Genomic DNA, 71927 nt, shown 5'->3' with positions numbered 1-71927 from the left:
GATTTCTAGCTTTTAGCACAGTTGCCCTACGACAAAAAAAATTTCCTCCATGCGTTGCTTATGTCGCTATAAATAAATCCGTCAGACGACGCAAGAGATCTGTTAAAAGTCCACGCACAGTTAATTCAATTCAGTTTAGTGTGTTTTTATTTTTGACCGTCACAACGAAAAACGATATGGTTGGTTGGTTTTGAACCTTTATCCTTGGACTGACAAAGCCTTGATAGGTCAAAATTAGAGGCCTAGAAAAAGTAGAAGCGACAAAACGCGAACATTACAGTCTGCTTGAAACCAAAACAGGATATTCAGTTAAAAATGTGGCACGGTCGCAATTATCACAACGTGATATAAAACGTAGAGATACCATTTTTTTTTCAAAGCAACCCTGTTAATTCTCTCTACAGATGAAGAATCATATTTGACCATAGTTTTTATAAACCAGCTGATTTAATTGTGTGAGCTGCGTTGGCTGAAAGGTTAAGTTGAAGATCAGGTGTGTCACTCATCGTCGGCGTATGAGCAGATATTTTCCAGGCTAGATTGGAGAGCAAGAAATCATCAGCCACTCAGCAATCTCGTCGTCCAGGGCCCTCAGACCATACGCACCGTGTGGAGGCCAGTGGGTTAGGCAGTGGTGGATGACATGGTCTGCGGTCTGTTCGGTGGCACCACACTCGCATTCTGATGAAGGAGCCAGGCCCCACTTGTGCATGTCCGAATGAAAGCGGACGACGCCAGTTTGCAGGCGGTTAAGTCTGTTCCACGCAAGCCTTGCGAGGGTCATCCCCGGTGGACGGGGATCGGCGTCGGGTATGAAGTCACGGAGCGTGGAAGTGTGGTTTTGCCACTCCGTGTTCCACATGTGGTTCGTCCAGAGTTCCGCACTTAAACCAAGTTCTTTTGAGTTCTTAAGTAGTTGTTGTGCGGCAGGCACAAAAGGGGGTTTTGATTTCAGCCGCTGCTTTATAGGTGGTGCTCGCTTGAATGTTGCATATGTATAGAATAACAACTAAAACTCCCAAAACATTGTGTTGCCTAGTAGGTTACCACAGCAATATCAGGATGATAGCAACGACTATGAGTGGTCATCCAGTTATCCACCACCAGTGGCGTAGTGTGACCATTTTTTGAGTGTTTATTACCCCGGTTGACTTAATAGGGAGAATTTTTTTCTGTTGATTTTCTTATGAATCATTGTTAAAGCATACGTTGTACCATGGCCACCTAAAGATACGGCCTGATTTGTCACATTTTGCAGAAATTTCCAGGTTTTTCTAACTTTGGGCGAACGTTTAAATAAAATTTTCTAAAAATTAGATTTTTACGCTTTCTTTATTCTTTTCCCCAGATGACACAATAGGTTTTAACATCCTCACATGTTGAAAAACAAAGAAAATTTGATTTCGAAGATTTTTAGTCAGACTGTTAATTTTCAATAACAGTCTGATTTTGCGATTTTCAACTTACTTTTCCTCATTTGCTACTGCTTCCCCAAGGCAACAAAAAAGTTTTATGTCATTAGGAAACCGCAAAAAGTAAAAACATCTCAAAAAATGTCAGTCAAGCACTAGCAGTAGCTGTAATCAAAATCTGCAAAATGTGACAAATCAGGCCGCATCTCCAGGTGGCCATGGTTGCACTAAAGAAGCAATAAAAAAAATTTGCAGAACAAGGTTGACGAGTGTATGCGCCTGTTTGGTGGAAATTGATGCTGGTTCAAATATTTTATATTCATCTGCTCATTGGCTTATCGGCTAGTTTTTTACCTTTAATCGTGGTAGACTTTAATTCAATTCCAGTAGACTTTAATCCAATAATTTTTTGTTATTATTATGGTTGAAATTATCCATCGATCAGACTCCATTATTTTCTTTCATACAACTTCAAATACATTTAATAACACCATTTGTTGGAGCTGACTCAGCTGAAACCAACGCTGAACTAAATGACGTCAGTTGAAACAATCTGAAACCTTGAATGGCTGTTTTATAGTTTTTAGTCTTCATTAAGTTATAATTTCAATCAATTACAGTGTACGCTTACAAACATACAAATATCCAATTGACACTGCATACAGGGTTTTAAACCAGATTTCAAGTTTACTTTGCATGCTTAGCAATTTTTATTTAAGCAAAATTTATTTTTTAAATATTCACAATTGATGAAAATGGTTGTTTAATGTCTATTTTCTAGCATATCGTATATGTCGTAGTATCATTGTTCATATCTGTTTAGCTTTTTCTTTCTTTTTAATTGATTTTCAAATTTTCTGCCCCCCACCAGAAAAAACTCCTAGATCCGCGCCTGTCTTGCGTGATAGGCTATAGTGATGAAGATATTTGTATTATAATGTGGTAAAGTCGTAAATGTACTTAAAAATAGTTAAAAATTGAAAAATAATAGTCAGTAAACATTGGTGATGCGAAAGACATCATCATTCCTCATTTCTGTGTCAGATTGCCTTTTGTTGACGTCACGCTAGCGTCTTTTCGTCACTATCTTCGAGGAAGTTTGTGTCTTCAGTTCAAAAACGTGTCGGACATTTTGATATTTTTGTTTTCATGCACTGAGTGCAAACTATGAACTGTATTAGATTGGTTTCAAGAAGTATAGTGTAGAAAGATTTCTGGAACGGCATGAAAATAGTTTCAACCCGGAAATGAGGAAACGTGTTATTGGCTGGCCACTCGATGCGTATGAGTGGGTTAGCTTTTTATCGTCTGCTTATGCGATTTTTAAAATGTCAGCAAGTTATTTGTAGGAAGTTTTTCATTTTTATAGAAACACTTAACAACGTTTTGTTTTATTTTTACTAACAAACTTTTTGAAAAAACTTTTATTGGATGGCTAATTATCAATTTTCAAAATGAATTCAACAGAGCACCGATAAACCCAAAAATGTGTGTTGCAAAGTAGGGCTACACTTTGTAATTGAAGTACCGTACCACAAACAATTGGTTAAGTCGGTTTTGTTTGATTTTTTATTGAATTAGAAACAAAGTGAACTGCTATATGTATCGCCTTGGGCTGGATTTTGTGATTGTAAATTGTAGTTATTTCTCGTTGTGTGCTTGCAATGCATGATCTTAAGAGGCATTCTGAAAGGGCGAAGGAGGAGGACCTTGCGCATAAGCTGTACGAAAATCATCATCAAACTATCAACATATACACGTCGGCTTCTATACCATCGACTCGAGACAGACGTGGATGAGCATCAACAATTTTTCCGCGGTGTTGGTATTTTTTGCTCCTACCAGTATCGTTAACAAGGGGTCCAAGGGGTACTTTTGGATTCGGGCCCGGGGTAATTTTAGGGGCCCAAATCCTTTTTAAAGGGCCTGGAAACATGAAAAAACCAGCTCGTATTTTTTGAATACAGTACGTTTTTCTTTTAAATGTCTTGATTTAAGGCCCAAGGGCTTCATTGGTACCGGGCACAAATATCCTCTCAAAAATCTTGCCCTGCGCTAATGAAAAATAGAATATTTTTTCCACAAGCAATGATGTAGATAGGGGGGTAGGCTACTTTTAGACTCGGGCGTGGAATAATCTCAGGCGCCCTGAACTTTTCCAGATGGCTCAGAAACTTATGGAAAATAAATCCATTTTTCATCGTATATTCATATCAAGTCTATTTTATTTTGGAGATAACTCTTGCGTTTTAGAGTAAATAACCCCTTAACTTGACGATTTTATTAGTATTTCTCTTCTTAATTTCTTTAAAAAGCGTTTGTGGCGGTGTTTGGTTTGAGGGGCCTGAAAATGTTATTACTTTTGGGTTCAAATTAGCTTCTCACTGGCTCTCCTGATAAATCTTGAGCTTAAAAATAAGGCGCAAACTATGTAGGTATCATCAACGATTATACCATTTTCCGTCCATCATATGGAGAAGCGGCAGAAACACTCAGTGTCCCTCTTGAATGATGAGACCAGATACTGGCTTTTCTCCAGTAATTTCTCGATATAGCTCAAGAAATCGTAGGGCAATTAATGGATAAGCTATCAGGCCTTAACCCTGACCAACGATTTATGTTCTGATACAAAGCCGATTAAAGAAACGCCACAAAAGCAATATTTCCGATGATCGTCTGACCAACGTTGTATATTTCATGCCTCTGTTCCAATTTATAGACCAAACATATAATAAAACTGCACCCCACAAACTTCCACGACAGGCACGTGTCGTTTTATCGCTGAGGCCGCCGAGAAGCAATCTAAATCTGATGCAATCTGTCAAGTTAATGATGAATGACGATTGCTGCATCACGTATTGCAATAAAATGCTACGACGGGGTCGATAATTGCTCAATTGATAAGCGACCTTTTGCTTAAAAGCTATTTATTGCAATTTTAAGAATAATAATTTAACATTTTAAATACAAATAATAAAACGTAAACGCAGTAATGTTAAATTCATTTTAGTGCGCATGGCATCATGCACGTAATTTGAAAATAAAAAATACATTTCTGATAAAATTCCTAAAACCACTTCAATATTCATTTTGTAATAATGTAAGAAATTATAAATTTACTCTCAACGTTAACAATCTAGTTTGTAAAACTGTACCCTTGTGTTTAAATAGCGTTGGAAAGAGGGTCCAGGAATACTTTTGAATCGGAGTGGGGATAATTTGGGGGGCTGCAACCTTTTTAAAGGCTCTGGAAATTTAAAAAACCACCTCGTATTGTTTGGGTATATTGCTTGTTTTTTTTTTAAGCGTCTTGATTTGAAACCCGAAGATCTCATTAGAAGAGCATTGGTATACGCTCAACGTACAAATTAAATTTCTGCTCAGAATTTAAAAAAACATTTGGCAACTATTTTACATGTAGTTCAATAGTTTATTCTTTTGGTTAGAACAGCAACAAGTTAAAGAAAATATAATTAATAATCTTGTTTTGTGAGTTTGGAAAGCACAACACTAAACTTATGTGATGTGGAAACCGTGTAGTAGACTGTTATGTACAAAGCGTTGTACGCCACCGCTTTTTGTTATCTTTCACATAAACTTATCTTTTATGAAAAAATAAATTCTAAATTAAGTTTATAATTTACAGCTAAATAGGATACTTTGTTGAAATGTAAAAATGTGTTTAGAATATTATTAGGCTCCTTTCCATTTTTAAGAAATTTTTTCGTGCAAATAATTTTCGCAAATCAAGATCTGCCAAAATTTATATAAGTCGTACAGAATTGTAGATATTTAAAGTATCTTTTTTAATTTCTTATTTAGCCTACTTTTTGGCAATTTTTGTTTTTATATTCATTGCAATGTTAGTTTCAAAATGACATCATTTTTTGGTTTGTGGAGTTGAAAAATAAGCTAGATGTGTCATATTTTTAACTTCGAAGAAACGTGAATTGGCATTTTATTAAGTTGCCCAACAATTTAATACCGTATTCTTAGTTTTGATACACCGAGTGCAAACAATTTGCTTCATCAAAATAGTTTCTGAGCATATGAATAACTGTTTCAGGGTTAAAATAAACCATGCCGGTATTGCGAAAGTAGGCTATATAATGCAAAGGACTGAGCTCTCAGATCATACTTATGCAACTGGTCATTGAAGAAGCAAACACTTTTCAATTGAGCCACATTTGTTGTATTGGAATTTGCTTGAAAAATCTTATTCAGTAACAAAAGAAATGACGAATGTCATTTCATGGGCAGCCACATGCTGTTTGCTTCTAGCTTTGATGGAAACAACATCAGGAAAGTCACTTTCGATCCGTCTTGCAGGTTAGTTAGCTTACATATTTGTTATAAGATGCAGTGGCGGCTCGTGGTCTCAAAACATGGGGGGGGGGGCTGCATCAACCATAGTACATAGTAGTAGGCTAACCTAATGTAATTATAAACCTGTAAACCTATAACTAATAAACCTATAAACCTACCTATAAACCTACATATTTGTTATAAAATGAACCTTTAAAGTTAGGCTGCTAGTAAGTTTATTTGCAATAAGGATGATCTTTGTATTTCTAATTGCAACAAATCAAATTTCTTTCTTTTATTTCCTTTTTTAAGTAAACTGTTTTGTAACAAAAACTTTAAATGCATTTAATTTTTCTACAGCTCGCCAGAAAAGGTCTCTGCCACCTCCCAATCATACCCTTGGCGGTGATGTCCATTTGATTGATGCCGATGGACATTCTGTCAACGATCCTGACCATCTCAACCCAGAGGTAAGTTTCAAAACTGATTTGGTTTGTTTGTTGTTCATTAAGCTTGTGAGCATTCAAATTCTTGTTCCAATAGTGAAGTCACATTGTAAATTAACACAGCATTAATTAATTGTTGAAAATAACTTCCGGCTTAAAACAAAGTTAGCCCAGCATACACTTAGAAGTGACAAAACAACTGTATTTTTTTGGCAAAATACTAAATTTGAAAATACCTTGAAACAGCAAGTGATTAACCCTATTCGAACGGATGGGTGGACAGGTTTCGTCCATACCTAAAATTTTCATTGATTACATAAAAGCTACTGGCTCAAATTAACTGAAGTTTTATAACTTTTCCTAAAAATTATTCATTTTTGGTTTAATAATAATATGACATTTTGTGTGGTATAGTTTTTTAGTTAACAGAAGTTTTTGACAATCAAACCCAAAATTATCTGCAAAACTAGACAAAAATTAATCAGAGTGAAATTGAAGAAGGATTAAGAGGGATTAACTCCACCGCTGGATTTTGCATCAGCAGTGTTGTCAAAAAGTAGGTCATGTCAAGAAAGTATGACTGGAACGTATGTGCCACGAAGATTTTAGCGATTTCAAGGAGATCATGGCTGAGACATCAGACAAATTAAAAAAAAAATTGACTTAGCAAAAAGCAATAGGAAAAAACTGGTAGAGTAGGCTATGTGTGACTACTTAAAATTTTAACCAGTTTATTAATAATTTTGCTCTAACTTTGCGAAAAAAGCAACCTCGTAACGTTTTTATATCAAAAGTTATTAGAACATGAAAGTGTGGATAGAATAAGTCCACACGTCAGGCCATTAGCTGCCAAAAATAGCTTGGTCCGAATAAGGTTAAAACTCTTCTTCTTTTCAGAACGCCGCATTGCATACCATCAATGAGTTTGTTACCGAATTGAAACCAGAAACAGAAGAAGAAAATAAATCCGAAAAGTCTTGGTGGGAGTTAATAGGCGAATACATTTGGGAATATCCAAAGACAGTCCCTGAAGAACCCGATATTTTTGATGTTGAAGAAGAATTTTCGGGAGAACAAGGAAGTACACATGAAAATAAAGCTAATTGACTTAAAGACAAACATGAACATCAATACATCATCATCATCATCACTAATAAAAGCCTTCACTTTGCTTGTCAAAACGATTGTGTAATTTCTTCAGAAAATTACACCAAAATCGGATTTTCCTTCTTATTTACTTTCAACTACAGATTATTGACATTTTGTTTGCAACATTATTCTGACTTAAAAGAAGTAGCCTACTGTAACTAGGTATGATTTTGTGTGTTTGCTCGGCAAATATCGTGTAGCATTTTCTTCTTGCTTTGTGCAATAATAATGTAGATTATGTGTGTTGTTGCGTTATGTTATGTCATTACGTATTTGTTTCTGGGTTTCGCAGTTGGAAAAATCAGTTTTTTTCTACGTTCAATGTTATGTAAAACAAATCTTGAATGAACGGATGCAAATTTTTGAAGCTATATGCAGTAAGTGTAAAAATTGTTTACTTTTAAGAAAACGCAAAAAGAAAAAGGAATCGGCCTACACTTTTTGCTTAAACATTCAATTTTGGATTGATGAGGTACGTTTTCCATAGAAAATTATCACTCTATTCTATACGCTGCTTGAGTGCTTGTGCTAGGCAGAAAACATTTAAAAAAACGGCATGCACAAATTGCAAATCCATAATATTTTTAAGCCGTAATCGATGTGTTTGAATTGTAGGACAATAAGTTTTTTGTAATCTAAGCTAGTTAACCTATTGTTATAACGAACTATCTATATTAGATGTTACTAGGCTATGATAAGTCCCAACACATAAAGAAGATAAACATTTTTTTTACTGAACGAATCAATCAAATATAAAACAAACATATTTGCTTCTTGTAAGTTAACTTTTTCTTGGGAGAAACTACTTTTCGTGATGCCAAGCATAAGAAAGGTTAACTTTATTGTGTAAAATTACAAGCTTTTATTCAAAATTTGGGCAGTTAAAATTTTTCAAACTCAAGAATTTCGCTAGAAATATCGTATAAAAGCTTGCATTAAAGAATTCTTTAGACGTAATAGACTATTGCATTGCAGAGCCGTGTGCTTATTTGTTGGTCTTGGCAGATAGTAACCTTGATTTTTTTTATGGGGGCAGTTGACTAAGTGCTTCCTAAATTTGCAAATTTGCTACTGTACTTGGCCAAATTCAAAAAAATTTAATATTTATGGCCAATTCATTATTGGCAGATGGCTCAATATCTTAACGAACCAGTCAGCCTTGGTACGGATCAACAAAGTACCACAAACTTCAAATGGATGAGTGAGGGGTATTGAACCATGATTGTATAGCTTTTAATATGTTTTTGTGAGAATTGTTTTTTTAAACTGCTGCAAAAAAACCAACCCGATAGTTTGTTGAAACTTTGTCGTTTAAGGAAACTTTTGGAGACGAGAGGTCCATGGCCCAATGGCCCTCTCCAAACATCATTGGTTATTTTATTACTGTAATGTGAGCTAATTAATAGTGTCAACGTTCACTAACGTTTAAAATACATTGTTGCTTAGGCTATGGATGCAGCATAACAATGTGAAGGGACCCAGAAAACACAAAATAGTTCAAGGTACCACCAATTAATGTGCATGACTTGCTGAAAAGCAAAACTCAAGAAATTAAATCAATTAGCGTTTGCTGCGTGGCCGTTTCTTAAAAGTTTAGATTGTGGGTTCGACTCCCACCACAACCGCGCGATTTGTTTTGGGAAAAATACTTGATGACGCAATCATTAAAGACAAACACAAACGTCACATTTCTTAGTTATTTTATGCCATAAAGGACTAAGATCTTTGCAAAAAATATCAGATTCCCATTTTTTGTACAAAAAAACACCTATCTTTTTTATTTTTCTATTTTATTTTATTGATTCTATTTAAATAAGCTTAACTGAAGATGATCTAGCTACTAGCCGATCGAAATCGATTTTTAGCTGTTTATGATTGAACTGACTCGTGTGAAAATAAATTCGTTTTTACTATCTTTGTTAATTTCCTCTTTATTCATTAGTAAGCTACTAGCTTTTGCAGAATAGTGATATCTTTCCTATCACGAAGCGACCTCGCGAAAGCCATAATGAGATCATTAATAACAAAATGTTCACGTCACTACATTTAAGAATAGGCTTCACATGTGCTCCATTCATTACGCACGTCAGCCAATCATGCGGTAATTTATCCTAATATACATCTGAGCATATTTTTGGGACAATTAAAGGCGCTTACAAAATTAAGACTATCAATACATGTAACATAAGCTACAATTCTTCATTCCTTGTTAGGGCTACATTTTGAAAGCGTTTTCGATACTTTAAGAGCCTTATAACCTATATTCCTTTTTAATTCTCATATGTTTTAAAAGCTTCTTCTGATATTTATAAAATACTTTTTTGCATTTAATCACCCATGCTTTAATTTGGAGAAATCATTTTACGCTTTTGGCTTTGCTGATCACTCTCATAATATTCTGATGCATGGTGTTATGCCTCAGCCTTCGACAAAATGTGGCATGTTGTTGGTTATTCTATTCACTGAGTGTCGCTGTATGAAAACCTGATCTTGAAGAAGGTTACGCTTGAAAATTTTATAAGCAGATACTTGAACCGGCAAGTTCTTGATGGTCTAACTAATGCAACTCTCGCCTGGACTAGGGCGAGGGTGCATAATATATATGCCTACCACGCTACTAGCCCAGCCAGCAATGACAATTTGGGCCCTTCTAGGTACTAAAGAGGCAATATATTGGGCCTCAATTATATTTGTCCGCGGGCTCAAGTTCTTATCCATTCGGGCAGCCCAGTTTGAAAATGCTTGCAAAAAACGCTTCCCAGCGGTGTCGATGTGATGTCTTTGGTATCTGGATGCCAAACGGATACGATGCGCCACTGAACCTCACGCCAAAAACCTCGAGTTCAGAGGTAACAAAAGCAGCTTTTCTTCGTAGTTGAAGAGATGGTGAAAGAAGAAAATGTTTAAAAATATCTATGTTTTCATTATAATTTAAATTACTAATATTCTGAACTAATGCAGGAAATTCAACTCAGACTAAATTTTGTAAAATGTTGTTATGCATTTGGGCTGCCCAGACCGAACCCACATATGATCCCACATTAACCTTTGCAATAATTATTGAAAGTATAAAAACAACACTGACAAAGTTGTTTTTATACAGCCAATAAAAATATTTTTGTTTTGGATAAACATTTTTTTATTATTGGGCAACCCACTTACCACCCATGTTTGGTCAGGACTGGATTTAGCTGATGGGGGGCCCGGGGCACTTTTAGATCGGGGGGCTCTTGTGCAAAACAAAATTTCGCTCCTATACGGCGTGAAAAACTACCTCTACGTCTACAATAGCATTAATCCAGCACTGCACAGCATTTTGCAGAAACTTCAAAGGCTAAAACAAAAAAACACAAAATCACATTTTTTCCACGTAGGGGGCCCTTTAAAAATTGGGGGACCTTGGACACCTACACCCTTTGCCCTCCCCTAAATCCGGGCCTGTGTTTGGATGATTTTACAACTGGGCTACCCAAATTGTGACCCATAAATAACCCACATAGTTATATTATTTATAACCCACTGACCCACAATCCTAAGCTCTGAAGAAGCAGTCACACAGCAGACACAAATTTCTTTTCCAAAAAATACTATGCATTAATTGGTGATACCTTAATAGCCTACCTTAGCTCTTTTAAATTTAAAAATTGGTATGCTCAATATAAGACGGGTAGGTTATGGGAATCCTGTGTTGACTAATGTTAAACAATTTAAAAAAATTTGAAACGCCTCTCCTCCTCTAAAAAATTCTGCGTAGCCGACGCCAATGAATAGACTACAGCCTCTTTGCATTTATTCTAAAAAACAGTTTTTGTTTATAAACTATAGATTGCTTCATTAATATGAAGTAATTTTGATTTTTAGGTCATACCCAGACAGACACTTTATCTGGTCCAGATCTGGTCAGATCCCTACAAGTTGTGGTCTGGACCAAATAAAATTGTTGTCCGGGTAGCTTGATAACTGGGGTTGTCGGTTTAAGACATTTAACGTTTTAAAATGTAGTTAAACTCTTATAATTGTATTACGTTACATCCAATTTTGTTTCTGGTCCATCACTTCGGTTATTGCAGAATGCACTAGACCTGTGGTCTACAATAAGTTCGTGCTGCACATGGAGTGTTTTGTATAAAGAAATAATTTTTTCTTCTTTATGTGGTAGGGCTTTACCTGGCGACATAATATAGTTAATTCATTATGACAAGAACGCGCACTTATAGGTTTACAAAACACGTCGGCTATTGCCCTACTACTCTAAAACATCTATTACGACGTAAAAGTATTGTGGGTTTGAAAATGTGTCTGCCGCTTTTGAAAATGTTTTCCTGAACAGGGGTGTGCAACCTTTATTGCAAGAGGGCCAGATATAAATAACTGGGCGACACCGCGGGCCGCACGTTTATTTAACATATGATTTCTAGTAGGCTAGTTGCGTGCACAAAAATGTAGATTTTTGTTAACGCATTTCAGGACTATACTCTCCATTCAACGGCACATAGTGAATGGAATAATTCCCCAGCATCAACACTTCCAACAATCGGAAACTTCAATCTGCCAATTTCGGTAACCGGCCCTGTGTCAGGAGCCTCTACAAGTATGCGAAACTATCAGGAATAACCTATCAAGGCTTTGTCAGTCCGAGGATAAAGATTCAAAACCAACCAAACCAACCAAGTTAGGACGCATAAATTTCTGAAGAAAACTGCTAGCCTATTCAAATTTATTGTCTTTGAACGAGTTCAGTGAGAAGTTTGCAGCTGGCTTCTTTTCCCAAGTGCTCGCAATTCGAAGTCCATTTTTCAAGTATTCGTCTGTCAGAAACGATCGATAGGGAGATGCCATGCCGCCCGAATTGTTCGCACAAATACTTTGAGCCAAAAAGAGCCATTTTTGAAGCCATGGATTTTTTCAAATGTGGAAAGTCATCTTAGTTGAGATGTTTTCGGTAAAAATCGCCAAGATTCATTTTTAAATACTTCGCTTTCAAATCCGTTTTTCTCTTGAAGGTCAATAAGCTCAAGTCATATCTGCTGGTGCTTTGTCAATCTCTATTGAATGGCGAAGAGAACGTACCAAACAAATGTTCATAAGGTTTGAAGTCCTTGAAACGAGCCAAAAATTCATACAACAAATTTTCAAGTTGGTCTGCAAATTCAGTTTTCTTCTCAGGATGCATTCCATAGTCTCTCAAAGTTGGAAAGTGAAAAAGATTTCTTGTCTGTACGTGAGCTTTCCAAAGTCGTAAATTGTTCATAATGCCTTTTATGTGACCATACATTTTAACGTTCCAAATAATTAAATACAATGGATTAGCGGTGGACGGTAGGAGATTTCCAAAATGGTTAACAAAAGATGCGAAATCTACAATAATCCGCTCCACAATGAATTGTTCACACGTACCAGACTAAACTAAATTATAAACACGTTTCGCGGCCGGACACAATTCAAAGTTGGCACATCTGCGCGGGCCGCACAGTTTTTCTTCGCGGGCCGCACGTTGCACACCCCTGGCCTAGAATATAATTTTCGATGAAAAAAACATTTTAATCAATCCGAATTTGACTTGTTTTTCACAATTTTTCCTTAAACTGTTTTCACAAAATGAATAGTGCTTAAGCTAACTGCAAGAAACTAGCTTGAAAAATTTATTTTTATTCATTCAACATTTGTTTTACGTTACACTGAATGCAAAAAGAACTGATTTTGTTAACTGAGAAACTTGAAACTTTTCTTGTTCTCAGATTATGTCTTAAGTTGATTTGACTGATAAAAATTGACAAACGTGTTTTCACTTCAAAGCACCTTGTTTAATATCACTGTGTGCAAGTAAAGACATAATATAACGCAAAAATAGCGCAACAGTACACACACACCACTAATAGCACAAAGTAGAGAACAAATGCTTTACAATATTTGCAAAACAAAAACAATCTGAAACCCATTTCATATTTTTGGGTAGATTTTGCAAACAAACTTTTGGTGGAAATAAATAAAACGGAAAATTTGAGTGAGTGTAGTTTCCTGAAGAAATCACCCAATGGTTTGCAGAACAAAGTAAAAGCTTTCATCACTGGTGATCTTCTTCCATTGAATAAACCAACTTTGCCTCAAACTCACTCAGTTCTTTTTCTGCTTCCGGACTTAAATATTCGTCTTTCGGCCATTTAACTTCATTTTTAGATATGCTTTCTTGTTCTTCTCCAGAAAATTCTTCTTCAATTTGAAAAAAATCAGGCTCTTCAGGGATTATCTTTGGATATTCCCAAATGTATTCCCCCATTAACTCCCACCAAGACTCTTCGGATTCCTTTTCTTCTTCTGTTTCTGGTTTCAGTTCGGTAACAAACTCATTGATGGTATGCATTGCGGCGTTCTGGAAAGAAGAAGAGCTTTAATCACTTGCTGTTGCTTTCAAGGTATTTTCACATTTAGCATTTCGATAAAAAATACCGTTTTTTCGACACTTCCAAGTGTAGCCTATGCTGGGCTAACTTTTTTTAAGCTGGAAATTATTTTCGAGAATTAATGCTGCGTTGATGTATTACTTCACGTTTGTTTGAACAACAATTTGAATGCTCACAAGCTTAATGAACAACAAACAAACCAAATCAGTTTTGAAACTTACCTCTGGGTTGAGATGGTCAGGATCGTTGACAGAATGTCCATCGGCATCAATCAAATGAACATCACCGCCAAGGGTATGATTGGGAGGTGGCAGATTCCTTTTCTGGCGAGCTGTAGAAAAATCAAATGAATTTAAAGTTTTTGTTACAAAACAGTTTACTCAAAAAAGGAAACAAAAGAAAGAAATTTGATTTTCTGCAATTAGAAAGAGGCTACAAAGATCAACTTTATTCCAAGTAGGCCTAATGGCAACGCAACTTTAAAGGTTCATCTTATAACAAATATGTGGATTAACCAACCTGCAAGACGGATCGAAAGTGGCTTTCCTGAAGTTGTTTCCATCAAAGCTAGAAGCAAACAGAATGTGGCTGCCCATGAAATAAAATTCGTCATTTCTTTTGTTACTGAATAACTTTTCTTAATAGGTTTCAATGAAACGAATGTTGCTCAACTGAAAGCTTTGTGCTTCTTCGATGACCAATTGTATGAATATGATCTGAGAGCGCAGTCCTTTGCATTATATACTTTCGCATTTCCGGCGTGGTTTATTTTAACTCGATAATAGTTATTTATGCTCTGAGAAACTATTTTGATCAAGCTAACTGTTTGCACCCGGTGTATTGAAGGCAAGAATATTAAATCGTGAAGCACGTTTATAAAATGTCAATTCAGTTTAAGTTTCTTCGAAGTTAAAAGAATGACATCATGCAGGAGGCTAACTTAATCTTCAATCATGCAAACCAAAAATGATGTCATTTTGAAACTAACGTTGCAATGAATATAATACCGATCGGCGATAGTTTACGTGAAATGCCAAAAAGTAGCCTAGGCTAAATGAGGCATCTACCAACGGTTTCGTCTGCAAAATTTCAGATAGCCTACAATTCTGTAGCCTAATACCTTAGTTAGCCTACATCTTAGCAAAACTTGGTTTGCAAAAGTTTCATTATATTGTAGGCTACGAAAAAAATGTCTTCAACGTGGAAACGTAGTCTCCTCTAAACACCTAGATCGGCAAGTCTAAACAAGTTTTCATATTTTTATAAAAGCTTCATGCATACTGTGATTTTGCCTATGGTGAAAAGTAACAAAGGAGACATTACTAGCACTGCCAACTATAGACCGATTGCAATTGCTACAATCATATCAAAGATTTTTGAGTATTTTATTCTTCATTGTATCGAGCCACTGTTGAGTAGTTCTGACAACCAATTTGGTTTTAAGGCTAAGCATAGCACAGATATGTGTATTTACCTGCTAAAGCAGACCATTTCTCGGTATGTTAAGCATGGAACCCCTGTGTATTCTGTATTTTTAGACTCGTCCAAAGCGTTTGACAGAGTGAATCACTCTTTGCTGTTCTCAAAGCTGATTAAACGGTCTGTTCCCATATTGTTTGTACGTCTATTGTTATTCTGGTACGCCAATCAATGTATGACAGTAAAGTGGAGAGGTCAGTTCTCCCAGCCATTCCATGTGTCTAATGGGGTGAGACAAGGTGGTGTATTAAGTCCATATTTTTTTGCTTTGTACATGAATGATTTGTCGTGTGAGCTGAATAACTTTGCCGTAGGATGCTATGTTAGGAATTCTTGCCTTAATCACATTATTTATGCAGATGATGTATGTTGTTTTGCACCCAGTATTAAGGGCCTGCAAAGAATTGCTGATGTGTGCCAGCAGTATGCTATGTTGCATGACATTATATTTAATTGTAATAAAACTGTTGGAGTTATGTTCAAAACCAAGTTCTTAAAACTTGATTTCCAACCGTTTGTTTTATCTGGGTGATGAATGTATTCGTTTTGAAACGACAGTAAAGTACTTGGGCATTGTGATCAACAACATGCTGTCTGATGATGAAGACATGAAAAGACAGCTCCGGTCACTTTACTGCTCTGGCAATATGCTGAGAGCAAGATTCTTCAGGTGTTCTACCACTGTCAAAAACGTACTATTTCGATCCTACTGTATGCCGATGTATGGTTCTCAGCTGTGGTGTAAATATTTCTCTTACAGTATCAATCGTCTACGTGTAGCGTATAATAACAGCTATAGAATTATATTTCACCTTCCGAGACGTATAAGTATAAGCTCTGTTATGGTAACTACCAAATTACGACGTTTCATGCTCTCCTTCGTAAAAGTATATATCAATTTACTGATCGCTGCTTTAACACATCGAATACGTGGATTCAGCATTTGATGAATTCCGAGTGTTATTATCAATCTGCTTTCTTCCAGCATCGTGATCGTGCTCTCCAGCCTGAAACTTGTGGTTAATATTTGTGTAGTACCGATAGCTGCTACTCGTTCTCTGTGTGGTGTTGTATTTCGTTTTCTTTGTGTGTTTGTATCCTATGGAACAATTCTACTTGTGTCTGAAACAAAAACCAAATAAATAAATTAATTAATGCAAAGAAATTTATTCTCACACGAGTCAATTCAATCATATATTGCTAAAAATCGATTTCTAAAAACCTACCACATTGACTCAGATACTTACAAATTTTAAAAGCCTTTCATTGAACACAAGCTCTAAGATTGGATCATCTCAACCCTGCGAAAAATGCTCCCTTTGCGGCAATCGTGGCAAATACGGCAGTATGGTCACTGCTACAAATCATCTCATCACAAAATTAGGAAAAACTGTGCCACTGAAACAAAATTTAAACTGCGAAAACTTTGGCATATATGTTGCCACATGCAAACTGTGTAAAGAGCAATATGTTGGCCAAACAATTAATTAATTTTCAAAAAGAGGGACAGGTCACCGAACAATGTGGAAAAACTACTCTAAAAACTTGAATAACACAAAGGCATCCCTACTACAACCAGGGGCGGATCTACCGGGTGGGCCTGAATGGTACAGGCCCACCCAAATTGACAGTGGGCCCACCCAAAATCAGATTCATAAAAAAAAATATTAATGCTTAACACCAGAACAACCAAGTGGTGTTGAATTGTCTGTAGCATCACTATTTCACACTGAAAGCTACATATGCAACTTTCCGTGAAAATTCGAAAGGTGACTTGCTCAAACTGTCAGAAGAACTGATGGTAAAACATGAGATAACTAACTGGGACGTGGTTGCTTCTCGTGAACGCAAGCTGCCTTCGAAGTTTCACAAGTCTGTTGTCACCACAACACTGGGAAAAACGTCGGCTGTCAAGAGCAAGGAGGATTTAAGTGCGCTGTGGAACTGTAGGCCTATTCTTGACAGGCAGACAACGCAGTTAAACTGCCGCTTTATGGACGACACTTTGGTGATGGATTAATGAGAGCAGCGGCCTCTTTCGCACCTGGATCTACCACTTTTGGCGAAAAAAAGCATTCTAAATAGTGTGTATGCACTGTATGGCATTGAGATCGCAGATGCTGCACATGCTGTATTCATTCAACACATCAGACGGAAAATGGATCAGGAAAACTCTCCTACATTATAGAAGTACTGGACAGCTGTCCTGCTGACATTTTCCCTCACATGAACAGTGTTTTAAGGACCGTCATAACACTACATTCCACGTCCTGCAGCGTTGAGAGACTTTTCTCCGCAACAAACAGGATCCAAACGCGCTTATCATCCATGCTGATTGGACGCCTTAACAACTTGACACTTTTGTCTTTTGAAAGACAACTCTTTGACAGTTTGGATTATAATGACATATCAACTTTTTTAACTCGAAACCTAGGAAACTCCGCCTTGCGTAGAAGCTCCGGTAACACTAAGTTTTTGTATGCTGGCCCGCCGTGACATTATTGGTGAAGGCCCACCAAGATATTTCCTAGGTCCACCCATAAATTACGTTCTGGATCCGCCACTGACTACAACACTACTCCAAATTCCACAACGACATTTTACAAACCAGACCCAAGCTAGAACATTGCTTCGACGTCACCTTCACAGAACAACCATCCACTGATTTACTCGACCTACATGAAAACAAATGGCAAACAATTACCAAAGCAAAAATTAATATTCAAAAAATGATCACACCTTTTGTTAAATAAACTCTGTCACCCCTGCCGTTTTTCAACTTTTTGGAGATTGCTTAGTTGTAGTCTATTCATTTACTTATGACGTAACAATTAGTTTTTACAGTTCTGCATTTTGAATTTATCTTAGTTTAAACATGAGTTAATTTGGTCAGTAATTTTAGTCAGTAAGTAATTTAGTCAATTTTTTCAATAATCTATATTTAGTCAATTTTAGTCAATCAGTAAATTTAGTCAGTAAAAAAATCTTTGTGCAGGGAGCTGTCAGGTTACCACTTCGATATCGCTTGATGTAGTTAATTCTGTAGATACAGTTCTAGGTAATTTGATGTACGGTAGTTAAATTTTTTTCGTCATTATCGGTTTAAGCCCAGTCTTTATACAATTTGTCATTTTAATCAATATTTTTCGTATTGTTTAACAATGTATTTCTGGTTAGGCTTATGATGGTAGGCCTTACAATTATATACCATACTCTTTCGTGCCATTTTCCTTTTATTTCGTCTTCGATTGTTAGTTTTTCGATTAATTCTTTAATGTAGCTAGAGTAAAACGTTTTTTCATTTCTTTGCACTTTCATCATTTGAATTTTGTGCTGTTTTCTTCCAGCTTAGCTTAACTGAAGATGATCTAGCTTCTAGCTCATCGAAATCGATTTTTAGCAATATATGATTGAACTGACTCGTGTGAGAATAAATTTCTTTGCATTACAAGACATGTAACCGAGTCGTTCATATCAAGCATTGTTGTGGGTTTGACACTTCTCAGAAGATAGGCTACTTCATTTTCTTGATAAATAAATTAATTCGTAAAAATTGGCTGAGATTAAAATTTTCTGAAAAAAAAATCATCATTGATGTGAAAAATCGAAGAACGAGCGGTGGATTATATTTGTGCCTACCCCACTGCGCCACACAATTTTACCGTTTTGTTTTTGAAAACCACAAGATGAGACTTTTTATTAGTATAGTAGAGTATCTTGAATGCGTGTGAAGATTATGCGCTTTCTAACGATGTCATTTTTAACTGCAAAAAGTCATTTGCTATGTACTTCTAAACCAATCACTTAATGTTAAATTTGAATCCATTTGTACGGCTCAATGGAAGTGAGATCAAATTCGTAGACAGTGTCAAATATCTGGGTGTTTTTCTTGACACGACAATGTGTGACAACAAGGATATAAATCGACAAGTGCGATCAATCTACTGTTCTGCCAACAAATTAAAATCAAAATTTCACAAGTGCTCCAGTGATATTACAAATGTTCTATTCCGTTCATATTGTAGGCTACTCCAATGTATGCATGTCATCTGTGGGAAAATTATCATCAACGTGACATTAATCGCCTGCGTGTTGCCTTCAATAATGCATTTAGAATTATAGGCTACGCAATTTGCCTAAACACTATAGCGTAGGCTACGTGAACATCAAGTCTTGTACAACATCATAACATTTGATGCATTACTTCGGAAATATGTTTTTTCTTTTGTTGGAAGATGCGAAGTACCGTCTAACTCTATTGTTGCCTCCCTGATGAGGTCCGATTGCCATCGTATATCAAATTACCGTCTTCATTATAATAATTCTATGTATGCTGATAGTGATATCTAGTTTTGATGGCTGCCATGTCATCTGATTGTTTTTATCGTTCTGAATACTTTCAGTTCTTCTAACTTGCAACACTACCGTACCATTGTCTGTAAACTTGTAACAGTAGATAGCCTATTTAGTGAGATTTTGTGCATTTGCAGTTTGCGTATTATTTCGTTGTTGTTGTTCGTTATTTGTGCATTTGCAGTTTATGTATTATTTCGTTGTTATGTTTTGGATATGGACAGCTTTGTCTGATGCAAATAAATATTATTATTAAATTAAAAACAATGAAAACTATTAATAGGTAGGATGCTATGTTAGGAATTCCTGCCTTAATCACATTATTTATGCAGATGATGTATGTTGTTTTGCACCCAGTATTAAGGGCCTGCAAAGAATTATTGATGTGTGCCAGCAGTATGCTATGTTGCATGACATTATATTTAATTGTAATAAAACTGTTGGAGTTATGTTCAAAACTAAGTTCTTAAAACTTGATTTCCAACCGTTTGTTTATCTGGGTGATGAATGTATTCGTTTTGAAACGACAGTAAAGTACTTGGGCATTGTGATTAACAACATGCTGTCTGATGATGAAGACATGAAAAGACAGCTCCGGTCACTTTACTGCTCTGGCAATATGCTGAGAGCAAGATTCTCCAGGTGTTCTACCACTGTCAAAAACGTATTATTTCGATTCTACTGTATGCCAATGTATGGATCTCAGCTGTGGTGTAAATATTTTTCGTACAGTATCAATCGTCTACGTGTAGCGTATAATAACAGCTATAGAATTACATTTCATCTTCCGAGACGTATAAGTATAAGCTCTGTGATGGTAACTAACAAAATTACGACGTTTCATGCTCTCCTTCGTAAAAGTATATATAAATTTACTGATCGCTGCTTTAACACATCGAATACGTGGATTCAGCATTTGATGAATTCCGAGTGTTATCATCAATCTGCTTTCTTCCAGCATCGTGATCGTGCTCTCCAGCCTGAAACTTGTGCTTAATATTTGTGTAGTACCGATAGCTGCTAGGCCTACTCGATTTCTGTGTGGTGTTGTATTTCGTTTTCTTTGTATCCTATGGACCAATTCTACTTGTGTCTGAAACAAAATCCAAATAAATAAATAAATAAAATACTACAAAAAGTGCTCAATGCTAAGCAAAAAGGCAAAGCAGAGCGAATTAAATCAAATATAGTTATAACTATCTGAAGCCTTTACAAATTGTTTCACCTAACGGATCATCAGAAGGTCTTATTTAAATAGAATCTATTTGAAGATTCTATTTGAATAAGACCTTCTGATGATCCGTTAGGTGAAACAATTTGTAAAGGCTTCAGATAGTAATAACTATATTTGATTTATTATTAAATTAAATTTTTAATTAAGAACAGGGAAGCAGCTGAATCGATGACTGATATAGTCTTTCGCTGCTTCCTATCTGTTGTGGTATCTAGATTGCTATTTTATTTATATTGTGTATAATTGATTAGTTGCACCGTGCTATTCTCGCAACAGACGAATTAAAAGTTTTCTTTCTCTCCAAATTCTAATAAACTTTTAATACTGTGTATGTAGCACTACTAGCGGATTTATGCGTTGCTATCGTAAAATGCGCTCAACAAGGAGAAATAGACCTTTTGTGTAGTATAATAATACCTAATGAGATGAGATAGTCTAAGCTTGGAATGCATGGCACTGTCAAATGTGACTGGTGGTTATTTCATTAGGTTACTTATAAAATTATGCTGTTTTTCTATACTTTTAAAGAATCTGTTTCAGTGGCGTACGGTGACCATTTTTTTGGGTGTTCACATTTTTTTAAAAAAGTTTTAATCACATAGTTGATTTGCACATTGACTCTATATCTTATCAGTTCGTTTTGATATGAAACAACAGCCATTGAGCAATATAGAAACCTAGCATGCGTTTAAAGCTTGCTGAATAAAGTAAATACCCATAAAAATGGTTGTCATATGCCACTGATAACTTCTAGCGCTTGTCAAGCAGTTGAGGGTCAGAAACTTTACCTACAAACTGATTTGTCCTATAGTTTTGTGTTATTGAATCTTACAGTTCAATAACATGATATGTTCTTCTGGTGCAAACTAAGTTAAACTATCATAAGATTTATAAGGGCATAATCTGCGTTTATTCCAATGTTTTGTCAGTCAAACATGACTGACTTCATCACAGGGCTACACCTTTAAAAAGATGGAAATGTTATAAGTAGAACTGGGAGCATGCAAGAGCTTTACGCACATGTTAAGAAAACAAGGTCGATTTTCAAGGCTAAGAATACAAAACCAAAAAGAGAAAATTGAGATGATCTGCACCACAAACAAGTAATTTTAAATCGGTGGAAAAAGAATAGCCTATGTTGAAAAATTATATTATCATGCCTAACTGTAACCACAGACAAAAGACTGTAAAAGTGAACAACCTGATTTTGAATGTTAGTCTATATATTGGAAAAAGTTGTCTGGACAAGGAATCAACTATCTAAACAAAAAGTACCAAAAGTTGATAGTGTACCAGCCAAACTGAACAAGACAATTGCTAATTTGGGTAGGCTACCGTACTAGTGTATATAGGTATATGCCAAATGCATTTGGAAATTTTTTAGAATGGCCAAAGTATTGGAAAAGATCAATATTTATCCCAATTTCAAATAACGGAGACATATGGGTTTGTTCAAACCAAGGTAGGCCTTAATAGGTAGTACTACGGTACGGTACTTATTATTACTATTGTAGTAGTACCCGGTATATATATTAAAGTAAGCAACATTCTTTTGAAAATCATTCAAAAATGACTAAACATATTTATTGAAAAAAAGCTAGATGAGCAGGTTGGATTCAGAAAGCACAAAGATGCTTGTGACTATATTGCAGATTTGAGATTGATTATGAAAACAAGCACAGAGTAGGTATGGCAAAGACCTTTGCGTGTTTCATCAAATTTTCAAAAGCTTTTATGTCATCCAACGTAACACTCTTTGGAAATGTCTGGAGTACATGGGAACACCAATGCACCTTCTGGGACACCAATTCATTGTATCATGATCAAGATGATACAGTTCGAACAGCATACAGAGATACAGCTTGGTTTGAAATTGAAAAAGAAACATGCCAGGAATATATTCTATCTTCTTTTCTGTTTAATAAGGAGACAAAAATAATCATTCAAAAAGCAGGGATAAATAACTCCAATATTGGAGTGAAAATAGGTGGTTGAATGATATATATATAAATAAAGATATGTAGACAATAGGCTACTACCCTTTTGGCCGAGAATGCACAAGATCTAAAAGACTTAATTATCAAGTGAAAAAATAAAGCAAAAAGACTAAATTAAGCTCAACATCAAAAATTATCATAACTGAAAAAGCGGATAATATAAATGTTATTATTATTGTTATTATTTATTTGCATCAGACAAAGCTGTCCATATCCAAAACAAAATAACGAAATAATACACAAGCTGCAAATGCACAAAGGTCACAGAGAGCCACTTTGGATGTCATCAGTTTAAGAGCTCACTATATATCTACTGCTACAAATTAACATACAATGGGCATTGGAAGAGTTGAAACTGAAAGTATTCAGAATGATAAAAACAATCAGATGACATCAGTTCTGATATAAAACGATTTGAGGAGTGTATGCAACGCTTGATAAATGAAAACATGTTTTTCCTCGATAAAGCATCAAACGTTGTTATATTATTCATTACTTGATATTCACGGCACTGACATAAGGAGGCAAACTTGTGCAATATTCTGAAAGAATCATTGTAAGCAACACATAATCATTTTATACTGGAAGATCTAAACCTGTTCCACAACTGGGATGCATAAAATGTCATACAATAAGAGCGAAATACAACGTTTTTTACAGTGGGTGAGCAATATGCATTTAGCAAAATAAGATTTGCATTGTATGCAGCACAGTACTGGGAGCGCACCTGTCTTGAAATATCATTTTCATCTGAGAGAAAACTCTCAATAAATACACCCAGGTATTTTACAGAGTCTGTAAACACAATTTCAGATGTACCTAGATATAGCAGAGGAGCACGTGAAAGATAAAAGTTTTTGGGGGAGAATAACATACCAAATGGCTTTTTAGAGTTAAAAGTAATTTCATGTTAACAGCATACTTGTGGCAATTGGCAATTTATTAAGATTGACAAGAAAGAAATTAAAACAGTAAAGGAATTCATGTTTCTAGGCACATAAATAAACAACTCACCAAAGATGAAGAGAGGCATAACACTGGGAAGAAATGCATTGGCTGAAACAAATAGCATTTGGAAGAGCAAAGCTGTCAACTTGGAAACAAAACAGGATCTGACCAAAAGTATTATAACCTATTCCAATTACACCTTGCAAATGACCAGCATGGATGAACAACCGAGAAAAAAAGATTGATGCTTTTGAATTCTGGCGTTGGAGAAGGATGCTGCTTGTCCCCTGGACAGCAAAAGTAACAAATAAAATGATTTTGGACTGACCATTTTAAACCAGACATATCCCAAGAACCGTCAAGCAGATACTTTTATATTTTGGCCACATAATAAGAAGCAAATCACTGGAAAAGATTTCTTGCTTGGTTTGGTGAAAGGAAGGGGATGTCCCAAAACGAGATGCCTCAATGCTGTGATGACAGCAGCATAGTCCACAGTGATACATGCAGCTCGATACAGTGATGAGTGACTCGGCATAGAAAAGCTGAGAGGTTGCAAGGGATTGAGAGCTGCAGAGGTGATTTGCAGAGTAATCGACTGTAAACAAACCAGTTCAAAAGATTTTTCAGAAAAATGCAAAGGAATAAATCCTCAATTTGTGGAGATTAAAAGTGAGAAAAACTAACTGGTAAAGGTGATCAGGTACTATGACACTTCCTCAAATGGGCGATCAACCTAACACAGAAAGCAATCATCAAGAAAATAAATCAATAGTTTTTTTTCAAGTCTAAACCTTAAACCATTTGACCAAGTAAACACTCACAATAGTATTTCAAATTTTTTTTAATATAATTTATGTTGTGGAACCGGTTTTCTTCCTATAGGATTCATCAGCACAACTGGATCGAAACGAAAAAATTACAGAAGATTACTATCCAGTTCAAATCCATTTAAATTCGATCCAGTTGTGCTGATGAATCCTATAGGAAGAAAACCGGTTCCACAACATAAATTATATTAAAAAAAATTTGAAATACTATTGTGAGTGTTTACTTGGTCAAATGGTTTAAGGTTTAGACTTGAAAAAAAACTATTGATTTATTTTTGTGGAGATTACATGGAATATAAAAACCGTCCTGACGTTTTTGCGTTGAATTTTTGCCCATGTTTTACCCAACACCATTACTTTAAGTTAGCTTTAATATTGAAAAAGCTTTTAAGCAATATCATTTAAAAATGATTTGCTCAGTGTTTCTTTGGTTTTTGTGAAATGAATCTTGCAATTGTAACAGGTAGTTTGCTTTGCCAAAGACGCTGAGCATCCCGTTATGGTTAGAATATCTTGATTAAATTTTGTATATTATTTTAGATGCTTGTGGTATCTTAAGACTGGGTAGGACTAAGTGATTGTGAGATCATAATTTACTCCAATCACAACATGGCACAGAAGCTTAAACGACCGGAGAAGTTCCCCCCTGAAGGAATGGAGGGCTACGATCTTGGAGCACTTTCAAAAGACCAGCAAATCGCACTCACTAAATTTAAGGTACGGTAGGCCTAATTAAGCCATGCAAAAATCCACATGCTCCTAATTCTTTTTTATCAAAGGTTCTTCTTTTCCTGATCGTAACGTTTTGCAATGGCTGGACAAAAATGTAAACTACATTTTAGTTTAAATTGAATATTTTTCCTTTGATGGACCTGCGCCTATTGCAAATGAAAAGAAGAGAACAATCACTTATTGTCATGCCTACCGTACGTTGAGGTTGATCAGACATTCTTGTAGCCTGCTGATGTCTTCTCTCATCATCTCTTCTCTTTTTAACAACTCCATGACTTTTTCAAATTAAGTTATGCGTAAATTGTAACCTGCATACATTTTGACTTCACATGTTCAGTTTATTTCTGACCATCACAACAACGAAAAACAATATGTGCCAAAGAGGTAAAAGCGACAAAACGCGGACGCTTGATACCAAAACAAGACAATCAGTTCAAAATAGGGCACAGTCGCAACACCTACACAAGTATAACATGCTATTTGAAACTGTGCCGTTAAAACTTGGGCTGAACAACGAAAAACTAGATGCAGTAAACTCAGCCAGGGATATCTAAAGGGGATACAAAGGCTTTGGTCATGTCTGACAATAGAAGGGTTTGTGTTTATCGTAAAATGACAATTGGCACCGATAGTAGTTTAATAAATCTTGTTATGATAACCTGCGTTGAGCTATTAACATCAAGCCAGGATATCCACTGCATGCTCATGGTTACTTGTTAATTAAACTACCCGTATACTTGCTTTACATCTAGCTTACTGCAAAGGCTTTATTTAAAAAAAGCAGCTTACTGGTAACTTTTCAACCGTCTTTCCAAACAAGTATTCTTTAAGTATGCTCTACGTAACATTTGCTAACTGTCTTCTGTAGCTGATTGTACCAGCAGCACGACAAAACTTTCTGCAATTTAAAAAAGAACCGCATGTTTAACCCGCTACAAACTACCGCCCTGGTAGTATCGTGAGAATAAGGTCATCACTGCCAGTCTTCGTAGCCCCTTCTTTTGATATCCTTGTGGTAACTAGCCCAAGTTCACGTTTAAATAGAAAATTGTTGTAAAAAATAAACATTGTGCTGCATCCAGCTCAGTTTATTTTTATTTCTGACCATCACAACGTAAAAACAATAACTTATATGACAAACATAGCAGAGGTCTAGAAAAATGTAGAAGCGACAAAACGATTACAGTTGTGAGTACTGTGAATACAAGAACACCAACAAGTAACATGTCTACTCTTAACACGAATGGTTCCCACAAAAAATCCGTCATTTTTACATTTACATTGAATCAAGGCAAAAATAATGGCTTTTGGGTTCTTGCAATAACAATTGTGTCCTGTGTATTCTTCACAGATCAAAACACGAATGGCAAATGAAGATTACTTGAGAAAACATCCGGAAGTACAAGTGCTGATTTCTGGATTCTTAAGGTAGAAAAACACATTTCAGTCTGGTCCACTTCATTAGTAATGAAGCTGGCTGGTAAAGCTTAACGAAGGCCACGGTAATCTATTTTCAGATTGCCGTACAATGAGTTTTGAACTGATATTTGCTGTAACATGGTTGCATATGAGTCGGTGCATATTTGATCAGGTAATGCTGACATTATGTTTCAGGGAGTTGCTGTTACGAAGACCAAAGAACGTTCGAGAATTCGCAGCTTCCTATTTCACTCATTCGGACTTGAGTGCAGCTGTCCAACAGAGAGTAGAAGACAACAAAAAGAAATTAGAACAATGACGCAACAAACATTTACGGCCATGTTCTTTTTACCAACATTTCACTTGCTGTTCGCCCGTTTTTATCTTTAATACGAACATTAGCACCATGCTGTAGTAACATCTCAATTGATGGTGTGTTTCCTTCCTTATAGGCAAAGTGCAGTGGGGTTTGCCCTTTGTGCATGCTGTCTGTTTCCACGACGCTGTCCACGTCAGCTGCTTCGAAGCTGAGAAGAAACGCCAACACAAGAGGCTGATCAGCCTCCGCGGCTATATGGAGGCAGTTTAGTCCCATGGCGTTTCGTGCTTCCGTGACGCTGTTGTCACGTGCCAACAGAAGCTTTACGGTAGGGAGATGCCCGCTTCGGATAGCGTCCATGAAGGGAATGCTCCCACAAGCATCGCAGACGTTTGTGCTGAAACAAAATAAAAGGTTAAAATCTTCAACGTTAAAGTCCTGTGAAGATTTCACTAATTTTTTAACTAAAAATGCGCTGTGCTGCTCCGGTACGAATATTCCAAATAAGCAAAACAAAACGCCTACAGTATCAGTGCCCTACTCGTAATGGACCAGCAGCAATCAATCACGAACATATTTCATGGGAGCAAACAAACGCGTACGCACATCTATGAACAAAGCTATGGAGCATCAAAATTGCTCGAAGCATATTCAGTAGACATCATCGGACGAAGTGTGCTCAAGCTGAGGAAGTAATACAAACGCATTCACTGCATAACAATGGGACACTATTTCGTTAGAGCGCGGCATTAACGAGTTAGCAAGAGTGGTTGCCGTATTATTGTAAATCGATATGACTTTACCTCGCATGGCAAGAATCGATGAGAAAACTGACAACCTCCTCCCGACCGTGCAGCGCGGCAGTGTGTATGGGGGTTCGACCGTTTGTGCTTGTGTTGTCGCACAATGAGGCCGACCTGCCATGTAAGTATGTGACCATGTCCAGAGAAGCGTTTCTGCACGCAATGTGGAAGCAGTTCCACCCATCCTGAAAAACAATCTTACAAACTATGTTTCGGCATTTAAAGCGAACAACCGTTTTTAAGTAGGGCCTTATGGTCCTTTCAGTTACAGACATGTGGCTTTAGTACCAAAGCAATTGCCTATCCACGTTTTAAACTCTAAAAGGGTTTTGCCACCTTACCCATGCTCACGGACGCGCTCGTGCTGGTATGCCGCTTATTGCTGCAGAACCTTGTTTTTGCGTCCAGATAAGCTAACGACGAAAGTAAAATGATATGAACCATAATTAATGTAATCTTACCTTGTTCAGTAAGTGCAGATTCGCATTAGCATCAGCAAGCAAAGTGACACAGTCAAGATTGTCACGTTTCGTACAGGCCATCATTAGTGGAGTCCATCCGGCCCTTTTGAGGGGGTCCACAGCAACACCGCGACCCAGAAGAAATGCAACCACGTCTGCATGGCCAGCAGCCGCTGCCTCGTGTAAAGGTACTTTGCCGTCATGGTTTTGCATTTCAAGCGACACGCACCAATGCTTACAAATGTGCTGAAGCATGACCAGTCTTCCATGTCGTGCAAGCAAGTGGGTTACGTTATCCCCAGATCTCCGGTGTGACGATTTCAACAACACGTCACACTGTTCGATAGTCGCCTTCTTCATGTATTGGTGGAGGTCTTCAACACTCCCATGTTGAACAATCTTCCATACTTCAACCAACGTCATTTTACCTGCGAAAAATGAACTTAACAATCGTTTGCATTGTGATTAATCATCCAACGTTACATGAAAAAACATGTAAGCTATTTTTGCACCTAAATTCCTTGGCAAGAGTCAAACCCACAGATTACAACTTCATTCCAAGTTTTACTGTTCAGAGATAACAGTTGCATCTGATACACAAACGTTGAGAAAGCAGCCCAAGCGTACAGCATCTTGCGTAATTACCAACAACTGGAGTGTGGTGAAATGCAGACGGCAGCCCACATTATCAAGGATTGCCGGCTATACAGACCACCTCATGGTATGGAAGGCCTAGTTTCTATCGACGACGACACCAGGCAGTGGCTAACCAACGGATGCCCTGACATATAGCGACAACACGAGAGAAGAAGACCAACAAATCAAACCCGCTATATAGCCTACTACACTCTACACATTTTGTAGCACAGGGCTGAAAAATACTTATTTCATCACAAGCAAGATTGGAAATTAAATTTTACTCCATAAATACCCATAACAAAGAAATTAAACAAAGAGTGACAGGAATGTTACCCTAGACAAGCATTATTTTTGAATTCCTACGTTGCAAAACATGCAAAAAAAGCAGTTTGTCTGATGATTTGATGCAGATAAAGCAGGTTTTCTGATGTATATATTCAAGATAAAAGTTGTCTGATCATTTTACAGCATATTGCCGTGATGCAAGACTCGATTCCATTTGACATTCACCAATAATTAGCAGTTACTTAATTAGTTGTGAACACTTACTTCAGCTTAAAATTTACCTACCTGTCATTAGCAGTTTTCAGATTGCTGCTCAAATTCATCCAGAACCTTTTTAAGAAGAGTAAGGTCGGCTTTATGCTTCATCAAAAACTTTCCATTAAAATGAAAGACCGGGATCTCATACTTGTACAAATCCCACCAATGTTCTTGACCTGGCTCGGTAATGAAAACTTTGCGCAATTCAAGCTGCGAGTTGAATAGACGATAATTTATAAATACAGTAGTCTTGTTACTGCAAACACCAGGCCAGGCATTAAACAATATTTCAAACAAGTAAAAGTTACTGTGGTGGTGCAGTAAAAAATCAGTTTCTAATAATCTCCCAAAAAAAATTAAACCTTAAAAATATAACACTGTTCTACTACTAACACTGTTTACTACTAACACTGTTTACTACTAACACTGTTTACTAGATTCTATTTGAATAAGACCTTCTGATGATCCGTTAAGTGAAACAATTTGTAAAGGCTTCAGATAGTAATAACTACATTTGATTTAACACTGTTCTATTAGTTCAGGGTGGTCCAAACACTGGCACGCGGGCCGCATGCGGCCCGCGTGAAGCTTTTGTGCGGCCCGCGAACACTTTGTGCATGCCGGAATGATCAGTGCTAAATCCAAGGTTTAAAAATACACCTACGTTTTATAAATACATTACATTCGCCACAACCCTAAATAAGTGCGCATAATCGGGTCAATAAATAGGAAACTATGAGGGAACAATGTCGGTTTGTGACGACACAAACGTGCGTTGATATTTTGCTTTTGTTGCTAGCACTTTCTCCGTTATGAAGCGATTAAAATGCGACACACGGAACAGAATGGCTGATGAAACCCTGGATGCCTGTTTATGTCTGTCGACCACTGAATTTAAACCAGAGATCGACACTATATGCAAAAGCAAAAACAATAAATTGTTTTGGTTTGCTAATTTGTTGACGTGTTATGTACTATCGTATCTTTTTTACTAGCTGAAAATCACTTTTTGAGTCGCAAGCAGAGATTAAAAAGTGAGTTAGGCGTGCAGCAAAACAGTAGGTCGATCAGAACAGCAAACTCAGTCCTTTCATTGCAACTGCATTTTGTCAGCGACAAGATTTGTTAACGTTCATAGCCTGTGAACAGCAAGAATATAGTTATAACAGATCGAAATCTATAGAAAAGAAGTTCAAAATCGCAACCTAGTTAAGTTTTTATTTAACAACGTTTCTACTTTCAGCAGCGCGTTATCATTTCGCACTATGCGGCCGTGAAGTTTTTCTCAGACCCTAATGTGGCCCTTCATGTTCGCAGTCTTGGACCACCCTGAATTAGTTAATTAATAACTAAATCTTCACCAGTAAAGTGATAAGCCAGACCAAATGTAATCAAAAAGGTAACAATCAACTTACCCTATCGTTATATTGTGATATCTTATCTACAGCGACATCGCAAAGAGGACAAGGATCTTTTGTAAACAATTCCAAAACTGGAAGCCTTTTTGTTGAGAAATAACGCAGTGTTGTTTTTAACAGTTTAGGGAAGAAATTATTAAAACTAACAATCATCACTTAAACTGATTTTTGCTGCTAACAATGTATAACCACTTTTAACCTTGCAGTTAGATTGAGCAAATATGTATAAGTCAACAATTGATAGCTTAAGTATGCGAATATTGTTGTTAGGTGCATAATATCAAAGTACAATCAAATTGTAGCGGACGTATTGAGTAACAATTGGTGTCAAAAGCCAAATCATAAAGCAACACAGTATGTCAAATTTTTTGACTTTAAATACACTGCACTCTTGTTCATCAAAATGCAACAACACTTTGCACAATACCTTATGACAGAGAAACACTTTGGTATGCTTAAACCAGAAAAAATGAAAACTCACGATACCTGGCCTTCAATTAGAAACAAATATTAAGCGAACAGGTAGTGCAGATGGAATATTTCACAATACTACTTAAGATGAAGTAGTGCAGATGGAATATTACACAATACTACTTAAGATGAAGTAGTGCAGATGGAATATTACACAATACTACTTAAGATGAAGTAGTGCAGATGGAATATTACACAATACTACTTAAGATGAAGTAGTGCAGATGGAATATTACACAATACTACTTAAGATGAAGTAGTGCAGATGGAATATTACACAATACTACTTAAGATGAAGTAGTGCAGATGGAGTATTACACAATACTACTTAAGATGAAGTAGTGCAGATGGAATATTACACAATACTACTTAAGATGAAGTAGTGCAGATGGAGTATTACACAATACTAAAGATGAAGACAGTTTAATGTTTGAAACATTTGCTGAAAACGAGTTTAGTATCTAAATGTTGGGTGTTTTATTTTTTGATTAGAATACAGCATAGTTTGCATAATTTATTACAATTTAACTTCATTACTACCAATAACAGAGTAAAAAAATCTTAAATTTACAAATTAATGTTGACCAAACAATGCATAGCTTGAGTGATATTGGCACCACAAATCTCTTTTAATTATTAAGTAATATATTAACTAATTTTGACAACTTGACAGATACAAAGTAGGGTAATTAAATGATGCAAAAGCAATTTGGGTCTAATCATTAGTAAATTAACATGTTTCAGTACTGTTTGTGAAATTATCCTTTCAGCTGTTTCACTTTAGCAATGTATTGCGCTTCAGCGTCAGTCTTTGAGGTTCCCTTCTTTGCATTCCAAGCATCCCACTTTGCTTTTCCTTTTAAGTCAAACATGCCTGGTCTTTCTGTGTTGCAATCGCCAACTGTAGCTTGTTTAAATAGTGCGTATAGCTCAAGAAGATCATTGTCACTGGGACGTGTTGTAAGGTCTCTCACATCTTTAGCGGCTTTTTGAAATTCCTCAGACATCTTTTACTTTTCAAAAAAGATATTGATGCAATCTAAATGCAACTTTGAGGCTTATATTGAGGAACCTATACCAACATAACAAGTACTGTACTGTAAGTGAAGCACAAATTCATCCGAGTTTTATGTTTGTGGGCAAGTGTAAACTATCAATAACTAACTTTAATACAGATCTAACAAATAATTTGTTTAGTCACACCACAAATAAATAACGCACATAAGCTTACAAAATTTACCAACGCAAAAAAGTGTGATTTCACTAACTATTAAAAGTATGTAATATGCAGTTCTGGAACCAAGAAGCTTCAAGATCAAGCGGCGCTGGTTCGACTCTCGGGGTGTGCGCTTGAACAACGCACGTTAAGGACTGCTCTTTATTCAGTGGCATCTGATGAATGGGATAATTCCCTGGCAACAAGACTTCAACAATCGGAAACTTCACTCTGTCAATCTCGGTGACCGGGCCTGCGTCAGTGATTCAAAGCCTCTACAAGTATGCGAAACTGCCAGGATTAAGCTCTGCAAGAAGCTTTTCCAGTCCGAGGAAAAAGATTCAATCGATCAATTCCTGCGAAAAATGTTATTCGTACAGACGGGTACAGTACAAATTTAAGTAACAAAAATGCACTTGTTTAACCTTTCACAATGTTGATTTTTTCAAGTTTCGCAAGAAACTAATAGGGGTTTTGCACATGAAGCTGAATAAAGTGAAAGACTTTGCAATATTACCAAATCAGTTTTTACTAGACTACGTCAAGTGTTTACCAAAGGATTTAATTCAATTTGTTCTTTTTATTTCCCCCCCCCTTTTTTTACTAAACTTGGAGTAAAGTAGGCTACAGGGCTACCTTTCCAAACTATTTCCATTGAATTATCATATTAAATTGGTAACATCTTTTTTGCCAACTTGACACTGATCTTCCCACTATATTAACAAGTTTTATCATTGATGGCTGTGCAGTGTGCAATTTTACAATAGAATTGTTAACATAGAAAATTGTACGCAATGATTTACCGTTAGCTCAGTGGTTACACGGCCGACTCAGGATCAAGCGGCACTGGTTCGGCTCTCGGGTTGTGCGCTTGAGCAACGCATTTCATGGACTGCTCTCAATTCAGCGGTACCTAATGGATGGAATAATTCCCGGCAACAACACTTCAACAATCTGAAACTTCACTCTGTCAATCTCGGTAACCGGCCTGCGTCAAAAGCCTTTAGAAGTATGCGAAAATATCAGAATTAACCTATCAAAGCTTTGTCAGTCCGAGGATAAAGATTCAAAACCAACCAAAGGCTGTACTTCAATGCATAAATTTTTTAACTCTTGGTTTTGATATCTTTTCCTTTAATTGGCGCCGAGCTTATGTCATAGTATATCTATAATCCCTCTCTGGCGTTTGTCTCTCCGTTTTACTAATGTATGACCTAATTCTATTCATAATTTACATAAAAATTGTTACTACTGCTCGGCGCTCGCATACTAAATTTATTTGTTTCATAGCAACTGAAAAACATTATTGTTGATCTCTATTCGAACTTGACTGCTGTACCTTTGAACTGAACTACTGAAAATTTTACTATACCTTTTATAATGTTGTATCGAAGAGAATTTAATATTCAAAATCGCGATACACAACATGATAACTTGATCCATTTTGGACTCGTCGTACATTTTCCTTGATTATAAAATTACCAGACAGTGCATCCTATGAATCCGTAATTGAGCTTCTCTCAAGCATCAGCTTGCTGGGAGTGCAGTTGTTCTGTTACGTTATATTTCCCTTCTCATTATTTTTGCACTATACCGTAGGCTTGTTATTTCCTTTTCTGCATATTTCTATCAGCAATAAAAATTCAATGTTTTCATTTGTGGTTGTAGCCTCAGTGGTAATATCCTTACTTTGCAAATATTGCTAGACCTAGGCAGGCTAACCAGGACGCGTGCAATGAAATAGACCTGGCTTAATCAATTTTTTTTCTCATGTAACTCCATAGGCTATGGATGTGTAACATGTCTGAAACAAATAAAACAATTTGCTGCACGGTCGAACATCCTCCGTCGAAGTCAAATGAAATACAAAACTCTGCTACGGAGAATCCGCACACTCAGTGGTCAAGCAATCTGCAACTGGATAATCAGCAATCACGTTTTATTGCAAACTTTTCAGTTCCAATCTCGCCCGTGACGTCACTAAACTACCGAAGTGTCACCTATTAATAATTTAGCGATAATTCCTGCAAATCGGTACAGTTTAACCAACCTATCCTGTCACAGGCTTGTACTTAAGATTTGACAACCAGGTAAACTCTCTTCGAGTTTGTTAGCTTTGCAACTTACGTTTGAAGATGTTTGTCTGTACTTTTATATCATTAAAAAATTGTGTACATTGCAGTGCGTACAAAACCACGTTTTATTCGGTTGTGCATCACTAATTTTTAATCTGAATCTTAGCACACACTGCCTTCAAAGTGCTTTTGTGCATGCTATGCATTTAACTAATCCTTATAACTTCAACTAGTCCCCTTAAAAACTTTAACTGCTTATTACATTATTGTGCACATCACAACGTTATGTTTCTGAACAACACATCGTAGCTTATTTCAACCGCTACAAATCTGTATTCAACCAACATTATGAATAAACTTAAGGCGGTTAAAACCATCGGGTTCTTACATCAGTGACGGATCCAGGAGTGATCTGCTCCCTTCCCTTTAACCATAGAAAAGTAGCTTAATTCACGTTGGTTTGAAAGGTGAAACAACTACAATAAACATTGTTGTGGCTAAAAAGGTAAACAAAGCTAACGGACGAAACTATGCCTCGGCATTTGAAGCGAATAGCCGTTTGTAACTTGAGCCCTGTGGTCTTAGCAGTTACAAACATGTGGCTTAGTACCAAAGCAATTGCCTATCCACGTTTTAAACTCTACAAGGTTTTGCCATCTTATCTATGTTCACACCTCCGAAAGAAACGTACAAACATCCTACACAGCATATCTAAAAGATTAAAGGAGGTTGCAATAGAAAAAGCCAACTCTTTGGCAGAAGAAATATCCGCATCTGAAGACAGCAGTAAAATGTTCCAAGCAGCAAAACTACTTAAAGCGAAAAAGCCTCCTACCCCCATCATGATTCAAGATGTCAATGGCAGTTTTGTGCTCTCAGACAAAAGCAAAGTAGAGATTGTAAGAAAATGGTTTCAGCAACAATTTACAGATTCAGATGATGAACCAATACAACCATTCACCGGAGAAGCAAGACCCTTGCAAACACCAATAACCACTGAGGAAGTGTCTGCAGCAATTTCTTCTTTGAAAAACCGTCGTGCTGCTGGCCCTGATAACGTCAACAACGAACTCTTCAAATTCTCCAAAGACATAACCTCCGGTTTAATATGACAGACTATTAATGAATCTTTCAAACAACACAAACCAGTAGACACCATCGGCGAAGGCATACTAATTGCTATACCAAAACCCAAGAAACCAAAAGGACCACCAGCTAATCTTCGACCCATTGTGCTCCTCAATAGCATCAGAAAAATCCTCTCCATCATCATTTTGCATCGGATTAGAGACAAAATTGACAGCTTCACTGGACCCTTCCAAAGCGGTTTCAAACGTGGCAGAAGCTGTGCTGACATTGTCTGGGCACAACGTATGCTCGTTTCAGTGGTAATGGCTAGAAAATGGGACTTCCACAAAATGGGAATAGATATGTCCAAAGCCTTTGACACCATCAAACGCAAAAAAATCCTTCAAATTTTAGACCAAGCTGGCTGTGATGAAGATGAACTGCGACTAACCCGCGCCCTGCTAGCTGGCACGAAACTGTATGTGCGCATTAACAACGAAATGTCCGCAAACTTTGAGACTACCATCGGTTCCCCTCAAGGAGACAGCCTCTCCCCAATACTCTTCACCTGCTACCTATCTGCAGCATTGAGCTCAGTGCGAGAGCAGTCCTCCAGACCAAACCCCCCTATATCTGACACATGCATGCCTTTGGAAATGGAGTATGCAGACGATGTTGAGTTTCTGGATGAGGAAAGACAGCCACTTGATATGCTACAATCTATTGCTACAAAGAACCTGAAAAACTACAATCTTTTCATGAATGAGACTAAAACTGAATTCACCCACATATTTCTTGCAGACACAAATGAAACTGATACTGATAGCCTACCGATTCGAGGAAACGAAAAATGGCGTACACACAAACTTTTGGGATCATTATTGTGCAGCACTGCCGATGTCAAATCCCGCTGCAATTTAGGCAATGTCGCTTTCAGATCACACTGGAAACTATGGAGCAAGAGATCGAGAATCCCATTACAGTTGCGACTAAGATTGTACAACGCGTACTGCATCCCAATTATGATCTACAACTGTAATAGCTGGTCTGTTACCAAAGCAAGTCTTGAAAGATTGGATGCCTGTCATCGAAGACATTTACGTGTCATAACTGGTCATACTTGGCCAAACAGTCTTATCTCGAACAAAAATCTCTACAAAATATGCAACAGTGAACCATTGTCTTGCAAGATCTCCACCATGAGATGGAACATGTTTGGACACATTCTGAGACTTCACCAGGACTCACCTCCTCAGAAAGCCCTTGAATTTGCAATAATTGGCAGCAAAAAGTACCAAGGCCGAACCGGACGTCACCGTACCAATTTATTACAACTGCTGAGATCTGACATCAGAAAAGCTGGCCTGGGATCCTTGCTCAGCACACCACATCTCCATCGATTGCAAAACATCGCAAAGGACAAAACAGAATGGAGATCCTATCAACCTTGTTGAAAGACTGATCGAAGCCAGCGGATGCCAAACGATTTGGCTACACTGGCGGCGGAGACAGTTACAATAATAATCTATGTTCACGGACGTGCTGATCCATCGCTTATTGCTGCAGAAACCTTCTTTTCGCCCCCATGCAAACTGATGAGAAAAGGTAAAATAATATGAACCATAATTATGTAATCTTACCTTGTTAAGTACAGCTTCGCATGAGCATCAGCAAGCAAAGTGACACAGTCAAGATTGTCACATCTCGTACAGCAATCATTAATCGAGTCCACCCGACCCTTTTGAGGGGGGGTCAACAGCAACATTGCGGCCCATAAGGAATGCGACCACGTCTACATGGCCAGCCTGCTTCGAGTAAAGGTACTTTGCCGTCATAGTTTAGCATTTCAAGCGACACGCACCAATTTTTTGAAATGCTTACAAATGTGCTAAGTGGGTTACGTTATCCCCAGATCTAAGGTGTGACGACTTCAACGACTCGTCACACTGTTTGCTGGTCGCTTTGTTCATGTGTTCCTGCAGGTCTTAAACATTCCCCAACAGGGCCAACAATCTTCCATAGTTCAGCCAACGGCATCGTACCTGGAGACACAATTCAATTGTTTGCAACCAGGCTTTGAATATTGATAAATCATCCATTGTTTTATGAAAACAGAAGCAACAAAAGGTTGGTTCGGACATACAAATGCGATTACCTTGGCAAGAATCGATCATAACTAAATTAACATTACAACTTTGCAGGTTTTTTGATGTATTCAACATAAAAGTTGTCTGATCATTTTGCATTACACATGCAGTGATGCAAGATCCAATTCAATTTGTCGTGTACCGTGAAACCTTACAACTTTGCCCAGATATCATGAGTTAGCTGACAATTATATGTTGTAAATTTTGTTGCAAAGGAGGTAATTCTTGTTGCAATGGCTTGTCTGGTTTGCAAAGACATGTGCTAAAGCATGCAACAACTTAAATTATCAGACGTAATCTTTTTCATTATTTTTTTTTGTTTTATTTTGTTGGGCAAAGTTGTCCCCAAAGTGGCAACTTTGCCCACAGCTAGTTTTTTGGCTATATTTTACACATTTAGTTGTGGATCAAGCAATTTTAACATGGTATTATACAACTTTGTCCACAAGCAGTGTTTTTAAAAATAACTTACAGTAGAAAAATAACTTTCTGCCCAATTGGTAGGGACTTTATACAATTGGTTACCCTCATGGTCGCGATTAGCCACACCAGGCTTAATGACCGTATATTGAAATCAACTTGTTTATTGAATAGAAGTTGCTAACATAAACAGTAAAGAAATATGAACAACTACTGAACGACAGTATCATCAATCATGCACCTTTCTGTGACACAGCGGCAACAGTGGATGTTACAAAAATGAATTTTTGGATACCAACAGCAAAACGATTACAATACATGTTTTACAGTTTGTGACAAATTACACAGAAAAGAAAATATTGTTTCGTCGATCAAAGATTGGTTCTGGAAGAACGTGAGATATTGCATCAAAGTACACAAAGGTCTGATCCTTATTCAAGGGCCATGAGTACTTGTCACAAGACAAATTGTATGGAGGCATTAAGAATTTGACTTAAACTGAATTGGAAACTTTTCTTGTGATTTGGCCTGATACAATTTGCTATTGTCACCAGTTGTGTTTCGGGAGGTTGAACCAATATTAAATTCCACCACTACCCAATTAGACACCATTCATCTTTGTTTGGTTTTGAAAGAGCTGCTGTTGTTTCCATGTCGGCATTGATATAGATTCCCGTATTTTTTCTGCACAACGTCGTCAGATGTCATATAGTGCCAAAATGTGGTAATTTGGAACGTCAACCTGGTAGACTGCACTAGTGATGGAGCCAGCTGTAGCTCTGGGACCAGAGCTGTGTGCAAGCTTATCCTAAAAATTATAACTAAACAACAGAGAAAAAATCATAGCCATCAATCCCGCTTGTTTCTGCTGATTTAAAAACTGCTAGCAATTAGAGATTTAGCTGAATAAGGTATCACCTCATATTCATGATGTTATTTTAACCAATCACAGCAATGTGTCTCTTAGTGACCTGTAATCAAGTTCATGACCTTAGGTACAAACTTTATAAAAGTTATATGCAAGAAATAGGCAGTTTGTGTTCGCTGGAGTGATCATGAGGAGTGGGCAAAGTTGTACCCAAAGCACAAAATAAGGGGTCACAACCACTAAAATGCCCAAAAAAATATCAAACTTCCTTGAATTTAATAAAAACTCATTTGCACATACTCATGAATAAATATAGAAGCTTTGCATATGGAAAACACTCTGCATGGATAAATGACCTTTGCCCCCCATGTGAAATTTCCGACACATAGTTTTTGCATTTTTTTCCCTTGTATTTTTATTTGGAATTAACTTAATGAAAATAATCTTACAAAGTTATTTTTTTCTGCTGAAACAATTGATAAAATATTCATATTTAACAATATCATCCATTAAACAAAACCAATAAATCATGAAAACCGCATTGTGGTTGGATATACAAGTCACAAATTTTGGGCAAAGTTGTCCACCCGGGCAAAGTTGTAAGGTTTCACGGTACCAATAATAATTAGCAGTTACTTAATTAGTTGTGAACACCTACTTCAAATTAAAATTTACCTACCTGTCATTAGCTGCTTTCTGATTCCTGCTCAAATTCATCCAGAACCTTTTTAAGAAGAGTAAGGTCGGCTTTATGCTTCATCAAAAACTTTCCGTTAAAATGAAAGACCGGGATCTCATACTTGTACAAATCCCACCAATGTTCTTGACCTGGCTCGGTAATGAAAACTTTGCGCAATTCAAACTATAATTTATAAATACAGCAGTCTTGCTAAACTGCAAACACCAGGCCAGTATTGAACAACATTCCAAACAAATAAAATTTTGTTTGTTGTATCCAGGCTTACACCCGGTGGTTGAAGATTTAGATTAAGTGGACGGTAAGGCAAGGAAGCCAATCTTCGTGTCCACCTTCAGGCATGCCTATAAGTGTCCTGCCACAGACACAGCTGAATGCTCTTGAGCAGTGTCGACTGTCGAACTGACGCTCTTTCGATTGCCGTTTCAGGGCTCTCACCACTCGGCTATGCAGCCGACAAACATGTAAAAGTTACTATGGTGGTGTAATAAAAAATTGTTTTATGAAAATTTCCAAAAATTTAAACCTTAAAAATGTAACACTGTTCTTTAAATTAGTCAATTAACAACTAAATCTTCGCCAGTAAAGTGATAAGTCAGACCAAATGTAATAAAAAGATGTAACAATCAACTTACCCTATCCTTATACTGTGAAATCTTATCTACAGCGACATCGCAAAGAAGACAAAGATCTATTGTAAACAATTCCAAAACTGGAAGCCTTTTTGTTGAGATTTAATGCAGTGTTGTTTTCAGTAGTTTAGGAAAGAACTTATTAAAACTAACAATCATCACTTTAACTGAATCCTGATGCTAACAATGCATAACCACTTTCAATCTTGCCATAAGATTTGTATAAGTTACAATTTCATAACTTCAGTAATCAGTATGCAAATACAGGTATATATAGTTGTCAAGTACATATGCATGAAAGTACAATCAAATCATAACCAAAACACAGTATATGTGTCAAATGTCTGATGTTTTGTTTTTAAACACACAAAGCTTTGCACAATATCTAAAAAAATGATAACACTTTGATTTGCTTAAACCTAAAATAATGCAAAATTGCAAAAGGGTCTTTAATTATGAACATTGAACAAATATTGAGAATTAAAAAAACAATTTTGAGCGAACAGATAGCCTAGTGCAGATGGAATACTATACATACCACTTAAGATGAAGCAGTTTAATGTTCGAAACATTTACCGAAGACGAGTTTGGTATCTACATGTTAGGTGTTCTATTTTTTTTATTAGAATACTACATAGTTTGCATAATTTATTACAATTCAACTTCACTACTACCAATAACAGAGTAAAAAAATCTTAAATTTATAAACTAATGTTGACCAAACAATGCATAGCTTGAGTGATATTGGCACCACAAATCTCTTTTAACTATTAAGTAATATATTAACTAATTTTGACAACTTGACAGATACAAAGTAGGGTAATTAAATGATGCAAAAGCAATTTGGGTCTAATCAATAGTAAATTAACATGTTTCATTGTTTCAGTACTGTTTGTGAAATTATCCTTTCAGCTGTTTCACTTTAGCAATGTATTGCGCTTCAGCGTCAGCCTTTGAGGTTCCCTTCTTTGCATTCCAAGCATCCCACTTTGCTTTTCCTTTTAAGTCAAACATGCCTGGTCTGTCTGTGTTGCAATCTCCAACTGTAGCCTGTTTGTAAAGTGCGTATAGTTCAAGAAGATCATTGTCACTGGGACGTGTTGGAAGGTCTTTCGCATCTTTGGCGGCTTTTTCAAATTCCTCAGACATCTTTTACTTTTCAAAAAAGATATTGATGCAATCCAAATGCAACTTTGAGACTAAAATTGTAAACTATCAATAACTAACTGCAATACTGATCTGACAAATAATTTGTTTAGACACCACAAATATATATATAACACAGTGGCTATTCTTACCATATATTGCAAATATATGGTAGGCTATATTCACCAATCACCATGGTGTCCATAGGTCACTCTAGGGCAGTGTTTCTCAACCTTTTTTAGCCCAACGCCCCCCTTATAACCTGGCGAAATTTTACCGCTCCCCAACAAAAACGATTAATTACGAAAAGCAAATATATATTTGCGAGCATGAAAACAGTATACTGGTAGTAGTGGTTACGTCAAAATGGAACTCACCAGATTTTGTGATATACTGAAAAATTACTGAATTTAATCTTTAAATAGATAGCGTTTGTAAACAAAACGGTTGGTCAATCAAATACGATGATGGTGTAAGAGCAATTGTTTGGCTATCGTGCGAGCATGTAGAGTAGATTATCCAGACAATGATGTGACAAAATCGTTCCACTGGTTGGTAAATGGGTTAAACCAGAATGCCCCCCATAAACCGAGGTAATCATATCGCCCTTCTGAAAAATCAAAACGCCTCCCGGGGGGCGGTACCGCCCCCGTTGAGAACCACTGCTCTAGGGCAACGTACTTTTTTTGGATGAAGCCTATTTCGTCCCCTGAACACTTTGTCCCCCCCGATTTTGTCCCCTGAAAAGATGGAAAGAAAAAATAGAACAAAACTGAAGTCACAAATCGGAGTTTCCGCAAACATTTTGCGATGAAAAATATTTCGTATACCTTAAAATATCTGCACTAGCAAGTAGCAACCAGAAACAAACTTGCATTCATATTGTGTCAAAATTACTATTGAGAGGAAGAAAGTGAGGTTCGGTTTATCAACTATTACTTCAAGATACTTAGCGTGATCAACTGTTTCGGCAACTTCAGTGCTTCTGTATTTTTTCTCTCAATCTTTTCAAGGGAAAATTTTTGAAAGATTTGCAGCAACTCTGATCAGCAACTTCAGCTCTGTTGTATTTTTTTCTCAATCTTTTCAGGGCAGGAGTGTTCAGGGGACGAAATAGGTTGCACCGTTTTTTTCTTTTGAATTTCCTTCAACAAGAAAGCTGCATTTTGACAGTCTGTGAACCAGGGGTGCAACCTATTTCGTCCCCTGAAAAAATCAAGAAAAAAAAACAACAGAGCCGAAGTCGCTGATAGGAGTTGCCGCAAACATTTCACAATTTTGCTCGATTTTTTCAGAGAAGAAATAGGTCGAAATTCGATTTTGTTGACAGCGGACAAACGTGTCGGACACACCAGATTTAACTTCGATTGTCATGCTTAATCACTTTATGTTGATAATTCTTCAGTCTAAAGCAGTGGTTCTTAAACTTTTTGAGACACGCCTCTCTTTTACAATTCTAACAAAATTCGCGCCCCACTTTGTTCTAAAATCAAAAAACATCATTTAGAACAGCAATTCGTTTCCAGGTAAGTTGTATTAATGCGAAGGATGTAACTGTTTTTTGGGCACCAAATGTTTAATTTGAGGATTAGTAGCAGATAATGCACATCTCAGATCGGCTTCACAGTTAAGTTTGTTTCTAAATTTTGTCTTCATGTTCACGAGAATAGAAAAACCATTTTCGCACTTAAGTAAGTGGATAAAAATTGAAGAAGTGTACGTAACGTCGTATAGCCACAGCACCCATACTCTTGTAAATGTGCGCATATTTCGCCCAGAACTCAGTCAGTGGCATTGCTGAAGTTTGGTGTCACCCAAGTTTAGAAAATAGCGTTCAAATTCTTGTTTCAAAAGTTGAAAATGTTAGCCTACTCCACTTCGAACTTAAGCTCGCCCTTCAGTTCAATTTGGTTGTTCTCCAAGACAGTATCAAGGTTGGAAGATGAAGCTGAGTTTCCTTTTTGAACTCGACGATGCCACAGCCTCAGTTTTGCTATGAAAGCATGGATGGCATCATAGTCGTTGATGCGATTAGTATTCTTGCTCTGCAGAAGCAGATTCTTCGAGGGCTTCGAAAATGTCCACGAGGTATAAGCCATTAGGACAACTCGACGATGCTAAATTCCGAAAGACGCTTCTACAACTTCCGCCGACGACGATTGGCGAAAACACTCACTACTTGCAATCTTCATTTTTTTAAAAGAGTCTTTCTTGCATTTGAAAAAAGCTAAAGGTTTATTTTGTTGGTCAAGGTGTTTTTTTTTCAAGATGACGCTGTGAACAAGTTGGTCTCAAACCGTCGTTGCTCAGATTTTAAAAACATATTCAGCTCTGTTGTCAGTACAACTTGGTCATTTACTATGGCATCTATAAAGCCAAACTTCAGATAATTTTTGTGATACTTTCTCTTTTTCCCCACTCATCTTATGTCAATAGAACTGATTAATTAAAAACAAACCTAATTAAATCAATGCAAAAATTTAAAAAAAGTTTACGCATGGTAGGCCTACTATTGTAGATTGGGGATACTGCTGTACTTCTAGCACCTAGCCTCTGTCACTTGTTGGTCAGTCATTGCCATTATTATTACAACTAAAGCTCAAGGCTGCTGTGTCAGAAAACCGTTGTGTCACGAGTGTTAAAGTGTTGCAGAAACATTTAGTAACGTCTAAAACATCACAAAGAATGCGAGATGAAACAACAACACGCTCTACAAACACTGTGCCACTGTAACACAGTTTCACCTTTAACAATCGACTGTCCAGCGTAGTTGTGAAGTCATAATTCATGCAGAGTTTTTCAATTTCTTGCGCCCCCTTTGTGACTGTGAGCCTCACACGCTCCCCAGTTTAAGAACCACTGCTCTAAAGGCTTTCATCAGACCAGACCATTGAAGAGTCAAAGAGCCCTGTAGCTGCCCAATACACAACATAACTGATTAACTTCCACCGAACAAGGCCGTGTGGCTTCTTGTGTCACAATGCTTGGGACACAAGTCGGAAAACTTCTGCACAAATGTTACTGTTTTCTGCTGTGCCACGTTTCACAAGGTTTTTATGCTTAGGTTTATTTTTGCGTGTCATGTGGGTGAAAGTGATGGAGAGCAAGTAGGTTCATCGTATTCATTCTTACTTATAGAACTTTTCCTGCAGGCCTTTTCTTTCTTACTGTAATACCAAAACTTAGCCTACTCGTACAATATAATTTTGTAACCAACCTTGCCTTATCAATATTACTCGGAGATCAAAGCCAGACATTGTGATGTAAGACTTGAACTAAATTGCGCTGATTAGTGTAGAAGTAGGTACTAGGTACTCCCATCCATTCTTAGCAAAGAATTCAACGTTATAATGCTGATTCAATGTTATCAATTGTTGAAGCAACTTAAAAATCCAAAGCTTTTCTGCTTAAATGGAAGCTAAGGGATAGGCCTACAGTATTAACATTTTCTAGATGCGCCTTAGAATGCATTGGAAATTATGTTCTCTTAACAAATTGTTCGTGCTATGCAATCACGTCAGGGTTAGAAATGTTTAAGGATTCAACCTATTTCGTGCCCCGATTTTAGGGTACGAAGTGTGCAGGGACAAAATAGGTATTAGGTTGCTGGTTGCATCCGTGAACACTGAACAAGTAAGTTTGGTATGAGATTTGATAGCTCGTCACTGGTGTCCGCAATCTGTGTTCTGATGGGACTTCGGCAGGGTTGTCAGATTAGTTGTAGCCTTCCCTTCCAGATTGCATGCCAGATTGATTCTAAATTATTCTAAATTTATTCTAGACATTTCATTTCAAGTCTAAAACAAAATACCATTAAATACGCAGTGTATATTGTAAATATGATATAACTTACAATAAGTAGTGGTGAGAATCTTCATTATGAATTGAAAATATCCCTAAGATAAGATGATGCCAGCACATTTTTTGTCAAGTTTTGTAGCCTTTGTTCACCCCAATTTTATGTCTGTGCCTGCGTGCTTGTTGAAAAAGTTTGTCAAATGATTGGCAGTGTAAACGATGTATGCTGACAAATGAACACAGCAAGCGAAAGAGCAACTGTTTTTTCTTTATATCATTAGAATTCTTGAAAAATGTACGTAGGGTTGCCTCCTGCTGAGAAGCCTTGCCCAGTTTTTGCCCGTTTGTGTAAGAGCTACCTTTAATAAGTTAATCGCTGTATACGGTATCTGCTAAAAAATTTCATACCGTACGTACATACAAATATTAGCTTACCCTAAAAGTGTTTCCAGAAAGCACTACATATAATCCATTATTTGAGTGTAATTTTGCAAAAATTTTCCAGGGGACATGCCCTCGGACCCCCTAGAATACGCGTGCCTTCGGAACGTTCTTACCCCCCACGAGTTTTATTGCTTCCCTTCAATCCCTTGCTCAACCCACCAGGATACGCCACTGCGTAGAGCCATATTCTTCCTACAATAAACTTCACATACGCTTGGATTTTTGAACTTCTTATCTAACTGCTTCGATGCAACAAAATAGGAAAATCAGTAAATATCGTACCGGTACTTAACAACTACGGTACTGCATTCTGTAACAACCTAAAAACATAACAGATTAAAAGTAAACTTAACATATCACACCTGCAAATACAACCCAGTGTTAAGTGAGCGGAAAGTCCTGTCAGCTAACCAGGTTGCGTCACACTTCTCACAGACAGGCTTTCGTGCCAGAGAGCGTGCAATTCAGCAACACAGTTTCAATAAAAGAGACGGAACTAGGGCAGAAAGTTACGCGCACGCGTTGCAGCTACTAAATGCAATGAAAAAAAGACAATTACCGAAACAATCTAGACTTGTCTAAACAATCCCAATTTGCTTCTAAAAATTATTCCAGATTCCAGACATTTTTTTTCCCTACTAGACAGTTCGTTTTGATTCCAGATCTGGAATCAATTATTCCAATCTGACAACCCTAGACTTCGGCTCGAAACTACCCAATTGTGTTGTTTTTATTTTTTTTAATTTGTATCGGCTGAGTTGATAATACTTTTTTGTTGCTTCCACTTTTGCACCACCGTCATTCAGGCAGAATAATTTTTCCGCTTTCCGCCTAAAAAAGTTATCCGTGAATAAGTGCGAGGCACAAAATGCGACATGACATAAGATCGAAAAATCTTAAATAAAACTATAATCCGCAACATGTACCACTTAAATTTTACATGCATCGGATTCAGTATTAAATTACCTTTCCAGGGATGTGCACCAATAGGATGGCATTTGGAAGGAACTCCCAGCAGAACGCTTCAAAGATGGAGGATATATTTACGATAAACATTAAAATATTAAGATTTTTGCAGAATTGACACCTCTTCAACATCTTCGGATAAAACCATAATTCGCAATACGTGCCACTTAAATTTTACATGCATCGGATTCAGTATTAAATTAACTTTCCATGGATTGCACCAATAGGATGGCATTTGGAAGGAACTCCCAGCAGAACGCTTCAAAGATGGAGGATATATTTACGATAAACATTAAAATATTAAGATTTTTGCAGAATTGACACCTCTTCAAACATCTTTGAATAAAACTATAATCCGCAACACGTGCCGCTTAAATTTTACATGCATCGGATTCAGTATTAAATTACCTTTCCAGGGATGTGCACCAATAGGATGGCATTTGAAAGAAACTCCCAGTAGAACGCTTCAAAGATGGAAGATATATTTACGATAAACATTAAAATAATAAGATTTTTGCAGAATTGACACCTCTTCAAACATCTTCGAATAAAACTGTAATGCGCAATACGTGCCACTTAAATGTTACATGCATCGGATTCAGTATTAAATTACCTTTCCATGGATGTGCACCAATAGGATGGCATTTGGAAGGAACTCCCAGCAGAACGCTTCAAAGATGGAGGGTATATTTACGATAAACATTAAAATATTAGGATTTTTTCAGAATTGACACCTCTTCAAACATCTTCAAATAAAACTATAATCCGCAATACGTGCCACCTAAATTTTACATGCATCGGATTCAGTATTAAATTACCTTTCCAGGGATGTGCACCAATAGGATGGCAGCTAGAAGGAACTACCAGCAGAACGCTGCAAAAATGCTGGAAGATATATTTACGATAAACATTAAAATAATAAGATTTTTGCAGAATTGACACCTCTTCAAACATCTTCAAATAAAATTATAATCCGCAACACGTGCCGCTTAAATTTTACATGCATCAGATTCAGTATTAAATTATCATTCCAGGGATGTGCACCAATAGGATGGCATCTGGAAGGAACTCCCAGCAGAACGCTTCAATAATGGAGGATATATTTACGATAAACATTAAAATAATAAGATTTTTGCAGAATTGACACCTCTTCAAACATCTTCGAATAAAACTGTAATGCGCAATACGTGCCACTTAAATGTTACATGCATCGGGTTCAGTATTAAATTACCTTTCCATGGATTGCACCAATAGGATGGCATTTGGAAGGAACTCCCAGCAGAACGCTTCAAAGATGGAGGGTATATTTACGATAAACATTAAAATATTAAGATTTTTGCAGAATTGACACCTCTTCAAACATCTTCAAATAAAACTATAATCCGCAATACGTGCCACCTAAATTTTACATGCATCGGATTCAGTATTAAATTACCTTTCCAGGGATGTGCACCAATAGGATGGCAGCTAGAAGGAACTACCAGCAGAACGCTGCAAAAATGCTGGAAGATATATTTACGATAAACATTAAAATAATAAGATTTTTGCAGAATTGACACCTCTTCAAACATCTTCAAATAAAATTATAATCCGCAACACGTGCCGCTTAAATTTTACATGCATCAGATTTAGTATTAAATTATCATTCCAGGGATGTGCACCAATAGGATGGCATCTGGAAGGAACTCCCAGCAGAACGCTTCAATAATGGAGGATATATTTACGATAAACATTAAAATAATAAGATTTTTGCAGAATTGACACCTCTTCAAACATCTTCAAATAAAACTATAATCCGCAACACGTGCCGCTTAAATTTTACATGCATCGGATTCAGTATTAAATTACCTTTCCAGGGATGTGCACCAATAGGATGGCATTTGGAAGGAACTCCCAGTAGAACGCTTCAAAGATGGAGGATATATTTACGATAAACATTAAAATAATAAGATTTTTGCAGAATTGACACCTCTTCAAACATCTTCAAATAAAACCATAATCCGCAACACGTGCCGCTTAAATTTTACATGCATCGGATTCAGTATTAAATTACCTTTCCAGGGATGTGCACCAATAGGATGGCATTTGGAAGAAACTCCCAGTAGAACGCTTCAAAGATGGAGGATATATTTACGATAAACATTAAAATAATAAGATTTTTGCAGAATTGACACCTCTTCAAACATCTTCGAATAAAACTGTAATGCGCAATACGTGCCACTTAAATGTTACATGCATCGGATTCAGTATTAAATTACCTTTCCATGGATTGCACCAATAGGATGGCATTTGGAAGGAACTCCCAGCAGAACGCTTCAAAGATGGAGGGTATATTTACGATAAACATTAAAATATTAAGATTTTTGCAGAATTGACATCTCTTCAAACATCTTCAAATAAAACTATAATCCGCAACACGTGCCGCTTAAATTTTACATGCATCGGATTCAGTATTAAATTACCTTTCCAGGGATGTGCACCAATAGGATGGCATTTGGAAGAAACTCCCAGCAGAACGCTTCAAAGATGGAGGGTATATTTACGATAAACATTAAAATATTAAGATTTTTGCAGAATTGACACCTCTTCAACATCTTCGGATAAAACCATAATTCGCAATACGTGCCACTTAAATTTTACATGCATCGGATTCAGTATTAAATTAACTTTCCATGGATTGCACCAATAGGATGGCATTTGGAAGGAACTCCCAGCAGAACGCTTCAAAGATGAAGGATATATTTACGATAAACATTAAAATAATAAGATTTTTGCAGAATTGACACCTCTTCAAACATCTTCGAATAAAATTATAATCCGCAATACGTGCCACTTAAATTTTACATGCATCGGATTCAGTATCAAATTACCTTTCCAGGGATGTGCACCAATAGGATGGCATTTTTGGAAGGAACTCCCAGCAGAACGCTTCAATAATGGATATTTACGATAAACAATAAAATAAAAAGATTCTTGCAGAATTGACACCTCTTCAAACGTCTTCGAATATTTTGTTTGTTTGTTTGTTTATCTTTATCCTGCGTTGCGGGAAAGCGGACTTGAGCGCTATGCATCGGTGTACGTCTTCCGACGTACACCTGACCCACGCTGCAGCCAACGACAATGTCTGTTTCCGGTTGTCTACTCTGCTTATGACTTTAATTTGGAACTACCCATTACTCGAAATCGATCACTGGGTAGAGGCAATTGTCGTAAAGTTTCTTGCCCAGAGAAACAACAGCAGGTGCGGGTGGCTGGAGTCGAACACGCAGGCTCTCGACTGTGAGCCCAACGCGCTAACCACTCGGCCACTGCTACCATAATCCGCAATACGTGCCACTTAAATGTTACATGCATCGAATTCAGTATTAAATTACCTTTCCATGGATGTGCACCAATAGGATGGCATTTGGAAGAAACTCCCAGCAGAACGCTTCAAAGATGGAGGATATATTTACGATAAACATTAAAATATTAAGATTTTTGCAGAATTGACACCTCTTCAAACATCTTTGAATAAAACCATAATCCGCAATACGTGCCACTTAAATTTTACATGCATCAGATTCAGTATTAAATTACCTTTCCATGGATGTGCACTAATAGGATGGCATTTGGAAGGAACTCCCAGCAGAACGCTTCAAAGATGGAGGATATATTTACGATAAACATTAAAATAATAAGATTTTTGCAGAATTGACACCTCTTCAAACATCTTTGAATAAAACTGTAATCCGCAACACGTGCCGCTTAAATTTTACATGCATCGGATTCAGTATTTAAATTACCTTTCCAGTGATGTGCACCAATAGTTTCTAGATGCAGTTTCTAGATCAATCTGAGCTAAAATATGCGCAGACCTTCTGCTTTTCTCTGCAGATGAGGGAGGGACCCCAATTGTTATGTTTGGCAGGGAAGCTGAATTGACTGGGAGCGAGTCTGTTAGCTCCTCCCATCGTTCCTTGCGTCTCCTAACCAACATCTCAAACTCGGGGCCGACCCGAGGTTCGGAGTCTTCCTTCTGCGTAATGGCACAAAAATCTCTAACCCTCCAATCTAGAGCCTTGACATGCTGTGATTCAAACTCTAAGACTTGGTCTATGGTTCTTAGTTCCCTCAGCTGTCTCGTGGCCGCACTGATGTCACTAAGTAACTGACGTCTTCGTTGACGGGCTTCCCTGTCATTCTGTAGCCCTAACACTTCCTGTTGAACCTCCTCTCTACCGACCTCTGAAGGCAGTTGCGATTGTACTACTGGTCCACTCACCGGAGGCCGCGCTACGGTGGCCCCACTCTCCGCGACAGATCCACCTCGCCCCACCAAAGAGCGGCGGACCAGCCCCTGTACATTCCCCAGCCCACCCGAGACCCACAGACAGTCCTCAAGGGAAGCGGCACTCATAGTTATTTCAGTAACTTATGAAATGGAATAGGCTATGTACGGTAGCCTAATCAACAAATTAATCTTTTACTACTAAATTTCAGTAGGCTACACAAATTTGCTATAAAACCTCGATAACATACACAATCAAATAAGTAGCTCACTGACCCGAGGCAGGAAATAGTCCTCGCACCACTCCCTTACGAGAAGCGTCGCACCCTCTGTCCACGTGGTCCAGTTTCAAAATGGCGTCGCGCGCTTCGTCTTGTGGTCGGTGGAATATCACAGTTTCTTGCTCTTCTCGGACAGTTCAATCATCTTCAATTGTGTGGCTCTGGTCACTTCAATTGTGAGTCTGTAGTTACCCATCTTCAATTGTGTTGGCTCGCCTCTGGTCACTTCAATCGTGAGGCTGCAGTTACCGATCTTCAATTGAGTTACGCTGGTCACTTCAATCGTGAAGCTACAAGAATTGTTTTTTGCTGGTGTTGTAAAACGCATATTTGCTGGCCAACCGAAGCGGCCAAAGAACAGCAATCGAAAAAGCGAAACCAGATCGAGAAGTCACTAAATCTACTGTGGGGCAGTATAAGCACGGTTACTTTATACTGCCTGAAGCGGCTGGGGAACGGTCACCAGACCAACAATCCGTCGACGATCGAACTGTCCGAGAAGAGCAAGAAACTGTGATATTCCACCGACCACAAGACGAAGCGCGCGACGCCATTTTGAAACTGGACCACGTGGACAGAGGGTGCGACGCTTCTCGTAAAGGAGTGGTGCGAGGACTATTTCCTGCCTCTGGTCAGTGTGCTACTTATTTGATTGTGTATGTTATCGAGGTTTTATAGCAAATTTGTGTAGCCTACTGAAATTTAGTAGTAAAAGATTAATTTGTTGATTACCGTACATACGGAGACAGATAACTTGGCCATAATTTCGTGAACAACAATCACAGCCATGACTGCTGCTGACAAACGTTTGCAACCTGCTATGTCAAAAGAATTAAGTTGAACATGGCCTTATTAAAAGATTTTACTCATTTATATGATATTTTAGTTAGGAAGCCGAATCTTTGTGTGATATCTTTTTAAATGTCAAACGACGCACAGTTTGAGAATCATTGTAACTTAATACAGAAATAAAATGAATCCATTTTATAAGTTTTGTAATTTACCCTATCAATCATGGTGCAAAATCGGAAACTTTCAGACCCCCGGTTGAGAACTACTGCTTTAGTTGTTTGCACAAAATGAAACGCCAAATATGTTATCAGTTGTGCAATGTGCATCACTACTTTTTAATCTAAACCATGACACAGCCTTCCATTGAGTTTTCTTGTACATGCATTCTACACTAATCCTTCTATAACTTCAATGAATAACCTTAAATACCAACTAGCCTACTAACGATACACATCAGTGTTACGGTATTGATTGCTTTGGTCACTTTGTGAGCCTTCTTATAACATTAACAAATGACATTTCAGTGGCAGGACAATATTTTATTGTATTTTACAACCAAGAAAATCATTATTCAAAAAACTCTTCGTCAAACATTTCATTTTCGCAAGATCCCTGCGAACTAGCACAAGATGATGCCTCTCTGTTTAAAGGAGTGATCGAGGCAAACGACCACTTCGGATAGATTCGCTTATAAAGGGTCATCAACACTGTGTCTTGTGAGGTCAACTGGGCGTTGAACAGACACTTCATGTGGCCGTGCGTGCCTGCAAATGTATGAAGCTTGTTAATGTTCAAAAGTTAAATTATCAGGAGAGGATTCAACAAGCAGCCTTCAGGGAGGGATTCCAACAATCCAACAAGACACAATGATGTGCAGCATTAAACCGACTTTGCAAACACACCACAAATAAAGGTGTGTTTTTAGGTCACCCTGGCCACCCCGAGCGTCTTTCCTTCCTGGATCCGCCACTGTCTATTAAATAGTGAATGGTGTACCTCTTTGTTCGGCAATATTCGGTATTTTCTGCAGTTTTGTTAACCCTTATGTAGGCTACAAGGCTGGAATATTTTAACAGATTAGCTTAGGTATTCGTTCTTGCTAGAGTAAATCGTTCAAAAAAATATACAACAAAGCTAGTGGACTTCTCCAGGGACGTGTAAGGTAAGGGGACGATAAAAGCTTTTACGCAACAGTCCAGTTAATTTACTTGTTTTGACTAAGCAGAAATTGATCAGCCATACTTGAAATGAAAATGTAGCCGGCACTTAGGTTAAAAAACATTTCCCTGGCACACCAAAAAATATAATAAATGTTACCAAGAAAAGCTCATCAACAACAAAATCAAACAAGTCGGATAAGATAACATAAGATCTTTGATCAAGGTTGACAAAAATACATGAAGCAAATTTAAATCTGAAAACTTCGATCTGGTCTTTTCGCTATGACACTTTTGACAATATTTACTTACACTAATCATCATCATCATCATAATCCATCATCGGTTTGTTCCCCATGATATTCCCCATAATATAGCTTTTAATCACCTTCCCAGAAATATGAACAATCATGTTTCATACGCAAAAAAACAATATTGACTTTGTAGTTACTAATTACTCGTTAAATATTAATAAAAGCAACCGACCAATAGGTTCCCGGATGTGGCCCCTTCTTCCATACTTTGTCCGTAACTCCACAGGTTTAAACCAAGTTACATCATCTACAAAGAATGTAGGTTGTTAGAAAACGCAGTATCCAAACGTTCGAACATGTAGACACAAAAACGTGCTTACGAGTGATCGGTAAACGTGTGGAACAAGAAAAAATTGAGAATGTCAAGCTAATAGTTAAAAACACAAAAATTTTAACAATGCAAAGTCCACCCAAGCTAGTTGTCCACGTCAAGAATACAAAGTTATTGCTAAAAAGGTATCACAAGATGAAGCAATGTCACTATATGACCAATAAACATAGGTTCAACATTTGGAAATGCAATCTACAACGTTACTGACCCAATCGACAACGTACCTCTATTGAAAAACATATACCGGATGGTTGCTGATCTCTTGTTGATGCGGAAGGGATGGCCGCTCAGGACAACCCGCTTCACTATGATCCGGTCAGGGTCGACTTTGAAGAGCGATCCAGTGGCGACTACCTTGCTATCACCTGAAGCAACGTTAATGCAACGTAATTGGAAGTAAATAAAGACTACTCAAACCTTACAGAGAATATTGCAATTTTTAAAGCCAATACTGTACTGGCGGTGGGATGGCGCAACGAATAAGGCGTTGGCTTTCCAATAATGCAAACCTGGTTCGACTACCGGCTTCAGCTGGTTGTTGAAAACACCGCTCACCTCTACCCAGGGTGTAATAAATTGGGTGGGCATAATTGCTGCAGGAAAGGCGGCAGAGAGAAAGGAACTGGCCACCCTACTCTCCTTAGTGCCGAAGGCTTAGTACAATGAGAACCTTATCTTCTCATACCCGACACTTGAATTAAGTATGGGACTACCTTTACCTTCCTGTACTCGCAAACTATATTGTGATTTAATCGAACAAAGTCTCAGGGTTCAAGCTTAGAAAGATACGGTTGTGACAAACAGTTTGCTGAAAAGATTTTATAATGATTACAGAGAAGCAATAATGTTTTTAAAGACCATAATTTACCAACAAGATTTTAAAATTACTTTTTCAGGTTCGAAAGATGGACGGGATATATTCAAATAGATCAGTGACAACCATTCACACACAGCAGCCGCACGAAATCCGTTACCTTTCGATTCCTTGAATGCAATCACATTGGCAGGGGGAAAGGTGATTGGTGCATAGACCGTTGCTATGACAACGCCTTGCTTTGGAAAGAATCGCTCCATCTTATGTTTTGAACCTATTTAAAAAGATAATTGATCCAGCTTGCAAAATTGGTCCTTTTTACATCGATTCAACGTTTGCAAACGCTAGCAATACATAACTACGTTGTGACGATCCCCCTTTTGGGGTGAAACAGGCTGTAGTGTAGAGATTTTAGAGAGTAGTACTAACTAACTTTATTTGATGTAATAACAATAAAATATATACAATAGTTACAGTTAACCTATTCCGAGCGTCCTCAAGGCAAGAAACAAACTACAATGTGTGACAGTCGTTATATAAATGGAAACAAGCATTGTAGAGTCAATTGTCTGAATGGGAACAGCTCGATGACACAATCACTAGGACAATTATATCTACAGTAGTTGCTTACCCAGGGTGTGTTCTGAGAACACAACTTTTGATCGAAATCTACGGAATCCAACGTGGAAAAGCAGTTCCGTCTTGTTTCGTATAGTTTCCTCTTCGGTTTGTTTCAAGGCAAAATGTAGAACGCTCATCTAGAAAGCAAATTACAAAGGAAATAATTAGAAGGGGCTTACAGCGCTGGTCTCAATGTCTAACAGGCTCCGGAAAAAAAAATACTTTCCAAACAAACAAAAAAACAATATAATGATTTAGCGCTAAATTACATGAAGTGGCTTCCATACCCAATGAAATGAGCCTACCAAGTCAATATTCATCACTGATCATTTTCGCCCACTCCAATTATAATCTGACAGTGTGCAACAGCACGGTTTGTCCGTCCCGAAGACTGTACGAGTCTCACGTTTAGATAAAAACACACACAGCTGCCGAAAGTGCATGTGTGCAAACCTTCACGAACGTAGTTGGTCGAAACCAAATCGATATTCTACTTAAGCTTTGCAATGCAGCTTGCACTGTTGCAAATGCTGTGCTCGAAACCCTAATTAAAGCTTTACGATGAACTAACCTAAAAATAATTTTTAGCTTAATACTAACAAAAACACATTGTGACCTTCTGCTCGTGAGGGAATAGGCCGAACAAGGTCAAAGGTGAAGATGGAGAATGATGATGAACAAACGCTTTGGGGACGTTGGTTAAATGGACCGTGACGTATCTTCCGGGCTGCAATATCATTCCAGTTAAGACAAACTTTGGAAACAAGGTGAAAAACTAGTAAAAAATTCTTGTAACTGTACAGTGTGGATTTGATCAGTGTATTAGTGGCTTGAGAGATATTGATGAAGATTATATGCTTCTAGACAATGTGAAAATGGTGATAATGTGACGTGCGGTGATTAGCGCCTAATATTGTCTAATTCAATAAAGCTTATCAAAACAATGATATGACATAAAATCTCAATTAACGGCCATCAAATGACGAAGTTTTTTGTGAAAAAAAGAAAAAAATTGTGAAGAATCGAACCCTGATCGTTTGATTAGAAAATGGTCGGTGTTGGCACAGACGGATCACTTCGATCGATCATCAACTATGCTTTGTAAATCAGCACAACTGAACTGACAACTGTGGGATTTCTTGTGATTTGAGATTCACTGAATGGACCCGTGAGAAGAGTTCAATCCTTCTGCTCAACCCAGTTGGCTTGACGAGGGTGAAATAGTAACTTAGTTGCCACTTGCCAACCATAACAATAGTGATATTTTTGGACACCAAACACCAATGAAAAATTAATGATTTTGCGTCGATGAGAATAAAACCAAATCCTAGAGAAGCATTGAACCGCTAGGCTAATTACTTGCACAGAAGACTCCAAGTCAGGTTCTATTGAACGGATTCTTTTCTTCGTTCGGTCAAACGCTTGGAACTGAAAAATTTTTGCATAATCGCGCGGAAGATTTTCTTTTGGGTCCCAAGGGGAAGTTCGGAAACTTTGCAGGCCCCGGTATCTTTGAAACCTTGATGATGAAATTTAAAAATGCTACAATCAAAATCGTTTTTTTTTGTGTGAATCTTCTTTCTTTTTATAAATCTTAATAAAATATGAAAAATGAACCTGAAAATTGAATGAGGCTGTTCACCAGGCATTAAATTAAATGATATGTAGAACATCTCATATCATTTAAAAATGAACCTCTTAGAAAATATTTTAGCGTCACCTCCGGTTGAATATGAACAAAGATAACATCGAATATCCTTACAATGATGTATAGTAAGATTTCTATAGAGTACATAGCTTTACAGCAATAAACTCAAAAGCATAATCAAATATCACCAGCTTTTATTATGATGTAACCAATATCCTCTGCAGTCCGTACCCGAGTTAAAAACCTTAAAGTGAAACAACAAGGTTAGAAAACAAAATGGAGCTTTTAGAATTTACCTTACGCTTGCGGCAACGTCAGCCGGGGTATCTATCTCATCAGGAAACATCTCGTTACTTCTCGCTTCTCGGAATAGAGCTACCTGCCTGGGATCGTCTGGCAACTCTGCTCCGCTCTGACTCTCAGAATCATCCATGCATGACCCGGACATGATGACGCTCTCTTCGTCGATCTAAGAGTAAAAGCTAGAAGTTCATTGTGACCAAGCTGAAGCACCAAGGTAACCAAGGTTGGCTTCCCTGAATTTCCAAGCACTTTGGGTAAGTGGACAGGAAGTTAAGGAGGTAACTTTTGTATCTTGGGCCAACCTTGTAATGTGTAGTAGTAGTAGTCTAGTTTTAATCCGGTGATGTCCCCGTTATCGAGGGTGGTAATATGTTATCAAATGTTTTGTCAAAAAAAGTTTAATGATGGCGATGAAAACATTTAGTAATATCCTTAACACAACTTCAGCTCTTTGATTAAACTTTAAACTGGTCACTGACGTCTTCGAACCACCGGATAAATACCTAACACAGTCATTCCCAGTTAGAAAAACCTGTCCTTTTCACATTAAATCAACAATGCAAGGAGTTGAATCAATGTATAAAGCCAACTCTGTTGAATTTGAACAAACCTGTGAATCCTCTTCCTCTCGAGGCTGCAAATCTTCGTATTTCAATCCATCGCCTTCCTCTTCCATCATGTCCTCATCACTAAACTCTTGCTCCTCCCACTCCTCACCTTCATCCAGGATCCACGCGGCTTGGTAGTCCGAAGTCCCAGCTGGGACTTTCTTTACAAGCTTCGTGGATTTCGATTCCTCTGCAAAGACGTTGAAGCATTGGAGCAAAATAGTTGGAGTTGCTTTCAATTGTAACGTTAACGCGCGTGGGGTAGCCAGCTTCAAGCAGCTAACGTGCTGTGCATCAAGCCACTGGTCTAAATGAGGCAAAGTTAAAATTTCTTCATAATCAAACGTCTAACAACTCAAGATTAGGAGAAAAAATTTTGTTCACAATTAGGTTTTCACCACATTTTCTTTCTTGGTTACGATGCGACTGCATGATACAACTTTCATCATTAGATGTCACAAAAAAAACAATCTTAAACTTGGCAGTTTCGTGATCTAGTGCAGGCTTGGACCCGCCTGCGTAGGACGGGTGATTCGGCGACAGAAATAAATTTCCGTTCACAAATGAAGTGTTGTTGCCAATAAACTAAACGAGGTGTCGCCTACTGGAGAAATAACCCGAAGTGCGTTATATAACTGTAAAGGCAGAATCTTATCTAAGTTGACAATTTCTTGGTTCATGGAGTTGGGTGTTTGTCGATTGAGAGAATCACAAGAAGATAATCACAGCTTCCTCCTATTTAGGTGCACATCTTACTCTCTGCCTCCTCAATCTCTTCCTGAGTGGGCCATGTTTGCTCTCCCTCCATGGGATCTACTTCTGCCTCCGCTATTAGATCTTCTTGTTTACTAGGATCACATGCGATCGACTCTCCGCTTTTTTCCCACGACAAAAACGATTTTCCTCCGATTGTGACCTGGCGTGGAGCAACAAAACAACGCGAATTGACATAATCAAAATCATAGAAATGTGGCGAGAGAAAAACAGAAAATTGAAGACTAAAAAAATTTAAAACTACTGTTGGTGAATGGAGTTGAGCAAAAAAACAATATCAGTTCAACCACGGCTTACAAAATCATAAAAATGCGCAATCAAACGAGAAAACTGAGAGCCACAACAAAAAATAAATTGTCATCGATACGTACTACTACTGATGGTTAAAACATTGATTCCTTCACCGTAGAGTAATCTCATTAAATACTAAAAGCAAAAGAGGTATTTTCAAGGTTGAACGTAACCGCACATTATGGGAATCTGCCAGTGTTTGTAATTGAAAGCTACGGTATGTCATAATTTCAGAACAACAAGCTCGTTGAAGACTAATACGCAACTTAAAATAATTTTTAACATCAAGAACACCAACCTCTCCCTTCAAAAGATTTTACATCTTACTACACGACAATTTTATTCACACAGAAATTTAAAGATATATAAAATTCCATGAAATTTGATCAAACATTACAAACAGTTCATTACTCAAAGAAAACTAACAAGAGAAACCAAAGGATGGTTAGACAAAACAACCTTCTGTTCCTCCATTTCATCCTCGTTCGCTGGTCTCATTTTGCGAGCATTCCAAGGGCAATGCTCAGCCACCTCATCAATCTGTTTCATTTGGAAATCCCCCCAGCCGACGACATGGACAAGCCGGTTCACGTTTAATGCGAATCCTCGAACGTGCCCAGAAACCTACAAGCAACCATATCGAAGCTTATGCCATTGGTGAGCCACATCATTACGTGTGTACTATGTTCATCAACCGGTTAAATTAAATGACACAAAATATAACATTCCTTGATAAAACATCATATAGCACTTGGATTATGTGGTGAAGACTAGAGGTCGTTTAAGCACATCCGTTTGCATTACAAATTTAATATCAATCTTTTTGACGCGTGCAGGGCAAAAATATAGTACCAGTTACAGTGTGCAATGTACTAGTATGTTAGGGAGGAAAGAAGGTAAAGCCTTATAAGGTATAAAATGTTCCGGTACTAAGCATCATGTTTCCGGCTAGCGCAGCAATAAAACCAACAAAAACACCATTTCAAACAGAGGAAACTTATAGTTTAGCAAGTGCAGAACATATAGCTCGGTACACGACAACTGGGCGATACCCACCTGGTCTCGCCCAAGTGGGTATCGCCCAGTTGTTGTGTACCGATATAGCTAACACTGTGAAACTCAACTGATCATCGTCCCACTCAGCACTAGAGTGTTGGCCTGTCAAGAAAGACATACCTCAAGCGTCCCAGTGTCTTCGCCCTCATCGCAAGCATAATTAAGTTTCTCAGCAAGCATGTATGGACGTCTTTCTCGGATGCCAATTTTTCTTCGTTTTATTCCGGCCACCTTAAAACATAGAATTAATTAATCGTAATATTTCAAAACGTGAAAAGCTAAACACAAAACTGAAGCAAAAGCAAAAATGTGCTCAAAATTTTTCAACACAACTTCCAACTTTAAAATTTCTTGTTTCTATATATAAACATTAATTATCAACAGCATTTTAGTCGGTCCAGCGGGAAGCAACAAGTCTCACCGATCGCAGCAAGCTGAAGGTCTCCTGTTCCGTATCGACAACGTGAAATTTAATGTTTGAAACATAATGTTCTAGTTTCTTAATAACTTCTTTCTTAATAGGATTTCTTCTTTTTAATGCAATATCTTTTAGGCCTTGCAAGCAGAAGACTGAATAACACAACAAAAAATACGTTATGGAAAAGTGTATTCAAATTTACATACGCCAACTTTTAAAACTACGGAAGCAAAACTCGCAAAAACTGCAGAAATGTAGCAACACTACTTGAGAGCAAGATTAAATTTAAAATATATCTACAATGACATTTAGACTACATACAGTCATACACGCTATGCTATCTGAAAGGCAGTGGAAGCCACAATAAACATTACAAAATAATGAAAAACAACTTACTCATTGATGGAATTCCTTGTGCTAATAAGCAAGCCAAGATCTTGTAACCGTGCTCATCAATGGGCTCCTCCTCATCACAAGCAACAAGGAACACAACAGTATCACAAACTTGTACACAATCCAATATATCTGCATATGAAGCTGAACCGGGTTGGATGACCTGTAATGGAATATGCATTAAAACGCAAGTTTACAGCCACTTGGTAAGGAAAATGAAGAGAGGTGTCAAAACGAACACTTGTATAAAGTTTAACTGTAAGTGTTGAAACCCTAGAAAGCACTTAAATGTGTTCATTTAAACAGCTGAAAACAACAAGTAAAAACTTTAGTCTGCCAAACTCAATGACCGACCTGTGTCAGTGGCTCAAAGCCTCTACAGTCTACAAGTATGCAATATGCAATACCATCAGAATCAATCCTTCAAAGAAGCTTTCTCAGTCAGAGGGAAAAGATTTCCACAAATAGCCAAAATGATTTATTTATTGCACAAGTAGATCACTCATACCTTCTTGCACATCCTTACCTGAAATCTATGCTTCAATCGGGGAATATTTAATGTAAATCCAGCAGTTGCTTGGGGGGCTTCACTGACCATGGAACCATCAGAACTTCCACATCCTTTTATTGATTGTGATAATAATGAGATGTCAACGTTGTGATGAAGAGGAATCAAAACTGTCAGATGAGGAGGAGAATGTCCGACTCCAATACTTCGTTTCTGGTTGAACACCTGTAGAATGTGAAATGAAATACAACTGAAAAGTTTCCAATGTTTGGCTGTATAAGTTTTCAGTGCTGTCTAATTACGATTGAGACGTTTGCTAAAATTGTAAAAACGAAATTGGTGTATAATTTGGTATACTGTATGCTACAGTGTATAATTGTATATACGTTTGAAGAGACACAAAACGTACCATTGAGTTGAAAGCATCAGCTACAACGATATTTGTATTATTTTTGTCTAAATTGCACTGCATTGTCACACCAAACTAATTATAATCTAATATATAACTGACTGACCATCAACCATACCAGTACCACCACTACATTTTCTTAATAATCACAAATAAAAAAACAAGAAAATCACTGATACCAAATAATACTATACCTCTTCACGTTTTTGTGATCTTATCTGTTTTGACCTATTCCGACGATCAATCTTATGAACAACCTTTTTGTGATGCTTAGAAATTGTTTTTATATCCACACGACCTGTCAAAGAATTAAAAGTATTTATCAGTAAGAACAATAACAGCAGACAGAGCTGCAGTTTCGACCTTTCGGTGTAGTGGTCCAGAAGTGACCAGGGTTGCCAAATAATTCATTTTTTTTTAGAAAAAATAATGAAGTTTTAACCCCTCAAAAAGTCACAGTGACAATTTCAAGCATTGATTAATTTTAAGTAAAAAATGATTCTTGCATCCTTTGCCAATGCGTCTGGCAGCCCTTGTAACTTCTGGTCTGGCAGTCACTTCTGGACAACCACTCCGCTGTAGCAGTCCAAAAGTTACTACTATTGCAAGGGTGTAATCTGCAAAATTTTTGAGAAAACTTGCAAATGGATAGAAAATTATGTAGTTGAAACCTTTTTTTGAATATAGAATTATACAACTAGGCTTAAGAGTAAACTGCAAAACTACAGCTGATGAAGCCATTGGCAATGTGGAGAAAATTAAAGATTTGCAGACATAATTTTGTCAATAAATTTCTTAAAAGTTTAAACGAGTTATGTTTTCACATTTTGTCAATAAGTGCCTTGTCTTCGCCCACGATGATAGACAAACTTCAATGACACTCTAAACCAGGGGTTTTCAACCTTTACATGTTGAATAACCAAACATTCCACCGCGACCGCCTCAGAGCAATCAGTGTAGTCTCGCGACCCCCATAAAAGTATTCAACAAAAGCATATTTAATGCAAAACTTAATCAAATTTGATTCATGCCGACATCCAGTTATGTTTTGTTGTGCTGTTCAACGTAAACTTCTAAAGCGAAAAACGTTTTTTGCGATGTTATTATGGGTACGGCTTTTATTGCATTTCCTCCGATTGTTATTTTCTATCAATATTAGCTAGATAGCCTAATAGGAGAAAAAATAGTGAGAATAATCTACGTTTTCGCACTTTCACCGGTTGAATTTATTGCAATCTTTTATGGATTTATTTAAATCAATTTCAGTGAAATGGCTGGTGCTACATATTTTTAACTATTAACTTTGTCAATGCGTGCACCTGTTGCTGAAAGAACTTTCAAACAAAATAGCAGACACTAATATTTTTCAATGCCATTGAAAACGATACTGAGAAATCTATATTTTGCATAGCATATTTACCACATAATTTTGCTTTTTTACCATAGTGTGGTTACCGGTTAACTTCAGTCTGCACAAAGCAACATACAAGAACTTGGTGAAAAATATCGAATACTTTCCTACAGTTAAAGCCTTGCGACGTCTGAAAGCTTAAATGATATAATAACCTTAGAGCTCGACCGATATATCGGTCAGCCGATATGTATCGGCCGATATCAGGTGTAGCCGATGTATTGTATCGGCTATTTTTCGCCGATAAACATCGGCCAGCAAAAGCACACTCAAAACCAGCCATACATGCCTTTAGAAGAAACACAAGTTGCTCAAATGTGCTTTCATAGCACGAACAATCGTTGCAAGAATATAATTTCCCGCCTATTCTAGTGCGCGCATCTAGAAAATGTTAATACTGTATCCCTTAGCTTCCATTCAAGCAGGAAAACTTTCGAGTTTTACGTGGCTTCAACGATTGATGACATTGAATCAGTGTAACAAAGGTGAATTTTTCGCTAAGAATCGATGGGAGTACCGTGTACTTCTACACTAACCACGCGCAACTTATTTCAAGTCTTACGTCACAATGTCTGGCTTTGATCTACGAGTGATATTGATAAGGCAAGATTCGTTACAAAATTAGATTATACGAGTAGGCCATCACAGCAAGATGCAGCAATATTTGTCATGTTTTGGTATTACAGAAAGAAAGAAAAGGCCCAGGGAAAATTAACTTTCGCTCACATGACATTCAAAAATAAACCCAAAGAAAAAAGCCTAGTGAAACTTTGCACAGAAGAAAATAATAGCGGCATTGTAGAAGTTTTCCGACCCGTGCCCAGAGCATTGTGACGCAAGAAGCCACACCATCTCGTTCGGTGGAAGTTAATCAGTTATAGGCGTATTGCAGCTACACGGCACTTTGACTCTCCAAGCGCACCTCGTTGATCTGATGAAAGCTTTCGCTGAAATTTTAAAAAGCCTTCCAAACCGTAGGCATAGCTCTTCAACTAATGCATAAACTTTCTTGGACAGGTTTGTTGCTTAATAACTTTGTTGGTAACAAATTTTTCGTAGCTGATATATATCGGCCGATATATATCGGTATCGGCCTAAATTTTTTTATAAATATCAGTATCGGCCTGAAAAAGTGATATCGGTCGAACTCTAAATAACCTCAAGTAAAGGACTGGTGTATTGCAAAAAAAACACAGTTTTTAACCTTTTCTGGCAAAAACGAATTGAAAACAATACACTGGAATTTCAAGCGCCTCACGACTCTCCAAAAACGGTTCGCGACTCCCAGGTTGAAAACCCTTACTCTAAACTTAATTTCGGTAAAAGTGACGCCTACGTGGTTTTGGAAATGGGTTCTTACATACGCGCCGACTTCCAGGAGGGCCGGGGGGCGGCGCCCCCCGTAAATTTATGGTTGAGGGGCAACAAAAATGGTTATTACAAGTAGTGTTTCAAAGATAAAACACTTTGCGAAAGAGATTTAGATCATTTAAACAGACTTAAAGAATACCGAAAGCGAAATATAGCCTACGTTGCTCTTGCCTGCAAAACAGCAGCTGATCGCATGGCTTTCTCATACGGTATGGAAATTTCAAAGTAGAAGGTAGAGTAACTTACGCTGCTGGAATAGTCACGTAACTATTTACTGCAATATTAAGTAAACCAGCTAAATTAGACGCGCAATTTTCAATGAGGTCTTCCCGCTGTGAGATCAATTATGATTCAACAGAACGCATTGTTTTTTTCAGGATGTGTGAGAATTAAATCAAAAACCGATAAAAGAAAAGGTGTTTAACTTGGTCGCAGATATTGCTTGCATTAACAACGTCTCTTACCGCTATTATCACCTAACTAACCTGACATCATTGTTTTATGCAGCCGCTAAGGTTTAACATCGACTTCCACGATCATGGAATGTTACATAATTAGAACGATTATATCCTACACGCAAGAATAAAAAAATTGATTTCTTAAAGCAGCTCTTTCTGTTTTGTCTTGTGAGCTTTGCATATTGCTCAAGAAGTGCATAAAGTTTAAAATTGATAGAAATCATTACATTTGAAAATTAAGTTTGAGTCACTGCAAATAATCGTATTGAAAACTTTTAATTCCACAGACACCATTGCACACTCCGTAATCTACGTTGGCAATGATTTTGCCACAGCAAAAATGTGTTCATTTTGAAAACTGCTGAGCTTGTCCCGTGTATAAGTTGAACCTGTCTTTTTGAGATGAAAATCACTTGTGAACATCTCGACCTATACTCGAGTATATACGGGATTCGATAAAAGACTATAAAAACTTTAGATAAAAAACATAAGAGAAAACACTTCGCCGTTGTTAACGCTTTGAAGGTAAGTAATTAGCAAAACGAAGCTAATAAAACTCATAGCGGGTTTCCACTCTGCTTGAGATCATGATTTTTTTGCGTTTTATTTCGTAATATATAACTTCACTGTCTTGATCGTTGTTATTCACTCGCACGAAAAGGAAATGAATCGGCTTGTTTTCCAATTATGAGCTAACATAATCAAAATTTTTACTAGACGTAGGCTATTGCATGCGTAAACCTAATCGTTTCAAGCAGCAGTTCTAATAAATTCGGCTTGCGACCTAGGTGTCAATATAAACAAGACAGTAAGCTTAATCAAAGACTATTTTAATTGAGCAAAATAGCGTTATGGTTATGACGTCATCACCTTTCTCGCCCCCCAAGGTTTTTTGAAAAGTCGGCGTCTTTGGGTTCTTCATATGTATTGACTCAACTCAGTCATTCGTTTTTATGCAAAAACTGTAGCCTACTGGTACTGGATCTGTATCACTATCAGCCTTACAAAAATTTAACTTTAAAAAAATTGAGGGCCGAATTTTTCAATTTTTAATTCGAGTAGCTTTTTTATGTCTTTTGAAATATGAATAATAAAGTTAGAGTATTTTTAATTTGCTGGAATTTGAGAATTTCTCTGGGTAATTTTCCGTTTGTCATAAGAGGATGTGACCGTGTTTGCCGAACGACGCATTACATTTTTGCTCTCAACAAATTAGTTTGGTGGCTGTAAAAAGTTATATATAATACTTCTTTAAAAAAAATGGTTTCATCAATGTCAAGTTTGTCAATGTCAGCGGCGCGTGCGATGTTTGTCGGGCTGGTATCCCCAAGGGTATGAGTTTGATAGTGCCCAGAAGCGTCTTATTTTAGACTAAAATTGCCTGCTAGAAAACACTGCCTAAAAGTTTACTGAACATTGATGAAATCATTTTTTTTTTTAAATATTGTGCAGTATATATAACATTTTACAGCCAACAAACTAACTTGTTAAGAGCAGAAATGTAATGCGTCGTTTGGCAAACACGGTCACATCCTCTTATGACAAATGGAAAATTACCCAAAGAAATTCTCAAATTACAGCAAATTAAAAATACTCTTAACTTTATTACTTATATTTGAAATGACATAAAAAAAGTTACTCGAATTAAAAATTGACTACAAAAATGCAGCAGCCTAAAGATTGAGTCACACTTCGAGGGAAAATTTAGTTGAAAAAAAGCGCTTTGGGGTAGTATCAAACTCATTCCCTCGGTAACACCGGCGCAAGAAAGATCGCAGGCGTCACTGACTCATTTGAATAAAACTGTTGAATTTAGAACTTATTTATATAGGCACTTTTTTCTTCTCCTCTCGTCTTTCGCTTTGAATAAGAGAAAAAAGAATACGTCATGACCGCTCAAATAGTGTTTCAGATTAAAAGACCGGAGCCGGTCAAATAGCCACTGCCTTGTTTTAACATTTATCTTATTTTTGTTGAATCTGTTGGAACCTTCGTTTGGTCACTTCTAGTCTAGCAGTAACTTCTGGATTGCGTATATGCGGTCTGAAAGTTATGGTAACTTCTGGACTACAGTACCGTAATATCTGGACCACAGTAATTCCTGGACCATTACACTGGGTTTTCTCAGTACAGTAATGTGTTAACTAGGCAGCACACATCGTATTTAGCCGAGTACGATAAGTTGTGAGTGAGTACCATTCTGGGGCAACACTAAAAGGCGGAAATAAGCCGAAATAACTTTAAAATTAAAACAGTCATAGTATTTAATGATCTCACAATTGCTTCTAAATAATATCTTTCAATATTTCAACATAAGAAAATGTTCGGTATTGAGTTGTGGCTAAAAATCGCATTTCCGCTTTTTTCCTATTTCAATAAATTCCATTAAATTTCGAAATTTACTCCAATAACTTTAGAATTAATACACTTAATACAGTCAAAGTATTTAATGATCTCACAATTGCTTCTAAACAAGATCTTTCAATGATATTTCAACATAAAAGTAGGTTCGGGGGTGAGTTGTTGTTAAAAATCGCATTTCCGCCTTTTTCCATGTTGTAATATTTCATTCTTTCATGATGAAGTTATCGCTATGTTAAACAATATGGAGCCAAGATCGTATTTCCGCGTTTTCTACATCCGTATTAAATCGCTACTTCTGCGGACAATACGCCATTTCACGCCCGGCTTATTTCCGCGTTCCGCCTTTTAGTGTTGCCCACCATTCTGGCCCTATTTAGGGACTACAATAGGAAAACACGAGGCTATGGTCACCATCTATGGTAACTATAATATAGTTTCTGCCTTCTAAAAATCATACACGAGAGATAAATTCGTAAAAAATGCGTTGGCTAGGCCTAATGAGTTAATGTTTTTTATATTTCCTGGTAATATTTTCATAATTAAAATGGGGTGCAACCTAGTTCGTACCTTGAACAGTTCGTACCCTGAAAAGATCGAGAGAAAAAATTAAAAAAAGCCGAAGCATAGCTTACTCTACAGGGGTCGATCTTAACTTTTTTTTTCACTAGCCCACCGGACTAGTTGCTCCCCGTTTTCACTAGCCCGCACGATTTTTCACTAGTCCGACCAGTTTACTGACTTTTCACTTGTCTGATGACGTATTAAGATAAGTGTTTTGGCTTAGACTGAAACTAACTAAAGGCTTTCAGCAGGCCTTAAAACTTGTGTTTTTTTCCGGCAGCCGTCGTGGCCTACCGAGAGCTCCTTCTCGGCGGCCAAATCTGCGTGCTTGGAGGCCAAAATACAATAACGATAGCACAAGTAAATAGCATTAAACTTGCAACAATGTTAAAATGATCACTTAGCGTTATTGAAGTCTGGGCGACGTCCTGCAATAGAATCGTTGTACCACGCATTAAATGCTTTATCGAGATTGCAATCTGGCATTGCGGGACCATCTAACGACCCTAAATTGTTTTCACTGCTCGCAGCTCAGTAAATTGTTTCAACTGCATACCGCCTTTTATAAAACCTGACCATTTATTCGGTTATGATGTCACCATTGAGGGTGTGAAGTCACTAACCCACAGCGTTCTCAACTATGAAGACACGTGTTTTTTACCCACGGACGTCAACTAACCTAGTTCTCCTTTTTAACAACGATTCAATGTCCGACAACATTGAATCGATATAAAAACGACAATATTGCCAGCCGATGTAAATTAGCACTTCGGATTAACACTTCGTTAAAATAAACATCGGGAATTGCAAACAAGACTTACAGATCTGGATATATTCAATACAACAGTAGTGACTGTGATGCGCTGACCTAATTCTGCGTCACTCTTTGATAGTAAATATTTTCGACATTCAATCCACGATCATTCTATTGCAAAATTAAATAATTGGCTAGAAGAAACCGGCGGCCAAACTTGGCCGACGGAGGAGGTAGCACAGGCGGTCATTCAACCACTACTTAGCGGCCATGGCCGCCGGCTGCTTTAAGGCTTGTTTCAGATTTCAGTAGGCCTACGCACAAGAGAGCAACAATACGCACAAAACACCTTTTCGGTCATGGAGGCACACGAGCTCTTCAACTACGACAAGGTAGCAATCCAAAGAGAGGGAAAAAACGAAATAAAAATCAAATAAATTATTGTTTGTAAAAATGTTCAAGCTTGGGGACGTATTAATATTACACAGTAACGTTGTATCAGCATTTGATCACGATATATCAACAAAAAAAACGTTAATTTCGCCAACTGCTGACTTCTCCGTGCTGGCGTGCTCACTACTACCACATGTCGTGTCTAGCAACAATGCGAGAAAAAAGTAGTCACGTGCTCAGTTGACCGACTTTGCCGCCTTCTTCGTGCAATTTAGTCTCTGGGCAAGCAAATTTTTGCAGTATTTCAGAGTGACGTCGCCGATCGCCATTTTGTAAACCAAAACTTTTCACCGGCGAATATTTTCACTAGCCAATCGGACTAGTACTGCAACACTTCTACTAGTCAGCGCAAATTTTCACCAGCCATTGGCTAGCGGACTACCGCTAAGGGTGCAACCTAATTCGTACCATGAACAATTCGTACCGTCAGTTCGTACCTTGAAAACATCGAGAGAAAAATTTAAAAAAAGCCGAAGTTGCTGATCGCAGTTTCCGCAAACATTTTAAAAGGGTTAGGGTATCGGAGTATCGGTTAGGTATCGGTATCCGCAAACAAACAAACTGAAAAGATCGAGAGAAAAAAATAGAACATCGCTGATCGCAGTTTCCGTTTTTCCGCAGTTTCTGCAAACATTTTAAAATTTCCGGTAATGATCCCAAGAGTTTGCCAAAGTCGCTGATCGCAGTTTCCGCAAACATTTTAAAAGGGTTAGGGTTTTTCCGTAAACAAACAAACTGAAAAGATCGAGAGAAAAAATAGAACATCGCTGATTGGAGTTTCCGTTTTTCCACAGTTTCCGCAAACATTTTAAAATTTCTGGTAATGATCCTAAGAGTTTGCCAAAGTTCCGCAAACATTTTAAAAGGGTTAGGGTTGATCAGAGTGTCCACAAACATTTTAAAAGAGTTAGGGTTGATCGGAGTTTCCGCAAACATTTCAAAATTTCTGGTAATGATCCTAAGAGTTTTTGTTTGTTTGCGGGAACATTTTAAAATGTTTGCGGAAACTGCGATCAGCCACTTCGGCTTTTTTTAATTTTTTCTCTTGATCTTTTTAAATTCAAGGTACGAACTGAGGGTACGAATTGTTTATGGTACAAATTAGGTTGCATCCTACCGCTAAGATCGAACCCTGCTCTACGGGTCGAGTTAGGGTAAAGGTTAGCGGAAACTGCGGAAAAATGTTTGCGGAAACTGCGATCAGCGAGGGTTAGAGCATAGATTACTCTAAGGTTAGGGTAAGGATTAGCGGAAACTGCGGTTAGCGGAAACTACGGAAAATTGTTTGCGGAAACTGCGATCAGCAAGGGTTAGGGTTAGCAACAACTGCGATCAGCGACTTCAGCTTTGTGCTATCTTTCTCTCGATCTTTTCAGGGTACGAACTGAGGGTACGAACTGTTCAGGGTACGAACTAGGTTGTATCCATTAAAATGTTCTTATAAGAAACTTTCACATAACTTACCTTTCTTTTCTACATCAATTTGGCGTTTACTTCGATGTCGACCTGTTTTGTGATTTTTGTTTTGTTGTTTCCATATTCCTGGAGCATGGCTTTGATGTTGACCAGTAATGGCCATCTTAGCTGATGTTTTTTACACCTCACGCTTAATGAAAAATAAGCAAAATGAAGTATGACTGAGTAGGCTAAGGCCTATATCACAACACCTATGATATAATGTAGTGCTAAACAGATGTATTCAAGCAGTGTACTGTACATTGCCCATATATAAATATTTCAGTACCAAGCAGTGCTAATAGTACAACTATAGCCTACGCAGTTACAGCAGTCAAATTCATGACCTTGAAGTTGTAGCAAAGGGATGTTGCAAGAGAGAAAACAACAATTTTATATAAGATAGAATAAGCTACATAAAAAAATGCCTAATACTTAATGACATTACCCACAAACATAGTTATAAAAGTAAAGTGAAAGTCTGGCACAAAACACTGAAAACATGAATGAACCAGGCAACTAGCAATAGCTAATGCTACAAGGGGATTAGGCCAGGGCTTCTCAACTTTTTTTAATGCGCGACCCCAATGTTTGGGAAACCCGGCAGCGTATAAGGCTAGTACGCAGCGTATAAGGCTAGTAAGTTACTAGTTACTACAGAACACATGTTTTTCAGCTTCCACTGATGGTGAAGGGATAATTGCATAAAACGGAAATTTTCCGTTTTTACTATATCCATTGGTTTTGCTGACGGATATAGCAAAACTGTTGAATATAAAAAGTATAAACATTAATTATTAGGCTACTTGTTTCGGTAAAATAGTTTTCTTGATACTGTATATTGCAGGCCCTTAGGGGCATTGATGATTGATGATTGCATGAAACAAAAACTTTACGTTTTTACTATATATCCATTGGTTTTGCTGACGGATATAGCAGAACTGTTGAATATAAAAAGTATAAACATTAATTATTAGGCTACTTGTTTCCGTAAAATAGTTTTCTTAATACTGTGCACCATAATAATATAAATGCTTTTATTTGCGCCCATTGCGATAACATATAGTACAGTGCGATCACAGATGTGATACAACAGACGACAGGAAGCAGCGAAGTTACATATAGTCTTCGAGTCAGCTGCTCCCCATAGTTTGGCTTGCCATTAAGTTTCTTTGCCGAGACACAGCCGCGTGCTCTGGAGCGGTGTCGAACCTACGTCCTTTCGAACGTTGCGCAGACGTTCTCACCACTCGGCTACGCAGCCGACGTGCCA

The 71927-nt window shown here is 37.5% G+C and overlaps 5 protein-coding genes across 6 annotated transcripts; 1 reads left to right on the top strand and 4 right to left on the bottom strand.

Moving 5' to 3' along the window:
• Positions 1–13172: 13172 nt before the first annotated feature.
• On the bottom strand, positions 13173–15240 carry LOC145781779 (uncharacterized). Of its 2 annotated transcripts, XM_082593451.1 has the most exons (4): positions 15188–15240; positions 14233–14301; positions 13935–14044; positions 13173–13682 (listed from the first exon to the last, which is right to left on the bottom strand). In XM_082593451.1, the coding sequence occupies exons 2-4, from the start codon at positions 14273–14275 to the stop codon at positions 13377–13379; spliced, it is 459 nt and encodes a 152-aa protein (XP_082449577.1). In that variant the 5' UTR covers positions 14276–14301; positions 15188–15240; the 3' UTR covers positions 13173–13376. The 2 variants fall into 2 exon arrangements, with proteins under 2 accessions (XP_082449577.1, XP_082449576.1); XM_082593450.1 differs by lacking the exon at positions 15188–15240 and having other exon boundaries at positions 14233–14353.
• Positions 15241–25098: 9858 nt separating this feature from the next.
• LOC145782058 (RIIa domain-containing protein 1-like) lies at positions 25099–27131 on the top strand. The gene is made up of 3 exons (XM_082593790.1): positions 25099–25271; positions 26638–26714; positions 26901–27131. Exons 1-3 carry the CDS (start codon positions 25164–25166, stop codon positions 27022–27024), a joined length of 309 nt encoding a protein of 102 aa, XP_082449916.1. The 5' UTR covers positions 25099–25163; the 3' UTR covers positions 27025–27131.
• Positions 26364–29632, bottom strand: LOC145782057 (ankyrin repeat domain-containing protein 16-like). Its single transcript, XM_082593789.1, has 4 exons — positions 29498–29632; positions 28289–28716; positions 27828–28012; positions 26364–27421 (listed from the first exon to the last, which is right to left on the bottom strand). The coding sequence occupies exons 1-4, from the start codon at positions 29502–29504 to the stop codon at positions 27037–27039; spliced, it is 1005 nt and encodes a 334-aa protein (XP_082449915.1). The 5' UTR covers positions 29505–29632; the 3' UTR covers positions 26364–27036.
• An 11030-nt stretch (positions 29633–40662) lies between these two features.
• Positions 40663–41804, bottom strand: LOC145782059 (acyl-CoA-binding protein-like). Its single transcript, XM_082593791.1, has one exon. It carries the CDS (start codon positions 41629–41631, stop codon positions 41383–41385), a length of 249 nt encoding a protein of 82 aa, XP_082449917.1. The 5' UTR covers positions 41632–41804; the 3' UTR covers positions 40663–41382.
• Positions 41805–52711: 10907 nt separating this feature from the next.
• LOC145782033 (pre-rRNA-processing protein TSR1 homolog) lies at positions 52712–70857 on the bottom strand. The gene is made up of 17 exons (XM_082593761.1): positions 70664–70857; positions 62022–62125; positions 61437–61643; positions 60914–61073; positions 60521–60669; positions 60220–60330; positions 59503–59667; positions 58735–58894; positions 57981–58168; positions 57364–57536; positions 56779–56938; positions 56036–56146; positions 55430–55556; positions 54959–55072; positions 54209–54349; positions 53826–53900; positions 52712–52946 (listed from the first exon to the last, which is right to left on the bottom strand). The coding sequence occupies exons 1-17, from the start codon at positions 70776–70778 to the stop codon at positions 52750–52752; spliced, it is 2457 nt and encodes an 818-aa protein (XP_082449887.1). The 5' UTR covers positions 70779–70857; the 3' UTR covers positions 52712–52749.
• Between the last annotated feature and the right edge of the window lie 1070 nt (positions 70858–71927).

The sequence above is a fragment of the Aplidium turbinatum genome, chromosome 13 (assembly GCF_918807975.1).
Source record: "Aplidium turbinatum chromosome 13, kaAplTurb1.1, whole genome shotgun sequence".
Classification (NCBI taxonomy): Eukaryota; Metazoa; Chordata; class Ascidiacea; order Aplousobranchia; family Polyclinidae; genus Aplidium; species Aplidium turbinatum.
Note: the sequence above shows the minus strand (reverse complement) of the source record. Positions and strands in the feature narration are given on the sequence as shown.

What these genes read in the sequence shown, in the direction of transcription:
- LOC145781779 (XM_082593450.1), bottom strand. Translation starts at nt 14,326, where the DNA reads ATGACGAATTTTATTTCATGGGCAGCCACATTCTGTTTGCTTCTAGCT. An exon ending in ACTTTCGATCCGTCTTGCAG is followed by an intron (nt 14,045 to 14,232) that starts GTTGGTTAATCC and finishes ATTTTTCTACAG; the next exon opens with CTCGCCAGAAAAGGAATCTG. An exon ending in CTGACCATCTCAACCCAGAG is followed by an intron (nt 13,683 to 13,934) that starts GTAAGTTTCAAA and finishes TCTTCTTTCCAG; the next exon opens with AACGCCGCAATGCATACCAT.
- LOC145782058 (XM_082593790.1), top strand. Translation starts at nt 25,164, where the DNA reads ATGGCACAGAAGCTTAAACGACCGGAGAAGTTCCCCCCTGAAGGAATG. An exon ending in TCGCACTCACTAAATTTAAG is followed by an intron (nt 25,272 to 26,637) that starts GTACGGTAGGCC and finishes TATTCTTCACAG; the next exon opens with ATCAAAACACGAATGGCAAA. An exon ending in CTGATTTCTGGATTCTTAAG is followed by an intron (nt 26,715 to 26,900) that starts GTAGAAAAACAC and finishes ATTATGTTTCAG; the next exon opens with GGAGTTGCTGTTACGAAGAC.
- LOC145782057 (XM_082593789.1), bottom strand. An exon ending in ATCTGCACTTACTGAACAAG is followed by an intron (nt 28,013 to 28,288) that starts GTAAGATTACAT and finishes ATTGTTTTTCAG; the next exon opens with GATGGGTGGAACTGCTTCCA. An exon ending in ATCGATTCTTGCCATGCGAG is followed by an intron (nt 27,422 to 27,827) that starts GTAAAGTCATAT and finishes ATTTTGTTTCAG; the next exon opens with CACAAACGTCTGCGATGCTT.
- LOC145782059 (XM_082593791.1), bottom strand. Translation starts at nt 41,631, where the DNA reads ATGTCTGAGGAATTTGAAAAAGCCGCCAAAGATGCGAAAGACCTTCCA.
- LOC145782033 (XM_082593761.1), bottom strand. Translation starts at nt 70,778, where the DNA reads ATGGCCATTACTGGTCAACATCAAAGCCATGCTCCAGGAATATGGAAA. An exon ending in GACGTTGCCGCAAGCGTAAG is followed by an intron (nt 56,939 to 57,363) that starts GTAAATTCTAAA and finishes TTCATCATCAAG; the next exon opens with GTTTCAAAGATACCGGGGCC. An exon ending in TATTCCCTCACGAGCAGAAG is followed by an intron (nt 55,557 to 56,035) that starts GTCACAATGTGT and finishes TTTGCTTTCTAG; the next exon opens with ATGAGCGTTCTACATTTTGC.